Consider the following 65838-nt stretch of genomic DNA (forward strand, 5'->3'; position numbering starts at 1 on the left):
ACATACAGCAGGACTGATGCAACTGACTCTTTGCTGTGGACCATGTCATTACTGTACATGCACATCTCTGAGCCACTGAGGATCTGGCATTAGCACAAAATGCTGCAAGCTGCTTATCAAGTGATGGTAAACTGTGGCACAACACAGAAGCGGTGTAGCTGACTTTCAAGTAAAATGAACTTCCACGTACAATTTGAAACCCTGACTCCCCTTCAAACTCCATAAATAATTTGGAATTTGATTACACGAGAGACAGGCTCCCTACAGAACACTGCTATTAATGAAATCAGAAATATCAGAGCTGAGACTGTTTCAGAAACAATGTTGCACATAAGGCAGATTTTGGAACCTACATTTCTCCTTGGTCTGACAATCCATGAAACACGTCCTTTGTTAAGAGTTGTAAATTATCTTTGCCGTGCAATCTATCAGATATAAAGGTACCTTTCTTACTCCATTAGACAGCAGATAAATCAGTGCAGATGCACTAAGATGGATGACAGAGTTAGAGTGACAGGCTAAGAAAAAATCATTTCTTGAGTGCTTGGAATAGATGTGAACAAGACTACTTTTGTCAAGGATAGAGAAGAGAGTGTTGCAGTTTTGAAGATGAGAGCGAGCATACATGCTTCAGCTGCACAAAGTATTTTAGAGATTTTAATACAGAGACAATCTTCAAGATTTAGACAGTTTGAATAAAAGGATCTAGAAAGAGCTGAAATTACAGATCTAAGTGACAGGGAAGATGGAGTTCTTTTCCCCAGCAATCACTGAGAGAGGGGCTCAGGTGGGTGTGAATCATACAAAAAGATGGAACTATGGTAGAGACCGCAGACCAAGAGCTGGTTGTTTGAAGAGCTGGCAGTATTAAGAGCACCGAGAAGTTAACCTGCCAGAGGTGTACATGTAAGCAGGTGAGGTAGAAAGAAGGATACAGAAGCCCAAATACAGGATAAAAAGACACCTGTATTGCAGAGACGAGCTTCAATCAACTCTAGCACAGACAAATAAGTGGTCTTAATTGCCAGATTCCACAGAATCAAATCAATTTAGAATGGAAGGAACCTTTGGAGGTCACAGCTGGCCCCCAAACACACACCTCCCACCCCATGACACATGCACACTGAAAGCAGGGCCAACTTCAAAGACATTTCACATGTAAAACTAAGAAACAAGAGAAGAGTAATACTGGACACTATCCCCTGTAAGCTTGTTTGTAGAAAGAAGGAAGAAAGGGGAAAAAAAAAGAAGCTTAAAAAACACAAAGTCTGTGAAAAGACAGACCAAGTTACCAATGAATCAAAAGGCAAGCAAAGTCAAGAGACAGGGAAATTGTCTTGCTCAAGGGAAAGAAAGGGCTTTTTTTTTTAATTATTATTTCTTTAAAATGTTAATATGACTACAATTCTCAAGTTCTCTCCCTGAGATAGCAAGGGGAGTTATGAAAAGTAAGCCTCCAAAAATCATTAAGTTTGAAAGAGTCTTATTATCACGCCATGGTATTTACTCTTCAGGCGATGCATTTGAGATCCCAGCAAATGAGGCATAAACAAAGATCATGAACATGTTAAACAAAAAGCTGTACCAAAATTTTCCCTTCTACACTACTAATTGAAAACAGGTGCAGTCTTTATTATTCAATCCTGAAAAAGTCATAATGAGAAAAGAACACTCCTTGCATGCGCGGAACAGAAATCCTTTCATAATTACGTTCCATTCAGCAACCACTGACTTAGAAGACAAAAAAAAAGGAAAAGAACAATAGTGGGGTCTTTAAAAGGAGCAATTTTATATTAGAGCCATTGATTTCATCAAGATATCTATGATTATTACCACTCCTATCACTAAGCTGTTCAACCTAGCACAGTCTCATATTTAAGTTCAGCATCCCAACTTACAAAGAAAGGTGTAACAGAGAAACATATCTGACTCAATGCTTACAGCATCAAGGTAAAATGCCTTCAACAAGATACGGAAGAACCTTCTGGTAAGCCTGCATGAAGCACAAATTAGAAACCTCGGATTTTAAAGAAAAGGACAGATGGGAAGTGCTGAGAACAGATGTGAACCCAACTTCTCATGTGAAGGCTGGAAGTCAGAAAGGTGCAGTTACGAAGGTATGAGAGCCGGGATTCACGCTTCAGCTGCACAAAGTAGCTTAGAGATGCTAATGCAGAAACAATATTCAAGAATTACATGGTTTGAATAAAAGCATCTAGATAGAGCTTACATCCTTCAGGCCACCTTCTTCCTTCTATAAAAGGGCCTTCCCCTTTATATAAAAATCACGCAACTGCTATTGTACAGGTTTTCTACTAATCCACCAGGATTTTACGGTACGTTTCCGGAAAAAAGAAGCAAGCACGCTCAACTCTTGCACCACTACACAAGAAATTAACAACATCAGCTTATTCCTAGAGCACAGAGATTTTAAGATTGCCAATGGGTCACCAACATCAAGAAGCGCTAGTAGCTGCCTTTGTACCACCCCAGCGTTATGCTAGACCAAGAGACAACATTCTTTGCCCAATCAGAGTGCCCTGCACTGAAGACAAGGTGGCAGAGAAACAGATGAGGTTATTATACAAGTTACAGGACCTAGACAGAAATGGTATCCAGACATAACTTAGGCAAGTGTAAAAATCCCCGTTGCATAAAAAGAATCAGAATGGCAATTTCTGCCTTTAACTGAACGGTTACCTGGCTGACTGTACTGATCTTCATAAGCATCCAGCCAATAAAATCTCAAGACTTGATCATCGTTTTCCCCATTGACAAGTGGAAGGATACTGGGGTCCAGCTGAACGTCTGTCGCCACCAGATCAGCTTCATCCTCATCAACCTTGTCCCAACATGAAACATCTGGGAGAGAACAACTTCTGCAGAGGAAGAAACAAACAGGAAGTAAAACCGTGCCCTTGCTATAACCATCACTTTCTACTTTTTTTCAGCCCTGAATTCTCACACCTTTGGTCACTCATTCCACTACCAAGAAACATTCCAAGCAGTTGAGTTTCCTCAAATTTCTTCTGAAAATAAGGATGGAGCAACAAAGAGAGAAATCCACATAACAACTATGGTTCTCATTACACAACGCACAGGGTTCAGAAGTCATTTAGCTTCAATTTCAGCCTCAGTCATTCAAGCCTTTACATAACAAATAAATCCATCCATCTGTAAAAGCAGCTCCGTGGGAACAGCAGATTATTTCAACAAAACTACCTTTTGAGAGTCATTAGATGTTTAAGCCTTGACTATTTTATAATTTCAAATTATGGAAACGGAAGATTTTTTTTTCAAACAAAAAAAAGGAAGAAGAAAAAATCTTCTATTTCCAAAAACAGCTGATCACAAGGTTAAACTACTTTTAGCTACAATACTTTTAACTACAACTAATGTTATGCAATTCCTTCTGGGTTGCTTAGAATAAGCATCTTTAGGTATTCCTCATTTTTGCTCATTGGCATCAAAGTGAGTTCACATCCAAATTAAGTCACCTCAATATACTGAAATAAGCATTGTTGTTATGTGCTAAATCCCAGAAATATTAAGTGTTTTTCAATAAAGTAGCTATAACCATATTCAACATGACCATTTTTAAGTTCATGCCAAAAAAAAATCACATCAGATTGTCATCGTTCTATATCACAATTATACTACTGGCAAAGACAAATATGAATATTAATTTAAGACTTGTACATACTGAAAGGCTTCTTGCTAGAACGAAAAAAATTTAAAAAACAAAAAAGAGATCCTTACAAGGCAGATGTCCCTTTCTTCTCAGATTCCAGCTGCTCCGTCTCTTTCTTTTCAACTTCCTTGTCTCTTTTCAAGCTTTCAGCTGTCTCAGGTATAGTTCCCACATGCTCTGCTTCCATAGGTTCATCAAAGTCCTCATCATCAAAATCCACCATCCCCTGATCGTCATCTGGAAGTGTTGCACATAGAACTAGAGGCTTGAATCATTAAAATGACACACTGTATGCTACATCTGCGTGCACAGACTGCAAACCATACACATGAACATAACACACAATGTTAATATACAAAAAAAAGACTACGTTTAAACTAGCTAAACATGTAACTAGTGTAAACTAAGAAGTGTTTCAACACTAATATGCCATATTTAAACAATGTCCAGACCTGAGTTTTGATTTTTCAATACCTTCAATAGCTTTTTCTTCTATTGTCTCCACCACTCCATTTTCTGTAGTTTTTGGCACATACTTGGTATCTCCATTCTCTTCAGAGGCTATGACAGATTTTGCTGTGTAATTGGGATGTTTAGGATGAAATGAAGCTGGAGGAAGAGCTTCTTTTCTGACATGAGCGGGAGCTTTCTTTGATATAGGGGTGATTACCTGAAAAACATTTTAGACGTGAGTTTAAAATTTTTCTTTTAAGAGCACAAAAGGAAAAAAAAATCTAGTACTTGCTATTTGCAGAACTAGTAACCAGAGCTAGAGGGAAAGCTTCATGTATTCTGCAGCATGACAACTAAAACTCCTCAAAATGAGTTCCTTCTATAGTTCTAAAAAGCAGTTTACAACAGGCCGTGGTTGACATTTAATCAAGTTTATAATTATTTTCACTAGTTTCCTATGTAGTATGACCCCACTCCTAAATTAAAATCTGTGTCTGTGTCAGCTAAGTATGTGACAATATATGTCAAGCAGGGACAGAGCCTGGAACAACAGGGAAAGGCCAATATGGCCGCTTGAACTCATTACTGATAGGCACGGGTGTAAGCTGCCTGCAGGAGCGCATGGGACTGGAGAGCAGAGCGCTTCTCCACTGGCTATCTTCATCCTACAGACATGACAGGAAGAGCTAAGATGACAAATATACCACGTTTCAACGTGCTCCGCAAGCCTGAACTCCGAGATGGTACACAAAGAATTTGTGTTCCAGACAAGACACCACTATGGCAGCAGCCACAGAACCTCTTGTCATGGAAGATGTCTACGGAACGGTCTCCACCATGACCAACAACAGGTGTCTGCATCTACTGTCCTTTAACCTGCAGCAAGCCCCCAAACCTTAACTTCAGGCAAAGCTGTTATTTACAGAGGTAGAATTTAGAGTTGCACAAAATCATTTCTGGGATTTTAATCTCAGTTCAGCTACTTCTACTGCAGTCAACAAAATTCAGTCCATCCTTTACCTTAAACAGAAGCAAACATTATCTAATCTACCCTCAGTAAAGAAATTTTTGCTAGCTCAGCCAAATGAATTTATTCATAGTAATACTTCTGCTCTTGCCTTCTGTAGTTGCCATCATGTTCTTTCATGCCCATTTATTTTCTAAGGCTGTACTCTCCATCTGTTTCATTGTCTAAATGTCCAGACTCCTAGGACCACAGAAGCTATCACCAGAACTGCCTGCCTGGGAATTAACTTCTTTCTCGATATTTCCTATAAAAGTGACTTCTGTTTTGCACCATAAAGATACAGAACCTCTCTAACTCTGTCTCTCACTTTTTTAATTATTCCTCAGCTCCAACACAACTGTTGAAATAAGTGCCACTGGTGACTGTTTTCAGCTTAAGAGTTGATTTCAGTACCACAAAAGGTTTCGTTCTGGTATTTTAACGGTAAATCAGATTTATCTACTCCACTTGCTCTCTACAGACTCTTAGCAAGTATATCATTGTATCTCCAGCTATGAAGTCCTCCCCATTTACCAGGACTCTTATCAAAACAGTAGACTTCCACCCACAGCAAACGGTCACTCCTTTCACTCCCAATCTTCCACTAAAATCAACTTCTATCCACAGCTTCAGTTTTTCCTTTGCTTTCTAATTTTGCAGAAGAGAAGTCTCTTACCCTCTTCCACAACACAGATACGCTTTCTTCTGCGTATTTCATTTCCCATCATCTATTCTTTGCCACAACGTTCTTTTCTACTCTTAGGGAAAAGAGGAAAAAGCAGAAGCTCACCTTCATATGAGATACCTAACATTATATAAACAAAATCTGTCAAATGTAAAAGCTACATACTATTACTACACTAAAGATACATATTTATACTATATATATATATATATATATATATATATATAGTAATATTCTGTTTATGTTAACATGGATGGGGAGAAAGAAAAAAAAGCATGAAGTTACACTGTAACATTGCTAAGGAGAAAAGTTATTTCTAAATGCAGAAATAGAAGACAACAGTATTCAAACCAACCAAAACAGATTAATAGTTATCAATGAGAACTTGTAAAAAAAATTTTTTTTACTTCACCTTAGGAGTCTGGGACTGTACAGAGAAAGGATTCAGTGGCATTCCAGCAGATCTTTTTCTTTTCAGCATTATAATTGGTGGTGGACTTGGTTGAACAGTCTGAATAGTAAACAAAAAGAGACAGTGACACAATGGAGAAAGGTTGTTTAGTGTTTTCTTTTGCCTTGGTTGGTAACATTTTCCATCAAAGAGAAAGAAGTCCACCAATATTTCTCATTCACTAAACAAAGAAACCTCCAGATTCACAACTCAGCCACGTTGAAAGGAAAACTTATCTGAGCAATCAGCCCACCAGGAAAGACACTAGATTTTTTTGGAAAAGTTTGAGAGAAAAAACTGTCATCAGTGAGTGAAACAGTTTTCAAACTGTAGTCACTTCAGTACCTAATCATGCTTTTAATGCACAAGTATCAGAATAATTGGTGGGATGTTCTGCATGTCTGCTAAAATAGCAGTACTGAGCATACATGCCTTAAGAAAGGCAGAAGTGCTCTTTCAACATTGTCATACTAGAGGAAAAAACATTTCAACTTATTTAGATGTACAGATATTTTGCACTCATCCATATCAACACATAATAACGAAAGAAAGGTTAGGAAACAAACACCACCACCAAAAAACAATAGCTAGCTACTATTTAAATAGAAGCCATAGTGTAATTACTAGCATTATTTCCCCTGCTTAACACTCCACAAAATTTGACAGCATTAAAATACATTTGCTTATTGATTTGAGGGTTTTGATAGCCTAAACTATTATAATTCTCAATCAGATCTCTTAGGGAGGGGTAAAAATGTGAAAAAGACCAAAATACCAAGAGAATAACTTTACACTGGAATATTTACAACCATCTTATTGCTCTCTAAAATACATATTAAGCTTATTATGATAGAATGTATTTTAATTTACTATCTCCCTACAGCACTTTTACATGTGAGCAATCCTTTCTGAGAAATCCTGATAAGGGGCATTAACTCCTTGAAAACTCAGTGATGAGCAGGAATGGCCTATTTGAGACAGTCCAATCTGGGCTGCTGCAGCAGCTATCTGGCACTCCTAGCTCAGGGGAAGTATTCATCTGGTTCCCTGGAGCAAACCACGGAAAGCAGGAGGCAGGCAGAAGTTGAGACATCTGCTTGATCTTGTTATCTGCTTGACCTGTTCTCCCTCATGTCCTCTGGTGAACCCAAACATGCCAGACAGAAATACCCTACAGCACACTGGCTGGAGCATGGTGATGCGCACATACGGTACACGTCATCCAGATGCACCAAGTCCTGTTCCACTCAAGCTGACTGAAGCCTAGAAGGCTGCATTAGCACGGGCTCTGGGTCACATTATAAACTGTCTCTGAGCAGGAGGGACTAGTTTGGGCTTATCAAACCAGTACGGTCATGCAGCTTCTGTGCGGTGGAGACAACAGACAGGTAGACTGCGTACACACATGGAATACACCAAGCAGATGTGCTAGGGCAGAAGTCAACTTCAAATGATTTGATTTGAGGAAGAACTTTCTTCTTTTTACATGTTCCACAGCAAGAAAAATGAATGGATTAGACTGTCTCAAGCAGATTTATACACTTACTTCAGCATTTAGATCTTGAAGAATATCCCCTAGTAAATCATCCTTTGAGAGGTCCACAGTTTTCTGCAAGATAAGATAGCCAAACATCTTTCTTTAAGATCGCCAGACAGCTTTTAACTATATTTGCAAACCCAATCAGGACACTAGCAGCAAATTACTCAATTGTTTCTACAAAACACATGCATATTTTCAGGAATGCTCCATAAACAAGAGCTCCTGTCCGGAACTAGACAAAAGAACTGAAAGAAACCCTTGCTTTACTCCACCCCCACTAAAAGTAGGAACAGTTTAAAAAAAATCTTTAAAATTCAAAATGCAGTAACTTACATCTGTGTTTTTCTTCCCAGCACTGGCAATAAACATAGACTTAATTGTGTTTGGCTTTGACACCACAGACTTCTTCACATTCTTTTTATCAACTGCAGATGCTTTGCCACCTTTTCCTACAGAAAAAAAAAGATAAAACTTGTGACTTCATCAAAAAGTTAAATTTTTGAGGGTCCAGTTATTAACAGGAATAGACAGCTGAGGTAACCCACTTCTTCCACCTTTATGCTGCTGGCTGAAACAAAGCCTAATAATCTTTTGTTCGCTGCCAGGTTTCTAACAGATATCATGCACCAAAAAAAAATATATATATATATATATTCAAAGCCCTATCAACATCATATCTCGCCTAGTCGCCTCAGGGATGATCTTTGCATCCATACAAGTCCATACTCCAGAAAAAGGACTAAGATACATTTCACAGAAGCATCTGCAGAGAAGAAACAAGTGTCCAGGAGTTAAGCACTAGGCCTGGATTCTCAACAGCAGGCTCCACCAAGATGATAAAAGCTGGCAAAATAATTTGATCCCAGATCCATAAGAGCACGTAAGGATTTTAGTAGCAAGAGAGACCTTGCATCCTTTAGCCAATGGCTTTGGAAACTAAGAACTTTCCCCAGGTGCATTTGTTGTGGAAGTGAACATATACCCCCAGAAGACTGAGCAAAATTACCCTGGTAGCAGTAAAGTAGTTAGAGGTGACTTTACCTGACTTTGCGGACCACTACCCTCTGCATCACAAAGACTGAAAGAATCCAGTCACAGCCACTGAACTACACAGCTTCAACTAACATGCCATGTGGCCCTATTCACCACATACTGATGCCAAGAAGTTGCCCGTTTCAGGTACCTTTCAAAAGCAACCAGAAGATCATCTACAGCGGCTATGTTCAACCTACCTTTCTTACTGGAACCAAGAGCATCATCATCTAGATCTTCATCAAAGATTTCCCTTCCGTCTTCTAAGTAACCCACCCCATCTGTACAAAACCAAATTGGTATAAATTTACATTTCAAATTCTCTCTCATGATATTTCTAGATATCTGCATAATCCAACATTTCACATATTTAAATGCTTTTTTAACATAGAGCAAATGTTATAAATGCAAATGCTAAAATCTACAGCACTCTCAGCTGCACCTTCCATTAGACTAAATATAATAACACAAGTTTAATTAGAAATTCTCACTTAAAGCACTTCTTTTTAAAGTTACATCTCTGGTAACTGGAAATAAAATTTCAAAAACAGTTATTAATGGGAAAATACTTTCACTACCATCCTAATACACTACCATGAGAACAATGGAAGACTCATTTCCATATAAAAGCTCATCTTTTTTGTCTACTGAAACGACTCTAGGAACATACTGAAATATAACTTATGTCAACACATGAACATTATGAAACCCAGTTGAGTTATAATACTATAATCAAAATAACTCTAGTCTAAACGACTCTTAACTTACCATCATCAACAATCCAGTCATCATCCTGCCGTTCTCTGACCATCTTGGAGTATTCCTCCTCATCTACTTCATCGTAAACACCAGTGAACTCCTCAACCTTCAGTTAAAGTACACCGTTGATTAACAGCTCCCATTCCACCAATTATTCATATAGGTCATCAACAAGAACACAAAAGTTCCCAAGAACTGTACATCTTCCTAGACCATTATTCACAACTAGTAAGCACAGTTATTCACAGCTAGTAGGCACAGCTATTCATTTTTTTTTTTTGGCAGTGACAAAAGGTCAGTTTTTAATCTTTAAAATTATTACAGTATACTGAATCTACTGAAACACCAGCAGAGATTTCATTTGAACCTGGGATGCCTTATTGCTCATTTCACAGTACAAAAAAAAAAAAAAAGCCACCACAGTTCTGACCTCTTGCTCTACCCTTAAGCATCCAGACGAGCTCAACAAAAAGGTGATTTGATATGCTCAAGAATAATGCTGAAGATGCTCTTCTGTGCCAGACTGAATTTGCATCTTAAGGATGTAGGTATTTCAGGCTTCTTCAGACTTATGCATCTCAATGTGGAGATCTCTTCCTGCTGGCATTGCAATTAATTAGACAGTAACAATGTCATACTGCCAAATTTCAGTTATATCAGTGAAATACTTGACTATTGTTTTCTTGGTAGAAACATTTGTCAATATTAAGGCATTTCAGGATTTACAGCTTTGAAATTCATTTATAGCTTAAGATCATTTTAAGTTTGAAAGAAGCAAAAGTTACTCCTACCGTAACATTAACTAAAGCAATTAAATTTTAGAGGCTGGTCCTTCCCTGTGGGATAGTTCCCAAGCAAATACTGTATATGTTTGACCTGCAATTATTACAACTGTTTTAGTTTTGAAAACAGAAAGAAACAAGTAAGTGATGTCAGAACACGCCAAGACAACTACATTCTAAAATATGCACACCATTTAAAAAAAAAAAAGGAAAGCTGAGCTGAAAGGCAGTTTTTGCTTCTCATAATTTTTTGATATGTATCAAAAAATAGTAGTATGCATATGTATCAAAAAATAGTAGTTAAGCATCTCAGCTCACATACCCTTTTTATTAAGGAGAAAAGATAGGGAATGTTTACCTCATATTTTAATTTTTCACCAGCTTTGGCTTTTTTCAGACGTTCCAGTGCTTCTTGCTGGCCTCTCCTAGATTTCTTCTCACGTCTGGAACGTGATGCAGCAAAACTTCCAGAGTCAGCCATGGCTGAAATTGATCAAAAACACGGGAAATACGTTTAGCAACGAGCTGCTGTTACCCCTGGTGCTTAGAGCAGGGCGATGTGCTAGCGGCTGGCTGGAGCTCTGCTGGAAACCAAGGCGCCCGTAGCGTGGCGCACAGCTGGCCACGAGCACAAGGCCACCCGCGGGGCTGCTCTGGGGGCCACTCCCGGAGCCCCACCGAGGGCCCGGCCTTTCACGGGGGAAGCGACCAGTCCCAGGGCCGCCCCTCGCTCGGCGGGGACACCCGAAAAGCAGCCACCGGGCCCCCCAAGGCGGCTCCCAAACCCCGTCACCCCCCCAGCCCCCCCGTTCCCCAGGGGGTCCCAGCTCCCCTCACCCCGTCCCCACGGCGAACCGGCCGCAGGCAGCCCCGAGCGGCCCGCACCGCCGCGAGGCCGCCCCGCTCCCCGGGCCTCCCCTTGTCCACAGGGACGGCCCCACACGGCCCCGGGCTCCCCTCACGCCCCGGGGCCCCCCTCGCACGCCGCCGCCGCCGCCGCCCCCCCGCCTCACCGCCCGCTCGCCCCGCGCCGTTCTCGGCCATGGCGTCCGCGCGCGCACGGCCGGCGCCAACGGCTCCCGAAAGTGGCGCGAGCCACCCGCCCCGCGAGCCGCCGCCGGGCCGCCAGCCAATCAGCGGCCGCGGCCGCCCCGCTCCCTTCCTCTTCCCTCACCCCGCCCCCTCCTCTTTTTTTCTCTTTTATTTATTTATTTATTTATTTATTTTTTAACCTTTTGGGGTTTTTCACCCGCCCCAGGGCGCAGAGGGGGGGCAGGGCAGCAGGTGTCCTGCTCGCCTTATCGTACCGGGCCCCCTTCGCCCGCCTGTCTGAAGCCCGCGGGCAGCCTCCCACTGAGGGGCAAGGGCTGTGTGGGAAGGATGCGCCTCAGCTCCAAAAGCAGCTGGATTTAACTGGGGTATTAAACTGCTGAACTAAAAAGCTAATTAGATTCGCCTGTGTCCTTATAAAAAAAAATAAATAAAAACAGGGAAAACAGTGGGTTTTGTTCTGTCTTGCCACAGCTTTACCTTGATTTTTTGCAGTCATCAGTCAGCCGCTGCCCAGAGAAGTTTCCACCTTTGCCTGAACTTACCTGAGAAACTTACCTGAGGAGCATTTGCTGCTCCTGAAAACACATGGGCATTGACTCCAGAGAGATGATGCCTGGCTCCTTATGGAGCACTGAGCCGTCTGAAAGCAGATAGGACTCTCCACACAGCTGGAAGGCTGTTACCAGAGCCTTACCTAGTACTACTTGGCCTGAACATACCAACTACCTCATTTTCAAATATCTAGGGAACAGAATTTACATGGTTCTGAAACCAAACATTATTTTCCTTCTCCACAAGAACTCCTTTGCATTAGTAAGAGGAAAAAATTAACAAACCTACTAGACATTGACGTTTCTAACTTACTTACCCAGTTCTTGCTACAGCACTGTACACCTCACAGCTGCACCTTGTCTCAGATGCAATCAGAAAGCCCACCCTAGGCACACATAGCAGCTCGCTGGCACCACAAGGGAGAGCCCTGCTCCCCCAGCCAACCCAACAGGCAGCGCACCCATTGCCAGGCACGCAGAGGGAGAGAGGGAGAGACCACCCCTCTTGGCAATCAATAGCTAGCTGCAGGTCAGCCTAGCTGTAGCACACCCACGTCCTTGGAAGCACTGACAGCTGTAAGAAGAATGCCTGTCTGACCTACAGATGTCATTTCATTTGGTGCAGTGCATCCATGCCTTTTTTTTCCCCCTTTTTAGAAAATACTCACAAATAAGACCACATGACTGAGCATGAAGCGGAGTTCAAACTCAAGGTAGTCAATTTCTTAAGCTACAATAGACATTTGTAAAATAACAATGTCAGAAGATTGTTCGGTTTGAATAAAAATAAAGCGATATTGCATTTCACATATATCTATCTAGCTGATGATCTTTCCCTGACTTAGTGATGTTCAATTGACTGGATTTTAATACTTCTGATTAAAATAAAACAGTACCCTTTGTCAGCTGTCAAACACAGAGTGCAATGTTAGTCATTCAGGTGATGCTATGGTTTGAGCCAGTACACAGTGATACAGTTAATTGATCAAACTGGAGTTGTTGCCATAGCTCCATTGTGGGACAGCACAGATCACACAAAAGCCTTTTTCATGAATGCTAGTTCAATCCTGACATTCATCTCTGACCATAACAAGAAGGTATCTGTTTCCCAGAGCATAGCACAACAAGCATTTAAGTGATGCAGGGAAAGAGGAAAAAAAAAAAAGGGGGGGGGGGGGGAGGGGGGAACCGTGACAGTTTGTTTTGGAAAAGCAAAATAACCCAGCAACATTTGGGACTTCCTCTGCTAAACAGCTTTATCACAGATTACTCTGAGCTGGTCTTTAGCCTTCCTTGGGACACTCGTATAAGAGCAACTTGGCATGACTTTTTCTCAATTGTCTTTTAAGTAAAAGAAGTGGGAATTTCACTGTGCAGCTTCAAGCCACTCAAAGAAAGTGTGATAGCTACAGAAAAAAGCACGAGAGAAGCACAGTAACGAAGATGGTAGGCAGCCAAAAGCGCAGTGCAGAAGAGGAAGCTCAGGAAACCTGCACTTCCAGACTGCAACGAAAGGTGACAAAGATGTATTTTCCATGTTGTTTTCTTACAGCTATAATTTAAGTGTATAGATATAAGTTCTGAATCAAAAAATATTAGTTATGAATAGAAAATACTGTAAACTCACTGCAAGAGCTCCAAGTTAATATATACTGGTGTATATATTAACACATAAAAGTATAATTGGAGTATAGTATCAAACCTTTGTTAAAAGAACAAATTACTGTATTGAGGATTACTGCGTTCTCCCTTTTTATACATAGGGCATGCTTGATCTGTCTCAAAGACAGTAGGACAAAATGTTAAAATTCTCACATTCCAACATTATGCTTTAAGCTTATGCTTTGTAATTTTTTTGATGATGGAAAAAAAATCTGTTGATGTTACAAGGGGTTGTATAAAACACAGAATGCGAATAGACCTTGAATTATAGCAGAGATGGCAAATTCAACTTCACTAACTTAAAATGCCTGCTCATTATTACATCCCTGTTGAGGGCAGAGTATCTTTGTGAGTATCTTTGTGGAGAATCGTGTCCATATGTATGCTACTGCACAGGATATGGGTATGTATGTTTTATGTGTATGCTACCCACAAGCACCACGTATTTCATTCTCCTACTTATATTGGTCTGAATTATATTGGTCTCCTTCTATTGGTCTGAATTAATTCATGTTATCACTCATTAGGTGTAAATGAGTTAAGTTAAACATGATTCATTTCTTTGACTATATCATTTCAGCAGCTAGTTACTAAACTATGCTGTTCAAGTGACATGTTAACAACCCGTACTGGCTGCATAGGGTACTAAATTAATAAACGAGCACGGATAAAGTAAATTAAAAATCAAAAATCTGAAATTATTACTTACCAAGAGTTGCTCATTTTCAAAACTTTTCACGGGTATTTGACTGATAGAATATGAAGAAACATATGCTTCTCCATTTGTTTATTAATAAAGATGATAATGCAAACATATGTTTAGAGAGCAGGCTCCTTAACTACCAGGTCTGTAAGTGTCTTTTGTTTACTGCACATCTATTTTTAATTACCTACCACATTACCTGCTAACACCAGGATAAGGAGAATAAAGCTGCTATTATGATGCAAAGGTTCTGAAACGTAAACATGGAATAGAAACTAGAACAACAGCTTCCATTAATTTCTATTCTGACAGAAGAAAGTAGGTCTATGGAATGAACATCCAGAAATTATTAAAAAAAAAAAAAGTTAAGTTCTACTTGTGGTTAAATTACAACAATTTCTAACAATTCTACCTGAATCTGTGGAATTACACTAACAGTAACAGAGAGCAGAACTGAACCACCTGCTTGCCTCATACAATATTCCTATTCAAGCCTAGAATAAAAGTACAAAATATTATAACATAAATAGGGAAGACAAGTTAGAGCAAACTCACAGAGAAAGAGCCCTCACATAATTATAATGTCTAAGAATTAAGTCTGATACCAATGGTATTCAAAAGCATACAGTTATTGCCACAGCATGAAAGTCTCTGTTTTAACTACTTTCAGCACTCTCTCTTTACAATTTCACAAAAGTTAACAATTAATATGTAAGCAAAACGTTATTGCAGAGAGGCTATTACATTTCAAGATGTGGCTGAAGATCAAATACACATCCATTGGCAAATACTCTCAGTGTTCATTGTTTCAAGCCTCTTCAGCAGGAAAGAGGAAGCCATCACAATGCACTGTAAAATTTACAGTTTAGTTGTAGTCCCCAGAGGTCTCTTTCTGAGTTAGTACCAGTAGAGCCTGTGCTCACAGCACCAGGAAGCAGCAGGAGCCGGTTACTTCCCCAGCAGAGGGAAATTCAGTGCTGTGTCCCACAGACATGGATCAGGAGCAGATCCAGCAATAGTAGTCCAGGTCAGGCACAGCCTGCTGATCAACCAGGCATGCCCGTGGCGATGAGGCAGGTCCAAGGTCAAGCCTCAAAGTCAGCCCATGGGTGTGGATCAGGCCTGATGGTGGTATTCAGGGTCAGACACAACCCAGTGAGCACCAGACAAGTCCACAGCAATGAGTTAGGTCTGAGGTCAAACTAGGAAGTAACAACATGGCTGTGGCTGAGCTGGAGACCAGCACTCTTATAATGCAGCTCAGGCAAGGGATGGTGGTGCAGAGCCCCTGGGCTGAAGGTAGAGGCTGCAGGTGAGGCTGGTCAGGGCTACTGGGGTCCTCTGAGAGCTAGCAGCTGCCTCCCCTCTGAGCAGGGAGTGTCCTCACACCTCATGGAGACTGGGGCTCAGAAGGGATTTACCGTGGAGTGTGGGTCATCAATGGGCTACTTCATGGACACTGAGCCAGGGCAAAGACACAGCATGGGGAACCCTGGAGGCCAGGGTGGAGGATCTGCTCAAGAGCCAGGGCTGGGCAGGGACCATCGTGGTGGGCAGACCAAAGCCCAGGCAGGGTCAGGCTGATGACTCAGAGGAAATCACGTGGACAAGACCCCACACAGCCATAAGGCAGGCACCACTGTGCTCAGTTTAGGGGTTCAGAAGGCCTGAGCTTCCTGTCAGGGTGCAGAAAGGACACAAGGACAGGGATAACATGACACAGCTGGTGAGGGAGAGACCCTACCACCCTGGGCCCCATCCCACGTGGTAGTCAGGGTCAGCCAGGAGTCCAAATCATCAAACAAGATTATGGATTTGCCTCGCCACACAGACAAGCCAGAAATGCAAGTCAGAGTCAGGTCAGGGTCAGTGATGGTAACATGGGTCAGGCACAGGCCAGAGACCACCAGGCAAGTCCATGATGATGGGACAGGTCCCAGGCCAGGTCAGGAAGTCAGCCCATGGGTCAAGGTCTGCATCAGCTGGGTCCACTGCCAGGCTCAGCTGCAGCACAGCCGGAGCTGCACACACCTACAACGTACTGAAGGCCCGGGGCTGAACTGAAATATCGGGCTCTTTGGCCCCATATGCTGGCAGCAGATATGGGGACACCCCAGCTGCGACTGGTCAGGGCATTTAGGGTCAATTAATGCATTCAGGGCACCAACATGCAGATCCCATGTCAACCTTACCATATGTCCAGAGTCCATAACTCATCGTAACAAAATCTTGTATATTGAATAGTATAGATTAGTACAGTTGGAAGGGACCTTCAAAGACCATCTAGTCCGACTGTATCACTACTGAATTGCTAAAGTCCTACTGAATCACTTTCCATATTTATATTTGGCTTTTTGGTATCATTACTGTTTCACTCGGGTAGTAGAAATACAGAAGTTCAGCTGTTACTGAGGGTCACTTTAGTTCTCTCATTCTTGTATTTTTCAAAAATTCATGACCTGCTTAGAAATTATGTAATCCACAATAATACAGAACCTGGGAAAAGACTTTCCACTTTCCCTCTCATCTTTCAACAATAATAACTTCCCCAATTTTTTCTACCTTTGAGGCTCTTAAGCTGTCAGAATTCTTCCCCACAGCATAAATCATTTTGTCATCCTGCTCTATCTAGCCTCAGTGCGGGATCTTAGAATAATGCATGTGGGAAGGGGCCTCAGAGATCTCTAGTCCTTCCCCTGCTCAAAGCAGGACCAGGTTGCACAGGCTGCTCAGACTGTGTCCAGTCAAGGTTTGACTGTCTCAGGGGTGGAGACTCCACAAACTCCTGGAATACCCTGAGTTCTAAGGTACTTGCAAGCACCATCAAATCTAATTCCTAGCCCACACAGGACCACCCAAAAATCAGACCGTGTGTCTGAGAGCGTTGTCTAAACACTCCTTGAACTCCAGCAGGCTCAGTGCCATGACCACGTCCCTGGGGAGCCTGTCCCCGTGCCCGACCACCCTCTCGGTCAGACCCTTTCCCTAACCCCCAACCTGACCCTCCCCTGTCCCAGCTCCGTGCCATTCCCTAGGGTCCTGTGGCTGTCCCCAGAGAGCAGAGCTCAGCGCCTGCCCCTCCGCTCCCCTCGTGAGGGAGCTGCAGGCCACCATGAGGCCTCCTCTTGGCCTGCTCCGCTCTGGGCTGAACAAACCCAGGGACCTCAGCTGCTCCTCATATATCTTGCCTTCTAGACCCCCCACCATCTTTGCAGCCCTCCTTTGAACACTCTCTGATAGTTTTATGTCCTTTTTATATTGTGGTACCCCAAACTGCACACAGTATTTGAGGTGAGGCTGCACCAACACAGAGCAGAGCAGGACAATCCCGTCCCTCAACCAGCTAGCAGTGCTGTGGCTGATGCACCCCAGGCCCTCCTGGCTGCCAGGGCACACTGCTGGCTCATGTTCAACTTGCCGTCAACCAGAACCCCCAGATCCCTTTCTGCAGGGCTGCTCTCCAGCCTCTCGTCGCCCAGTCTGTGCACACAGCAAGGGTTGCCCCTTCCCAGGTGCAGAATCCAACACTCGCTCTTGTTGAGCTTCATGCAGTTGGTGATTGCCCAGATCCCTAATTTGTCAAGATCTCTCTGGAAGGCCTCTCTACCCCTGATGGCTTCAGCAGCTCCTCCCGATTTAGCGTCATTTGCAAACTTACCAAGAACAACTTCTAGTCCTACATCCAAGTCATTTATGAAAAATTTAAATAGAACTGCCCCTAAAATGGAGCCCTGGGGAACTCCCCTAGTGACTGGCCACCAGCCTGAGGCAACCTCATTTACTATAACCATTTGAGCTTGACCCATCAGCCAGTTGTTCCCCTATATTATATTTTTATTTAGCTATCCCCTGTTCCATCCATCAGGAAAACCTGTAGGGTGGGTTTAACTCCTACCTCTCCCCCATCTCCCTCTATGCTCCACAGGCTTTCTAGAAGGCCATTTCTGAAAGTGCTGGAGTCTCACTCCTCTGAGTTGTCCAAAGGTGAAGAGAACCTGCCTGACACACCAGCCCATACCATTCCCATTCAAACATGGCACAGATCCCACAAAAATGGATATGAAATTGAATGAGAACAAATGGCAGTAATCTAATTTCAGTATCAAATCTGATTAAAGCATGAAAAATTAGTCCTGGGACTTTCATGGTATGGTAAACATGCATAGGTATGGTTTGAGAATCAGTGAAAGAATTTACAAATTATTGACATACTTAAGGATAGGCAGGAAATCAGACAAGTCTGACGACTTGACGTTTGTGTTTAGCTTTGTAAATCCAGAAAGCATATGAAGTTTTTTCTCCTTTTCCCATAGTTGCTTCTTTGCAGTCTACATCTTATCTTCCCTCATCCCGGTTTTACAAAAGAGACTTTCTTTAAGGAAGTCTTTTTCTCTCCACACTTCTGCTATATCAGTCTATCAAAAAGTAGCAAATGTAGCCTTTGCTAAATTTTTGTTGTTGTTGTTTTCAAGATTTATTTTTTTTTAGCATGTTTTTGTGTCCTGTTTCCCAACACATTTTTCTAGCTTTCCTCTACAAAGCATGATCTAGGTTTTCACTGCATGTTATCCATGCTCCACTCTCCAAGCAGAACGATTAGCCTCTTTATGTCTTATTTCTTGGGAGGAGGTGGTGCTTCTTTATTAAAAACCTTCTCACCGTAGTATACAGAAGCCTTAACAACAATCTAACAGTTACCATCATAAGGGAGGGGCTGAGATCATCTTTTCTGAAGGGGAGACAACAGAAAGGATTTACAAATGATGGAGACCAAACTTGGGTTGTCTGTGTCTGATCTAAAGAGTAGTTCTCTGGTGCTTCTCAGGCGTCCTTTCTGTATGTGCCCATTCCACTAGTATCTGATCCCACCTTCCAATACTAACCAGACACGATTTTTTCCTTCAGGTCTGACTCACATGCTTTTTGATTCTCCCTTGTGGACACCAACAGGAAAGCAACTGTGAACCTAAAAGAGAGTCCTTCTGATCAGTTTTGGTGGCTTGATTTGCCTTATTTTATGAAATAAGCTGTTACAGGAAGAGGTCTTCAGAGTTTCCAAGTCCCAGGACTAAACAGAGGCAGTTGTTCTGTAGAAATAGACAAGGGTTGCTTATTTTCACCCATACTCAGTAAGGAATGGGGTTCCCAGATACTTTAATAGCTAAAAACAAGATTAGGCACACCAGTACCGTACGTATTGCTAGGGAGTAGCAGGAGGGGAGCTGCTCCTTAAGGAAAGACAAATCAAGAGCCTAGATGGATCACAAGACTGGCAGATCAGGAGCTTCAACAGTCAGGGCCCAGTCCCACCATACCCAAGCAAGGTGAACAGGACAGAACAGCAGATGGTGGCAAGGTCCAACCAAGAGTCCTGATTGTAAGGCCATATCATGGTGATGAGGCAGGTCAAGCCATTTAGTCAGCCAGCAGATATAGGTTAGGAACAGGTCCAGGGATCACGAGGCAGGTCTACAGAAATAAGGAAGGGTTGGGGTCAAGCCAGGAATTCAGCCTGCAGCTTCAGGTCCAGATCATACTGGTGGGTGGGCCAAGCATATGATGGAGATCAGTATTCCTCCAATATTGTTCAGACAAGGGCTGAAGCTTAAAAAGAGCCCCTGAGCCCACAGGCAGAGGGTGTGGGGTGGAGGCCCCAAATCAGGCTTGTCAGGGTCAAGAAGTTTGCTTAGTGCCCTCAGGACCCTGACACATATGAAGTGACTTACATCCTTACATCCAAGACTAAATTTGCCCAATTTTCATGAAAATAGAAAATGGCACACCACTGTCATGAGTGCCAAACCTCTAACAAAATATCAGATCTCTCCTCCCAGTCATGGGAAGCAGCTGTATCATGCTGGCAGAAGTTTTTCCACAACTGCTCAGTGGACAGAAGGTGCCCAGCTGGTAACATGTTAGATCAAAGGCTTCAAAGTTGGCAAAGCTATAAGCAATTCAAACAGGATATTAGGGTCAGACAATCTTAATTATTAATAAAAGCTAAACTAGCTAACAGATACTCATTTTACAGTGCATGGGTACATGTTATGCTTTAAATAAGGTGCGTATCTCTAGATTAGCAAAATCTACAGTTATTAAGTTGCTGGTATCCAAAATATTAAGCATTGATCCCCAACTTGCATGCCATCTAGAGTAAATTTTTTTGGTGTTTTACTTGGCAGGTTGGCATTTGAAATAGTACAGGAAAAGATCCTTGAAGGCATTAGCATGAAAATGTGACAAGTGGGCAGATAAAGGTTCACAAGAATAATAGAGAAAAAAAAGGTATTGGAAGCTTTTAATATTGAAAAAAGAGAGAGCGATGGAATACTGAAGATCAATCCAAGAAGTCTGAAATAGAGCCGGGGGAAAAGGAAGGCAGCAGATAGATTGAAGATGGTGTGATTTAGCCTTGTCAGGCAGCTAAGCACCACACAGCCACTCGTTCACTCTCCCCAGGTGGGATGGGGGACAAAATCGGAAAGGTAAAAATGTGAGAGCTCATGGAGTGAGACAGAGCCAGCTTAGTGGGTAAAGCAAAAGCCACGTGTGCAAGCAAAGCAAAACATGGAATTCATTTGCTACTTCCCATCATCAGGTAGGCGTTCGGGCACTTCCATGGCATCAGGGTTCATCACATGTAACAGTTTATTGGGAAGACAAATGCCACCACTCCGAACACCCCCGTCCCCCCTTCACCCAGCTATTATTGCTGAGCATGGTGCCATGTGGTATGGGATATCCCTTTGGTCATTGGGGCCAGCTGCCCTGGCTGTGTCTCCCCAGCTCCCGGTGTGCCCCCAGCTTCCTCGCTGGCAGGGCAGCATGAGGAGCTGAAAAGTCCTTGGCTCTGTGCAAGCGCTGCTCTGCAACAACTAAAACATCCATGTGTTATCAACACTGTTTTCATCAAAAATCCAAAACACAGCATTGTGTGAGCCTCTACAAGGAAAATTAACTCCGTCCTAGCCAAAACTATGACAGAAGGGTAGAAGAGAATGCAATAAAAATACGGGCAAGACAGTCTTAGCAAAGGCTTTTGTGTGGATTTGAGGGGGTTGGTGTGCATGTCTAGAAAGGCAGAAGAGGGGAAGGTGAAATTGTTCCGGGAAGAGAGAAAATAATGGCTTGCAGAGAAAAAGAGAAAGGAAGGATAACAACATACTTTAAATACAAATAGGAAAGAGATTTTTCTTAAATTATATTTATCTGTAATGAGTGAGTAAGAAGCAGGAGAGAGACAGCATGAATCATTTAGGCAAACTTTATACTGAGATAGAAAAAGCAGTGGGATCTGTAATATTTAGCAATATATTTCTCAGTACTGGTAAAGTAGCTGTAGTACCGTGCTTACACCACTCTGCAAGAATGTATAGATACCCAAAAAGCGACACAGAAGATAGTGAGGTGGCCTGTCAAATATGACGTATAAGAAAACTTTGGAACTGGGGCTGTTTAGTCTAGAAGAGGCATATGAGGTTTGTCAAAAATAGCAACCTGTCTGCTGAATGCCAGATCTCCACTCCAAATCCAGTAACTGTTGATTCAAAATCTTAACCATAAATAGTCAATGCCTACTAAAAGCAAAAGAGAATAAAACTGTTCTCTATGTCCAGTAGGAAAGCAAGACTGCGGCCACAAAAATTCAGGTTAGATGTTAAGAAAAAACTTTCTAACAAGAAAGTAAGAACAGTGATAAGAATGGATTGATTAAATTATTGCAGTCCTGGGGAGAGAATGATGAACAGAGACTAGCTAATTGAAATGCTTCACAACCTCTGTGCACCCAGCAGGAAAGTCCCACTGCTGGGAAGGCTGTCCTCCCATGACAGCACAATAATTAAAAGCTTGATTGTTAAAAATAGCAAGGACAACAAAACAATCTAATAATGGGAGAAACAGACCTAACATTTCCCACTCTAAGTGACTGTTCTACGACTGCAGAGAGATAAAATTAAGACACATATTTTCTTGGTCCAATACCAACCATAATTTCTTACTATTTTCTTCGAAAGTGCTTGTAAAAGCAGTTCATAAAAGAGTGAGAACACAAAGAACCTACCCCAAAGTTGATCGCCCCACTTATTCAAAATAGTGCTATAAGGCATGGATGAATGGCACTTTAGAAGCCCCTATTTTAGGTACTTACAGATTTCAGAAGATTTATCTATAAACTATATTGGAATTGACATGCCTTTTTAAAAAAAAGTCTTATTGTGGCCTACAGCTTCCTCACGAGGGGAGCGGAGGGGCAGGCGCTGAGCTCTGCTCTCTGGGGACAGCCACAGGACCCGAGGGAATGGCACGGAGCTGGGACAGGGGAGGGTCAGGCTGGGTGTTAGGGAAAGGTTCGGCACCCAGAGGGTGGTCGGGCACTGGGACAGGCTCCCCAGGGACGTGGTCATGGCACTGAGCCTGCTGGAGTTCAAGGAGTGTTTAGACAATGCCCTCAGACACACGGTCTGATTTTTGGGTGGTCCTGTGTGGAGCCAGGAGTTGGACTCGACAGTCCTTGTGGGTCCCTTTCTACTCAGAATATTCTGTGGTTCCATGATTCTGTGATTATTGAAAGACTGTCTAATTTGATTCCGTACAAGCATTTTGAGAATATAGTATTTACTAAAAATCACATCTCTGCTACAGGAATGTGGAAAGAGCCAGATTTTGTTATACCAAATCCTGTGTTTTTACCCTTAATAATTAAGGGTATATAATAAGGTAATAATTAAGGGCTGTCATTACATATATATAAAAAAAAACATGGATTTAATCCATATGCAATTCTGTAAGGCACTCTCATAAATCAGAAGTACTTTTAATTTACTTTAACAAAAAGGCGATAGTTTGTAAGCACTGTGCATTCCTCTGGAATGATGAACTACACCTTAAAAATGAGTTAAAGCTACCGTATCAGATAAAATTGCATGGAAGCAGCAAAGTGATGGTGTTGGAGGCAGTGAAAACCAGTAGGTGTATTTAAATTGATACCTTTCATTCTCTGCCCTTGCAGGTGGGGAAAAAAAAAATCCAGAATTGTGGGGTTTTAATCCCGGTCTAAAAATATGTGATTTAACTAATTGATCATCACAGCAATATGGTATCTTTTTCTTCTATTTTTTTTGACTACTAATTCTAGCAAGTCTCTCTATATAGACTTGCCTATATATCTTATGTATATATAGTCTATAAGTCTATATATAGAGAGACTTGCCTATACCTACATATATAGGTCTGTGTGTACATATATATATATATATACACACACAGAGAGAGATTGATAGATAGGTAGAAAGAAACATAGTATTTTAAGTATTCTGTTCCAGCCATAAGCCATTCCTCCATCTTACAAAATCTTGCAGCTGACAGCCATTAAAGCCTTCAGGATCCAAAAAACATATATTGAAGCACAACCCAGCTCATCTGTTAAATATTCAAGAATTTATTCTGTGATGTTTTCTGTAGATGCTTGTCTTTGAATTCAAACCCTATTTAACCATGCATCTCCCCAGTTTTCCATGGCTTCCTGCTGACTTTTGGACAGGAAACACTCGAGGGTCTATTTTTCTGTAGTATGACTCAGGTCTAAGTCAGAAGACTCTTGCAGCCTCTCTCATGGGCAGACCATTTTAAATACAGCTTCTGCTGTGGTATTTAGTGCTTGCTGTCTACTGAGGCACTTTAAACACTTGGTAATATTCTCTAGGGGCTGCAATACACTCCTGTCCCTGCTTTTACAAAGGACATCAGAAGCATGGAGTGTCCTGCTAATACAGCAGACCTTAGCCTGGAGACTGCTGGGTGTTTACAAGCTTCTCTGTAGCAGTAACAGATCTGGACCACTGAAGGCATCTGAGCCAAATTACTGTGTTAGCAAGGGGCTTAGAGGTAAGTCATTAAACTTTGCTGAAGATGGGGGTATATCTTTGCTTTAGCATTTAAAGAGCAGAAAGCATTCCTTGTTAACTAATTGTATAATGCACATCATTTCCCTTCTCAAGCAGCTTGAGGTCTTCAACAGGTTCATTCCCAGTTTCCACGTACAGGTTGCTCTTCTAGGCATTTTGCCTTAAGGCAAGGATGCCATTAGTATACACTAAGCAGCACAGCTACGACCATGACGTAGTAAGCTTGATGAACTAAGTTTCTCACTTATCTTAAGCCATCAGAGAAAGGGGAATAACCTCTCTGATGGAAGTGGACACATTAATTCAGATTTCAGCCATGTTGTCTGATCAGTGCTCGTCTGCTAGATTCAGTTTAATATGCATACTATGGTAAAAGCATGACAGAGATTTTATAGGTGATGGTGTCTATAAGGAATTGAAGTTTATTTAGTTGCATTTGTGTGCATTTCAATGACTAAACTGAAAAAAAGGCAAGGGGGTATTTAAAAATGACAGCCTGAAAATATAGAGGAGTCTGCACAGGAATACTTGTCTCCATGGTGTTCAGCTGCACAAGAAGTCCAGATGGAGATAATACTTTGTTTGAGAATGGAGGGGATTTAAATGTAACAGCTAAATATTTGATATATATATGTATATATCAAACTTGGAGAACGAATTGTTCCAGTTTGCAAAAAAGAAATTCCATACAAACAAAACAAAAACAAATACAAAACAAAAACAAACAAACAAACAAAAAAAAACCAACCAACCACTACGTCTCAGGGGGAACCTTCCTTCCAATTAAGAATTTTCCCTGTTTGCTGTCTACTCAGTTCAGATCTTGGAATTAGTGTTAAGGGGATTGGATCATGGTTTCCGGGCTCGTTTGCATATAAAATCAATTTAAGCACCATGGGACAGGATTTTTATGCATCAGATGTCTATTCAAGCCCAAGCAGTTGTTGCCAAGAGCTCCGTTGTTAAAGGCTGTGGCTATACGTCCCGTTTACTTCTGAAGAAATAGCAAGAGTATGCCCAAGAGACCATACTCAGCCTGATGCAAGATATTTGGTTACATAAAAGAAGTCAGATGCATGAACCATCCCACTCATCACTCTTTCTCCACTGGTCTTTTAAAAGTTGGCTTGCTAGTAAGGATTTCCGGAAGGCCATCCACTCAGCTTCTCCAGTCAAATCTAATTTTTATTTATTTATTTTAGAGGGTAAAGAACACATCTTCCAGCCTTTTGAAAGGCCGTTTTCCTCCACAGCAAGAAGAAGAGGCAGTTTAGGATGCCTTGTCCAAGAACCTAAAACCAGAACATTAACTAAGATCTTCAGAGCCAGGGTGGCCTGTGACAAAGTCAGTTTGGATGCACGTGACGGACCCCACAGTCTTCCCCTGCCTTCTCACCAGAGCCTTTGCCATTATTTCAACTCTCTCTATTAATGCGGTAGAAAACATTTTCTTGATCATGCTCTTCAAACAGAAGGCAAGAAAGCTTTAGTATAAAATATCTCCCAAAGTTGGAAAAGAAGTGAGCAACAACAAAGGTATTCCACTTCCACGTTGAAATTCTAGCACCACTTAGCTGATAACACCACTGTAAGAGAGATATTGTTCTTTAATGCTACATGTATATAGAAAAAGATCATCTCTATGAAAAAACATTATGAAATACTAATTGAAATGCAGCCAGGCTCAATAGCAAACTCCCAGCATGAAAGCAAAGATGGAGTTCACCTTTCTGCGTACAAAGCGAGGTGAAGGAATTTACATTTCCAATTTATTGGCAATCATCCGGCTGCATAGCATCTCTTCCCCTTCATCTCCCACGCTAGGTCAGGAAGGGCTGGGCACTGACCCCAGCCAGGCATCTACCTTGTCCCGCTCCTTCTGTGCCCTGGCACTGGTCTCCTGGGAGCTACCACACGCTGTTGGGTTTGTTGAAGGGCTACTTGTGAGGTCCCTCTGCTCATGTCCCGACACTGCTCTGCCCAAATGTCCTCCTAAAAGTGTAACACTCCTTGAAATATTTTTCCTGAGGAAATGAGCACTCACTTTGGGTCAGAGTACCCACTTTAGTTAGAGCACCCGCTTTGGGTCAGAGCACCTGCTTTGGGTCAGAGCACCCGCTTTTGGTCAGAGTACCAACTTTTGGCCAGTGCACCCCCTTTTGGGGCAGAGTACCCCTTCGGTCAGGGCACCCCTTTTGGGTCAGAGCACCCATTTTTGGGTCAGAGCACCCCGTTTTTGGTCAGGACATCCCTTTTTGGGGTGGAGCACCCCCTTTGGTCAGGGCACCCCGTCCTCAGAGCACCCATTTTGGGGTCAGAGCACGGCTGTGGGTCAGGGCACCCCCCCTTGGCCAGAGCACCCATTTTTGGGTCAGAGTCCCCGATTTTGGTCAGATCCCCCCCTTTCGGGGCGAAGCAGCAGGGGGCGGGCCGCGCGCGCAGCCGCTAACGGCCGGGAGCTGTCCGTTCAGCACCCGGGGCCGGGCGCCTCGCCCCCTGAGCAACGGCTCCTCCTAGCTCGCCTAGCCTTTATTTTTGGGGTCGTTCTGTCGGTTTTGGGTTCTTCATTTCTGTTTTTACTTCAACAAGCCGCGCCGCTCCCCCGCCCCGTCCCGGCCGCGCCCCGCCCCCGCTCCCCGCCTCGCAGGGCCCCTCCCCTCCGGCGCAGGCGTGGGCGGAGCCAGCGGGCGCCCGCCGTGGCGCCGCGGGGCGGTGGCGGCGGCAGCCAGCCAATCAGGAGGCCGCATGCAAATGAGCGCGGCGCGCCGCTAGGCCGGGCGGGGAAAGAGGGAGGGAGGGAGGAGGGGGAGACGCCCGGTTGCCATGGCGACGCGCGGGCGGCTCCCGGGGAGACCCCCCCCGGGGCGGGCACCCGCGTGACGGCCTGAGCGGGACCGGGCGGGGGGGAGAGGAGAGGAGAGGAGAGGGGCGGGGGGGGGCTGCCGCCGGCCATGCCAGTGCTCGCCGCCGGTGCTGAGTCAGAGCCGGGCCTCCCGAAATCCCCCGGTGATGAGCGGCGAGGAGGGGCCATGGAGGAGCTGGAGCACACCTGCCCCCAGCCGCGCCTGGTGAGTCCGGGGGCCGGGGGGGAACGGGAGAGGGACGGGGATGGGGATGGGGATGGGGAAGGGGTGGGGAAGGGAAGGGGAAGGGATAGTGATAGGGAGGGGAAGGGGAACGGGAAGAGGAAGGGAAGGGGAAGGGGAAGGGAAGGGAAGGGGAAGGGGAAGGGAAGGGGAAGGGGAAGGGAAGGGGAAGGGGAAGGGAAGGGAAGGGAAGGGAAGGTTAGTTCAGTCCAGTCCAGTCCAGTTCCCCTCTCTTATTTTAAGGCTGCCCTCGCTGTGCTGTAGCCCCGCTGGCAGAGGAGCCCGGTGAGGCCCCAGCCCCGCTGGCCCTGTGCTGGGACCCCAAGGGATTTTGACTCCCCAAGGGGTCAAAGCCTCCTACCTCCCGTGCGCTGACCCAACACAACCCGTGCGTTTTCTGTCTTTTCCCTGAAGCCTTGTGTCGTGCCCGTCGGGAGCAGTCGCTCCTTGCCCTGCCGTCGCCTGCCCCTTGGTAGAGGCGGCAGGAGCCATGCCTGCACGCAGCGCCCAGACCCGCAGGCGTACCGAGGTGTGGAGGTCTGCGACTGATGCAACAGTTTAGACACGGGGAATCAGCTCACCGAGCTCCCGGGTTCTGTCACGGTCCTAATTAACGCGTACTTAAAAACCAGACTTCAGTAATTAAGCTCAGCGCGGTAGTCGAGACATTTAATGTGACAAGGAATAGCAACGCTATTGGAGTTGACCTAAATTGACATTTTCTGCTTGCTAGTGGTATAATTAGAATGAACTTTAAAGAAAACTCTTTAATTTGTTCAAGGGATGCTTTTGGAGCTTTCTAGTGGGGAAGGTGAGCTCACGTGCCGTTCCTGCAGGGTGTTCGTACACACTAGGATTTCTCTGTCAAAAGCTCAGGTGTAACAACCCGTCTGAATACATTACTCCGTGTAGTCTGACGTTTTAAAAGATCTTAAAGAAAGAAGTGACAATATGATGCCAGTATTTACAGTGTCACCTATTCCATTATAATTTCTGTGGAAATTAAGGTGACAGCTAGAGTACGCGAGTAAAGCAGGGATTCATTACGGTGTTTTAGATCTTCACAGGTACCAGTAAATTAATAACAGGCAATGGAGACATTTATCTGAACAAAGATTCATGGAAAAAGTGTCCTTATGAAGTGGTATTTTGTCAGCCAGCAGATCTACATTGTCTTCAGCAAAAAAATGAAAAAAAAAAAAAAAGAAGTTTAATGGGATCTACCTCACTTGGTTAGGGTGTAAGGAATGTTACAGACAAGTACAGTCAAGTTCCCCTTAACAAAGCTGTGTCTCAAGTGGGAAGAATTCAGAGCTGGTGTCCAGAAAAGCTAATCACAACTCTGCAGATGTTGAGTAGTAGCGGGGGTTTTAAGCTCCTATCAGATGCTTTTAAATATTTTCAGTACATCTTCTGATCCCGCTCCTTTGAAGTCAGCATGCTCAGTGGTGGATCACTGGACAAGTCACATACTTCATCCGTACATCTAAAAGTGGTATATATCTTGGTTAACGTTTTAGTATCATCCTGTTCTGCTGGACCACAGGATGGTACCTCAGGACGATACCAGTGTGGCATTTACAGAGGACTTTTTGATGCTTCTCTTTGGTTATTATACGGCTCTAAAATGAATTATCTGGGCCTTAAAGTTCTTAGCGTATGTTTGTATTTAGGAAGCTCCTTGTGTTAAAAGAGGATATTAAACTTAAGAATGAGCCCAGATTTTAAAAGATGGAAAGGGGATTAGTTGTTTTCTGCAACAGTTGTTGTTGTCCTGTTCATTGAAAAATGAATTATTTATTTGAAGCCTTAAAACTCTGAATATTTTTAATGGATATCTGTCACTAGGTCCTCTGATTTTAGGCTATGGAGTCTGCTAGCTTGGCAGGAAGTGTCACAGTAGGACTAAGGAAAACCCCTGTATCCTTCAATGAGCAGGAAAACAGGGCACATTGAAGGCAAATCTCAGGTAAGTTTCAATGTGTATTGAAAGCTGATGTTTTCCGGTGTGTAGTACTGTTGTGATATAAATTGCCATTAATTTTTTCCCAAGACACTCTTTGGGTTTTCTTAACTGACTAGAGCATTAATGAGCATTCTTGCTTCAGTCAATTCCCGTGATCCACCTTTCACTTAGACTTTGCCTTCTTTATGCTCTCAACTTCCATGTATTCGGATGCCAGAAAAATCTCTCCTAGAGTGACCTATGTATCCTAGTCATAGTGCACCGCAGAGAAACAAATCAACTAGAGCCTCCAGCTTTGTCCCTTATGGTGATTTTAATAGATTTGTGGTCAAGAGAAAAAACAAATAGCATTTCACCAGTCCTGGTTTGTATAGTTCTGCACTTACCCATTTCTCATCTGGACCAAACTGTGGGTTAGTGGGTTAGGCCACTTTTCAATCTATCACTGTCCAATCACTTTCTTTTTTTTTTTTAAATGAGCATTGCTTCTCCTGCTTAGCCACTGGAATATCCATGGTTTGGTCGCAGGGGTCTTCATTGTTTTAAATGGATAAACATTGCTCCTGGTCGTATCGTGACATGCATTCAAGATATGGCAGTTGCCCCCACGTAACTTTAAGGGTTGCAGACCACTGGTGGGCTCCAGATCTCGGTGTGGGAATCCCCTTTAAGGTTTGCCTGTGTCTACCTATACCGAAAAGGCCCATAAGTGAGGCATGCCCTTAGTCTAAGTGGATGGCAGAGATACCAAAGGAGGAAATACAAGAGAGGAAGTATAAAGCCCTCTGAAAAGAAAAAGGCAAGTCCCTTGGGGTCAAGAGTTTGACTTCGGTCGCACAAGAAACTCCATGTGGGCAGCTCGCTGAAGGGTCAGTGTGCACCTTGAGAATTGCTAATCCTCAACCCGCAGTAAAGAAACAGACATTTCAACACCCCTCTTTGTTCAGCAAGACTATTCCAGATAGTGTCTTTCAGAAAAAGGAACAATGGCAATTTATAAGTACAGTGCTGCAAATAAAGCAAAAACGAATACACATCGAAACTTACCTGAAAACAAACCTCAAAACTACTGGTTGGCCTCATCCTTCCCTTCAACATATGGAGAGCTTCTTTTCCTCATATTTCATGTCTCTGTCATCCAACCTAGGCCCCAGTGAGAACGTCTGGAAAAGGACTGCTGGGACCTGAGTGCCAATGTAATATTTTCAAAATTGGCTGATGCCCTTAGGGTTAGGTCAGTTAAGGGAATGAAGTACACTGAAATGGATGTTTCCATGGCAGTACCTAGCTTGTTGTGCTTTGGTCTGATGTGAGATTACGCCCCAATGAGGAATAAAGGCCTTTCTGCAACATGCAGGGGAAGTTAGGCACAAAAAGCACCTGAATTAGCCAAGGGGAACTACAGGGGAGGAGAGGGCATAGGCAGGTGGGTGGCTGTGCCTACTGGGATGTTGGTGGGTACAGGGCCGGGAAGGAATTAAGCAGCTGAGAACAGTACTTTAGGGTCAGTCCGCCAGATGACTGAAAGAAGCTGGTGGGTGTTCCCTTGGCAGTGGGGTCCCAGGAGCACCAGGCTGTTCCCAAGGTCACGGCTACGTGACGTCCGTACTGCCGTAGCAAGCCTGTTGGCACCCGGCTCGAGCTGCAGCCGGGTCCTGTTTGCCTGTTTGCCCTGTGTGGAAGTACCGTGCTGGGTTTTTCTGCCTAACATCATCGTTGTGAAGGCAGAGGGACTAGCTGGAGACTTAGGAGCTATCCATATGGCAGATAAAACGTGTTCTGCCAAGGCACTGTAAGCATTGGGGCTATTTGAGGTTCACCCTGGCAATCCCAGCAACTGTTCCCGAGCCTGGGCTTACTTCTGCTGCCTTGTCTTGAGGTTCAGAGGCTACACGCTTTTATGATTCAATAGGACTTAGGCACCAGATGCCTTGGAGCCACTGTATCTGCAGTAATTTGGAGAATGAGACTCAGGAACACTTGAAGATCACAGCTTTCATGTCATTTTAGGTATCAGCTGCTTTACCTATTTCTTTATCATTTTTAGAAGAAATGACAGTGAAATGAAGGTGACATTAGACTCCTCTAGACAGTTTTCTTATTGCTGCTGTTAAGCAATGAAATGTTAAGCACAGCATTTGAAATAATCGCAAGTAAAACCTGCGTGCCTTGGCTTTTTATATTTTCATCCCTGGATGCCTCACCTCGTTCTTATTTGCAAACAGTGTTTTGAGAGGGTCTGATGCATCCTTTAGAATTATTTCAGATATTGTACTTCCATGAGCCATATATCTTCATATTTATTTTTCATGTATGACTAACAGATATATGCAATTTTAACCAGAGGAGCTAATGCCAAATTTAGGGGCTTTTATTGTGGTTACAAAAGTGTCCATGTGTCTGTTCTCTCTCATCTGATGTTAATTCTTAGGGGGTCTGCCATCTGTTCACTTCAAATTGGAACTAAGCATAAATATATAAGTAAAAAGCCTGACATTTGAGGAACCCAGAATGACTTTATTTGCCCAAATATCTTTTAGTTCCTTTACAAGTTTGGTTTCTGCTCTGGAAAATTTAACTTTTCGTAAATGTTGGCTATTACACAAAAGCACAAACTCTTAAAAATGTCCAATATGGTTTGCACTTGGGAACACGTAGCAATCTTTGCCACGCTTAAAAAATAACTTAAAAAATAGCCTGTAGGCACCAGAAATCTGCTGCGATTTGCCTTTGCTGCATCAAAGAACATGTCATCAGTATACACTCCAAAATGCCATAGTCTCTGCGAAAACACATTGCGATCTGTATTGGTCAGATCACAAACTTACAGATACACTTTTCTGCAGGATTCACAGATGACCTGTAAACGCAGGGAGCAAACGTTACACTCTGTGCACTGTATTCCTTGCTTGCAAATACATCGCTGATGCTATTTTAGAAGCAGCTTTACTAGGAGAATGTTACCAAGTTCTTAAACTGTGCTGTTGTCGCTACTATGAAGGTTTGTATCATACCTTTAAAAATAAGTAGAAAACCAATGTGAATAGTTTCTCTCTGTTCTCTCCCCCAGGGTGTATTCAAAATTATAACATAACATATATAAGAAATGTAAGAAGAAAGCCAATGCTGCAGATACAAGAATTACGTGTAGTGTATAATCACACATTTGTAGTCCTGTACTCAGTGCAACTGGAACTGTGCACTTACACATTTGTTCCCAGGTAATCTGCCTTCCTTCCCTATACACACACAGACAGAAGGCTTACAGTGAAAAAGCTCTCGTGAAAGGCACGGGATAAATCAGAGATCTGTTACAGAAGTGCACTGCACTTCCTGCAGGAAAATAGCTCATCCCAGGATGCTTTTGTGTTCCAGCTGGGGAACTGCAGAGAATACTTGCCTCATGTGCTGGGGGAAAAGTCTTTTAGTCTTTTTTTTTTTTTTTTTTTTCCCAACATAGCTCTATTTTGAGTAATGATTTATATAAAAAAGCTACCCTACATCTGACTTGAAATAATTGATAGACGTTAAGTATCTTTATGTAGAAGTGCAAGCAGAGATTGAAATTGGGCCAAGTTCTCCCAATATCTCAACTATAGCTTGAGTGATTTCAGGAGATTAAGCCTTGCCTGTATTAAACCTGAAGTTTTATGTGTGCCTTCTAGGCATATATCAGGTATATACACTAATGTAGGAGCAAAAAGAAACAGACATTAGAAATAAAAACAAAATACCAGCTGACATTATCTCCATTTTCTGGATCGGTCAATAAAACACAGAGTGGCATCGGAGCAGTGCTTACACACTTTGGGTCTGTTGTCCACTGCCAACTCTCAGTGTTAATCATGGGCCATCAAGCACCTGCCATTCAGCTTTTAAGTGCAAATCCACTGAGTTTGGTTCTGCAGCCCAGTTGCAGCGTCCTCATTTTGCGATGGCCTCTGCAGACTGCAGCGAGGTAAGCAGCGCCCTGCTGAAGGAGCCGCATGCGTCCGTGGGCTGCAATACTGCACGTCCCTCCTCAGGGCTGGGGCAGCTGGCAGCCTGGATGGGTGTCCTGCAAGCAGGGCAGTAGGGTGTGGGCTCACAGACTGCTTGCTGCTGTAACTTCAGCTCTTTTGGTGGGTCGTGCCCAGGTCCCTTGTGTGCAGTGCTCTGTCCAGTCGTGCCAGGGCAGTGAGGCCGGGTTTGCGAATTGCAGAGGTTGGTGGAGGTGCTTCATTCATGTGAGCTGTGCTTGACTTGGGACCCATCCTACCTCTGTGAGGGATTTTGTTTTCTAAAAAGCATGCTCCAATTCAGTCAGAAGTTGCAGCTGTCATGCAGGAATCTTGTCTTGAAACTCTCTGGCCTTTTGCAAAGATTAGACTGGATTATATAGTAGTTGTTCTAGTTTTATAATCTATGAAACGTATTTACATCAGTGTGCTTCTTGAGAAGGCAGTGGAAGCTTTTTTCCTGCTATTGTACCTTAAATTTGTAATTGCATCTTGCATTTAATCATTACCGACTTAATACTAATGACGAGCAAAGTATATTTGATTGAAGATAAAGCCCAGAAAAAGCTACTGGGAATAAGGCAATTTGGAATGCATGCAAACAGATTTATATTTTTTTTAAGTTATTATTCTTGTTAGGTTAGTTTGCTCTATTTTTTGTTACATCCACCTCTCTGAGTCAGCAGAAGCGTTGGAGAACAAGATAGGTTTTCTTCTGTTTCATGCGTTCATACTGGAACTGTTCATTTGTGAAAAGTTTACCTCGAGGGACCCACTGATAACATTCAATTACAACTTCCTTGCTCATAAATTTACCTGTTTGGGCCAAAGTTACTGAAGGTCACAAATCCAACAGACAACGGGATTTTCATTTCTCATACTGTTCACTCCCTGAACCTCTAAGAGAAGACCTGGGTAGTCCTTCAGATAGTGTTTCCACTTGCAAAGGGTGTTCATGCTTCAGAAACTCAGCAGGCATTTTTAGTTCCTTTTAAAGAGTTTCAGTAGCATTTTGCTCTTAAGAAATGTTCCTTAAAACTGATGTCAGCGTTTCCTGCTCTGTAATTACTGTTTGCCAACATCAGGAGCAGGTTCCAAAATAATCTTTCCTCATATGAGTAGATCTTCCCCACGTGATTTGTTCCAGTGAAATCAGTTATCTGTTTTAAATACTGCCTCTGAGATGAAAGGAGATTACAGCATCATACCTCCCACAGCATTTGCCTGCCAGTTTAATTTTTTTATAAGCACAGGCCCTACAAAGCCCAGCTCTACAAAGTTTCACCTGGATAGTTGTATTGGTTCAACGTCTGAAGTGTTACTGGCAAAATCTTTGACGTATAGCTGTTCTCTCCATCAAGAGAACGACGTTTTTGCCTGTTTATGTTATGTGGTGAACAAGGTAGTGTAGCTGTCTTAAATAAATAAAAAAGTAGCTCCTTCTATTAGCACGTCGCATGCAATTACTCTGCAGGCAGAATTATAAAGGCAGACGCAATATTGTGTAGATGGGTCTATGTTTGCCCCTTTTCAAAAATATTTCTGTCTTCCTTGTTGCTGTGTAAAAAGAAGAAAAAAAAAGAAATACAGAAAACAAGCTAACACAACTAGTTATTCCTATTACAGACTGCAAACTAAAGAAGGTGTGAAGGTGTTCATGCTTTTTAGATGTCATTTCAGTGGTTTGACTTCTGTTCATCTACAAAACACCTACCACTTTCTTTTAAATCCTTTAGGAACATAAGCTTTTAATATTTATATTGCTGAATTGCAGCTAAGTTAAATGGTTACAGTAGCCTGAGAGGCTGTGAGGAGGGATAATAAAAAGGCAGCATCAAGATACACCTGAAAATGAGCTACTTCCATCCGTCATATAGGATTTCTTCGTAAAGTGTCCTGGCCACAGAACCAGCTCAGCTGGGGAGTGCTGCCTACCACGCTGCACTCTGCTCTTACTGTCTCATGTATTGAGGAATGCAAAGACATTACTGTGTGCAGATGAAGCTCCGAGGCGTTCTTCAGCCTGGAAAAAAAGTGACCAAGGGGAGAAAAGAGAAAGGACTGTGAAATCGTGAGAGACGGGGAATAGGTGACTGTGGAAGAATTTACTGAAGCTTCCAGTGTAAGAATATCAAATAATACAAGCGAGAGGCAGGTGCTGAGCAAACAAAATGAGATAATTCATCACTGAAGTCACACTGAAGCTGTAGAACACCCTGCATCACAGAATCGCGCTACAGGATGATGCAGATCTCAGAAGCCTACTTTGGTCCAAAATGCAAGGGTGATTCGGCTTGCTTGGCTAATCACAAAATGTAAGTGCCCAGAAAATAATAAAGGCACAGATGAAGGGAAAAGTCTGTCAGATGAAGACAGAAGTACATTTGCACAAAGTCTTTGTCTAACCATCTGATTATTGGCAGAACTATAGCAAACTTCTAAAGGTACTTTAATGGATTAACCAAAATGAAAAGGCTGTTACATGGATTACTTGCTCTCTTCACCCAATTCCAGTTATTACAAGAAACTGGAAAGAATATGAGTAATTATATCAAAACAGAAAGACATTTGATAAATTATTTCTGGGTTTTGAACATTTCTTGAAATATTTTGTCTTATGCTCTGGTAGACAAACCAAATGGTCTTGTAATATTTTACTCATCAGACATTTTTGTTAAGCTCTGCGGCATCTTTTCTGGGCCAGAGAAAATGAAATAGTATTGGATGTACCAGTTGGGAACTATTGCTGTATTTCACTTGATCTGTCAGCACAACATATTTATGTATTTCTCTGTCTACGTATTCTCTCTTTGATGGAACTTGGCTGATTTTAATTTACTGTGTTTAATGCGTTTTAATATCCAATGACTGAGAGGTCAGAGAGTAATGGAAATATTGACAAGTCTGGTTCTAAGACCTTGGCTGTAAAGTGAGCGTTAATGATGAGTGTTTACAAAAACTGGATTGAAGGGAAGCTAATAGTGGTTGTTCTCCATTTAGTGGGGACCACAAGAAAAATCTTGGTGTTGCACGGCCTTTTACATGGACAAAAAGCACTACAGTGTTTGCCTAGAAAAAAAAAAATCTTGCTGCAAACCAGGCCTATTTTCTTCAAGTAATCTCCAAGGCAACGGCCTCTACCAAGCTAGGATCTGATTACCAGTTGCAGGCCTCAGACCATAGCCATTATTGTTTTAACGTTTCTGCCTTCCTCTTTATCCCAGCGTGAACCAGGCTGTACGGGCTGTTGTGTAACTTGACCTTGCTTGGAGATGATAAGACAGGTTAGCACTCAGGGATCACAAAGACAGAAGCAAAAAGACAGTATTTAGAAAATAAAGAAAGGAGCTCACACTGCATGATTATGTGTAATGCTCTACGCTGTGCTACGTGGGTGGCCAGCCGAACAGTTCCCTTCCGTGAAGCCCAAGCAGAAATGTGGAGTTTGCCATAGAGTCTCAATTTTAGCCTTGTCTGTGTGGAGAAGCTGTGATTTTCAGCACTAATGTATTAAAGTTACCTTGGACGATTTCCTGTAGCACTTGAGCTTGCAAAAAAAGGAAAGAAAAATGGAAGAAAAAAAAGAAATATATATAAAGGTTGAGTGCTTTTGGGAAACAAATTGAATAGGAAATTCCAAAGCAGAAAGAGCTGAAAGTGAATCTTAGAGCTCACTTTTTGGTGTTGTTTTAATACTGTTCTCTGAGCTTTACATGCAACAAGTCAGTGAACCCAGAGGTCAACAGCAATTAGGCAATACATGTCTTTGGGTTAAAGTGTCTCAGCGATGCTAAGGAAAATAAATGCTCAGTGATCAAGTGTTCAGTGTCTAAAAGCTGAAGAAGTGTAAAGACAAGGGAAGAGATTCTGTTACTATCAACCATGGGTGCACAAACTGATAATGATAAATGTGTATTGTATAAATGGTGACTGTCAAAACCAAGCCAAACCACTGGTGCAAGGTCATGAGGTCCCAGCTGTATCATGGTGGAGGCAAAGTAAGTTAAATATTTCCCTTGGTTTGTCTTAACCACTGACTCATTTCACAAAAACAAAACAACCCAAGTCTCAGCTAATGATATCTTGCTGTTTCTATGATTCCATAAAGATTTCAAGCCTAGAGCAGGAGAAACATTTTTTTCATATCAGACCATATGGCAGATAATAAATATCTGAGATTCTTATTGCTGATAACTTCCTACAGAGGTATGGGCAGAATAAGTAATGTCTGTAGTCATGTTTCCTGACAGATAATACCACATCATTCTTCACACGTCCTCATTCTCTCTGTAATATCTTTAGGTTATAAGTTCTTCAGAGCAAGGACCCTCGTGGTGCTCTGATCGCAGAGCATTTTAGTACTGTTACAGTACACGTCAGAGTAGAGAAGGGAATTGCAGCTCAGTTTGCTTTAGCTAGGTGGGACTTCTGGTTGCGGTCTTGGCTTTATTTTGAACGGCTCCTCAAAATTGTCTAAGGTTCTGATTAAAAACACATTAAAACAGCTTGTGGTCCCAGTCATCTGTACTGATGTTTTGTCCATGGAAGGAACTGGTGCTTGTGAGGGATGGCCCATTTGTAGCATTCTAAATCCCAATTAGTATTTCCAGCTATGATTTCCACATAGGAGGATACATCTTGCATCTTGGGCCTTTGAACTTGTTGAGACCAAAGCAAGGGTTAAGCTGCTCTGACCAAAAAAAAAAAAAATCAGACCTGACTTTGTCCTGCAAACAGAGAAATTATGTACCTGCACTCACTTCACAATGTTTGAGCTTCTCAACACAGGCAATGAATTAGGTTGTATTTAGAAAGCCTTATTTTCCTCATCTTTTCACATTGTGTGAATTGTATATGCTGAAGGGTGACCAAAAAGCAAAAGTCTCCAGGGAACAAACCAGCATTAAGCCTGGTTAGAGCACGGTTAAATGGTGCTTTTTTAACTACTCGGTGGAAAAACAAATTGACTTTGTGTTTTTCCCCCCTTCCAGACTCTGACGGCACCTGCCCCATTTGCGGATGAAACAAGCTGTCAGTGCCGAGCACCCCACGAGAAGCTAACCATTGCACAAGCCCGCCTGGGAACACCAGGTATGTGTAGAGAGCTACATCAGCAGGACCATGGGCACTCCCAAAGCACAGGCTCTCCCTTACAGCTGTGTATCAATACTCACTTTTGCCTTCCATTTGGAAGCAGAAAGGCCAGCCTGGTATCTGGTGCTATTAGCTAATGGGGAAGGAACAAGTAACTAGAGGACCATTGTCTTCCGCTGGAGAAACAACAAGGGAAAATGTTTCAAGTTAGAGTTTGATGTTTTCATGGATGTCTGCATGTTGGTCAAAAGGAAGGCTTGCCAGCCCACTCCAGACAGCCTGAAAATTGTGTTGATTAGTGGCTACTTTTGGGATTCTTCACATGCTGCCTATGTATGCCGGAACATGTCTTCTTTCACTGATGTTCTTGTTGACCACATCAGACCTTAAGTGGCCTTAAAGGCCATTTGCCCTTTGCAAAGAAACCATGTCCAATTTCTGAACTCTGTCTGGACATTTTTGCCAGACTTATCTCTGTGATCGGGCTTGGGGAACAGAATGATTTCACAGAAAGTCCCAAATACATAAAGTACAGTCCATGAATATTGGATCTTTGTTGTTATCATCTCTGCTGTCCTTTTGCTTGGAGGTGGCTATTCTGTGGCACTGTGTGGTGGTTTTACTCAGGTGAGCAGCCGAGCTCCACCATGACTGCTGTCTCACTCCCGCTCCTCAAAGGAAAAGGGGGAGAAAATATGATGAAGAAGGCTCAAGGGCTGAGATAAGGACAGGGAGAGCACTCACCATTTATCGTAACGGGCAAAACAGTCTCAGCATAAGGAGATCAGTAAAATTTATTAACTATTACTCACAAGCTAGAGCAGTAGGAAACTAAAAGCAAATTTAAAACACCTTCCATCTATCCACCCTGTTCTACATCATCTCCCTGAGCAATGTAGGGGAACGGGGAATGGGGGCTGCGGTCAGTCCCTAACACTTTGTCTCCGTCGCTCCCTCATGGTCACTCTCTGCCCCTGCTCCACGTGGGGCCCTCCCACGGGACGCCGTCCTTCCTGAACTGAGCCTGGGGGGCTGCCCACAGGCAGCAGCTCTTCAAGAGCTGCTCCCACACGGCTCCGTAACACGGGGTCCATCCCCCAGGAGCAAACTGCTCCAGCAGTGGTTCCCCACGGGCGGCAGCTCCCCCCAGACCCCCTGCTCCTGCGTGGGCTCCTCTCCACGGGCTGCAGCTCCGGCCCGGGGCCTGCTCCTGCAGGGGCTCTCCATGGGCCGCAGCCTCCTCCAGGCCACATCCACCTGCTCCACCGGGGGCTCCTCCACGGGCTGCAGCGTGGAGATCTGCTCCGTGTGGGACCCATGGGCTGCAGGGGGACAGCCTGCTCCACCAGGGGCCTCTCCACAGGCCGCAGGGGAACTGCTGCTGCCTGCCTGGAGCGCCTCCTGCCCTTCTGCTGCACTGCCCTGGGGGGCTGCGGGGCTGTTCCTCATTTTTCTCTCTCCCAGCTGATGTTGCACAGCAGTTTTTTTCCCTTTTCTTAAATCTACTCTCTCAGAGGTGCAAACAACATCGCAACATCGCTTATTGGCTCTGCTCTGGCCAGCAGTGGATCCTTTTGGAGCTGGCTGAAACTGGCCCTTATCTGACATGGAGCAGTTTTTGGTTTCTTCTCACAGAGGCCACCCCTGCAACCTCCACTATGAAAACCTTGCCATGTAAACCTACCACACCATTGTCAGGTCTGTCATTTGGTAAAGCAAGTTTTACCTTTTCTGTCTGAAGACTGTTGCTGAAAATTTCATACAGAAAGAAGGAGTTACAAGGGTGACAGCAGGTGGATGGTAAAAAAAAAAGATAGACTCATTGATGAGAAAAAAAGATCTTGGGGGAAGTATTAAAAAAGGGTAATGAAGTATTTATGTGGAAGCTGTGGAAAAAAGAAAGACAGACCAGAGTGGAGAAAAAGTGAGGTGATAGGAAAAAAAAAATAAGGAAAATTTTCAAAACATCCAGAAGGCAGAACTAACTAGAAAATCAGAGGGAAAAGAACAAGACATATGGTGGAACTCTGAATGAGACAGGAAGATGACATTTTCTCTAAATTAAAATACAGGGATGATCGATGATAATAAATAGGCTAAGTCTGAGAGAAAACAGCAGAGAGTACAGAGAAGGAGAAGTTATAAGCAGTATAAAACACTGCAAGTTCACCCACGGTGTAGTTTGAATATCAGAACGGGGGTAAATCTCCACAATGATCTTATCTGGGAACAAAAACCTGTCCAGTAGAATTAAGTGCAACTTGTTTTGGGTCTGGAAAATCACTGTTGTGTTTCTTTCTTCACAGTTGACAGACCTGTCAGAGTGTATGCAGATGGGATATTTGACCTCTTCCACTCTGGCCATGCTAGAGCTCTTATGCAAGCCAAAACTCTATTCCCAAATAGCTACTTATTAGTAGGAGGTAAGATCAGAGTTATTTCTTGTGCTGGAGTTTTGCTTCTGTGCTTCAGCATAAGCATTATTGCTGTGCTCTCACCCCCAGCTGTTTATACACTATGACTTTGAATGCTACTTTCACTCTGGGGGCTTTCTATAGGTGATTTGCCTTGACTTATGTCTTATAATTGAATCAATTAAAGTAAAAGTCAAATTCTGCCCTCAGCAGCACAGGCACAATTCCCATTCTAGTTAAAGCAGGTGCCTGCATGACTCTGAGCTTAGAATAGCTCCATATGAATAATTTACCTTTTTCAGTTATTCACTCAAAATTGTTCAAAGATGGAGATGAGTGAATGAGATCAACCACTCATTTATTTCTGGCTCTTCAGTCCTTCTGCCAGTCAGACACAGCCCACGTCCCCTGGCTGCTGGGTCCGTACTGTGTCTGCAGGCCCAACCTTCAACATCAGCAGAGAAGCTAAATTCAGACCATTATGTTTGGAGACCGAAATGTAGGTTATGATTTGAACATATTTTTCAGCTCACAAGTGTCCCCAGGCAGGTTACTTTCTTTTCATACTTTTTTTTCCACAACTATCCTCTTTTTTGCTGTGCGGCTTGCTAACAGATGCTCAGCAGTTGGTATATGCCAGAGAAGTCACCGCAGGGAGAGTGACTGTTTCCTGCTTAGCTGGCTGTGCACACGCTGCTCTCGTGAGGCCTCATGAACATGCATTTCAGTTGCAATTTCCCTGCCCCTTTGGGTTTGAGATATGTCTCTCATAAACATTGCACAGCAACGGTCAGCTGCTGCTCAAATGCTTACAGAAATGATGATAAAGAGAATGTGAATGCAACCTTCGGACACTTGATAAATAAATGATTTTGTATCTTTGTCCCAAATCAGTTAAAAGGAGGGCAAAAAAGACGTAACACAGAAGAAAGGCAAAATCTCTATATATACACAATCTTACATTTTACTGTTAAGTTTACAAATGGTGGCAATTCAAATGGAGCTTCCTGGAAGGGAAACAATATTCCCTTTGTTATGAAGGAAAAATTTAGGACTCGTGTTTCTCTCCGGAGCCAGGTATCTTGCAGAAGCAGCATGTAGAGGTGCAAAAGAATGAGGCTTAAAAAATGATAATTATGTAGATTTTGTTCTTGTTTTTTAAAGGGAGAGGAGTGGAGTCATGGTGTCATGGATCTGGGAAGGAGCTTTGGGGCAAAAGTCTAGCTCCTTTGAATTTTGTGGCATAGCTCCACTTTGCCCTTTATTTTTGGAGTGAAGGACAAAGCAGCCAGCACTCATCAATACCTTTTCCCAGCAATGCACTGTATCTTAGCATGTTTATAAAACGGGCACTTTTCCACACCCACATACAATTTGTGCTGCAAAAGCACTGGTCTCATATGTGTTGGCACCACAACCAATCCCCTTTATTTCTTATTGTGAAAATAATTATTTGGAGCTAAGTTTGTTTTTTTTTTTTAAAGATATTTATAGCTTCTCAAATCAGTTATTAGAGCAGGATGACAGAATCAAAAGGAAATACAGACATATTGTGTCTGCACTGTACAGGAATAAATAGTAATCAAAAATTGAAATCAAACCTTTCTACAGATTACAAGCTAAAATTACTATTTTCCAATAATTTTAGTAGACCCTTTCTTCTAGAGGAGGGTAGCTTTAAGATGATATAAAGTCTGTAAAGAAATATAAATACAGTCTCAGAAGGGAAGTTTCTACTGCAAATGCTTTGATCTCCATTAAATTTCTTGTCAGCAGGCATCAAAAATGACATAATAGGATAGAGTAGCATTTAGCTAGCTGAAATACATATATATTATTACCTGACTTTGAATTTTGCACAAGCTCCAGGGCTATCTAAACCCTCCTACATTTTTCCTACTTTAAAGGCCCTTCATTACCATCACAGCAAGAACATCCATTTTAGATCTCAAAAAAGGCTGTGTCTTTGTCAGAGCCTTGTCCGATAGGCTGATATTTTCAAATTAGAAAGAAGCAGCAGCTACAGGGCTGCTATCACACTTTCCTGCAGCACTAATAATGTTGCATTTATCATTTGTCAAGTACATTTACTGTTTGTCCAGGTGTCGCAGAAAAGCGAGACCCAAAGGCATGGGTTTGACCTGTGGTGATGGTATCAAACTATTCCACGTGGTGCATCAAATGGTTATTGTAGCTGTAGTGCCAGACAGAGTTACAGCTACAGGGACAGGCCACTGCCTCTCCTGCAACATTATGTGTGTAGAAGGATAATAGCCAGCTTTTATAGTCCCCCAGTAACACGGACATTGCCTCCCCCTCAATTTAAAAGCAACATGTGATATGGTATTGGTACATCCAGAGTTAAAGATGCAGGATTCCTGGGCTTTTAACTCTGTTCTTTTCACTAGAGCACATAGCTTCTTCCAGTCCTTTCCACGAGGTTTCCTTCTGCAGTTTCCCATTTGATCATGGCACAAGCCTTACTTCTCTTTCTATGAAATCTGCTGAACTCAAAGCTAAATTCAGAGACAGATTCCTGTAAAAACTGACATGGCTTATTTTCTATCAGTGTTTATTTAGTGAGAAACTTTTCTGCTATGATTTAGAGCTGTGTTGGCAAATTAATCATTTAGAACTTTGCTTATGTAAGAACGAACATTTGTACTGTGAAGGTGGTTGAACACTGGAACAGGACACCCAGAAATGCTGTGGGGTCTCCATCTCTGGGACGTAGCCCTGAGAAACCTGTTGTAGTTGACCCAGCTCTGAGGAGGGGGTTGGATTATGTGATGTCCTGGTACCTTCCTGCCTCAACCATTTTGTGATACTTGAGGTTTGTCAGCACTGTGTGGTTGCTGACACTGCACTTTCTGTCAATTTTTAAAACATTGTCCATTACCCCCAAAATCCTCCCTTGTAGTGGGATTCACTTGCCTCAACGTGCATGTACAGTACCACTTGAGATGTCCTACAGTATGTCACTCAGGCTCTGACTGCAGTTCTAGAAGGGAAGGATCTCTCATAAATATATGGTTGTACCTGCCAACTCTGAGCAGAACTCTTAGATGCCCTGGAGCTCACTAAAATTGTAATAACCAAGTGCTTAATGGAATTATCAGGAAATAATAAATGGCTGGTCAAGCAATTTCTACTGTGGGTGGAGCCATTTTGTTGATACTTCCGTATTTTAGTTTGCAGTGATGATTTAACTCATAAGTTCAAAGGCTTCACTGTGATGAACGAAACTGAGAGATACGAAGCCCTCAGGCACTGTCGCTATGTGGATGAGGTCATCAGAGATGCACCCTGGACGCTGACACCGGAGTTTCTTGAAAAACATAAGGTACGTTCCTCCCCTTATCCCTCCCTCCCCTTTATAGACGGACAGTTGAAGATAACAGCAAGCCTGTGAACATGTATCAGCTGAAGTAAATTATTTAATTCAGTTAACTCCAGTCACAGAAATTAGGTATGCTGCATTGCTTGCCTTAGCCTTTGTCAGAAAAAGCTGTATTTCTCTTGCCGTTTTTTTCTCAGTGTGCTGGGGTGATTTCTCGGAATGCTGGGATCGTTTCTGAATGGCAAATAGCACTGAAGAGTCATCCATAAATTGACATTCAGGAAAGGAGATCATGAGGAGATCAGTAAAGTTATCATGTCATGACTGAAGCCCTATTAAAGTCCTGAATTAAAGGCACATTTCCAATTAATGTCAACAGGTGCAATAATTGGCCAGTAATACATAAAAATACAGTGTGTCCTCTAAAAGGCAGAATATGATTTCGTACATGCTATTGACTGTCTTGCAGTACATGTCTTAACAAAAGCATAATTAACTAGAATTAGTGTCCACATCACTGGGTGATGAATGGACAGCATGACAGCTGTTGGTGGGCTGGTATATACGCACAGCCCTAAGGAGACAGAATCAATAATCCTGCCTCCATGGTTTTGCAAGTAAAGGCTTTGCCACTTGACTTAGCTCTTCCAGTAACAATAAAAGCAGATACAGCTCTCTTAGGTTTTCTACAGAATATCACACAGAAAAAGCCAGAGCAGTGTGTTAATGACAATGCTTCTGGAGACAAGCTTTCTGTACTTTCCTAACTGATCACAGAATATAGTAGTTTTAGGCCTAAATCTAGTGCAATATTCTAGGTGATGGCTTTAGGATGAGAATGTCAAAAGCAAGTCAGCTGAAGTCAAGAAAAGAGTTGGTCCTCCACAACGACCCCTCATTGAACCAAGATTCAGTGATGGTGGCATGTGATTCTTCTTCTGTTCACTGGCAGATTGACTTTGTAGCCCACGATGACATCCCGTACTCCTCCGCTGGCTCGGATGATGTATACAAGCACATAAAGGAGGCAGGTAAGGGCAACTTCACACTTCTAGCACCTTTCTTTTCAGCCTTGGCTCAAATTCTTTTACTGCCTTTTGACCACAACTGCTGAGAAAGAAGCAGCAGAGATAATACTGCATTCTCGTACACCCTCACAGTAGGTATTGCTGACATCAGCAGAAAGATTCAGTTTGCAAATCACAATGTCCTTGCCTGAATTCTTGCCGTAACCCCCAGGAAACCATTCAAATCTATCAAAAAGGGGCCCCATCTTTTTTTTCTTTTTTTATTTAAATGATTTTAGGTTGCTCAACTAAGATCTCTGAACTAATAAAAATGAGTTCAGTTCCCACAACAGCCCAGCCAATTGCAGCGACTTGTTGGTAACCACGAAATGATGACTCCTTGACACGGAACAGTCTTTAATGTGGGAAGGCACACTGTCAGCATTCAGGAGTCATTAGGATCCACTTGTGATTTGCACCGAGGGTTCTTTTCACTACACTGGCAGATGGTTTAAATGAGTGCCGGAGTAATTAATTGGCATGACCACTTAGCTATTTGGTTGACCACAGTATTACATTGAATGTGAACATGCTGAAGTCATCAGGAGTTTGTGTCTCTTTGGTTCATGGAAGCTGAATTAAATCTGAGGAGACCATGTTTAGCCACATTTGCAGGCAGCAGCTATCCCAGCACAATAACTAGTGCAGGAGTAGGAACTGGTCATTCCTTTCTCCCACTGCTCCCTGGAGGTGCTGCTTTGAATACTGGGGAATCCATCCTCTTCCAGGTCTACAAAAACATGTTTTGGGCTCTTAAAAGAATTCCAGAGCAAATCTGCCTGCTGATAATTTGGAGTGCAAAGTGACATTCTCAAGCTATACAATGACAGCAGTAGGCTCAGTAGACCTGAGCTAAAAGAATAAGCTTTTTATAGCATCAGTTCTTCATCGTTTTCCAAACGCAAACATCACTGTGGTGTCAGACTCACAACCCTCCTCTGGGAACTGCTTTTTCTACAGCTTCAGAGCCAGCACCAGCTTCCTTTACTAGGCAATGGGACAAACATCCCTCTGGTAAGGACAGGTCACTGTGGGACACACGGAATGCATGCTGGCTGGGAAGCTATTTTGACTTAGACCTATAAGGTGCCGAGTTAACAGTACAACAGAACAGGCGCCCTTGGTGTCACTTTGTCATTATCAAACTGAGCTGGAGAGTGCCCAAACCTGGCACATCTTCCTCTGCTGTTGTTAGGAATGGGTGTAATGTGCATGCATCCTTATGAGGAACTCAAACTTTGCACAACAGAATATGAACTTATAGCTTCAGAGATGTGTTCTGTCCTGCGCCCGTCACTGCAGGATGGTGGAGAAGTGACTTCAACCTTGTATGACTGAAATTTGTTAGACGTAAGATGGGAATAATGTTACTTGTGGAGGGTTTTGAGTTCTAGTGACAGTAGTCCTGACACTCCAGAACACCGTTATGATGGTAATGAATTTCTTGTAGGGTATTTTGTTTTAAATAGACCAATGCTGTGGATGCATTTGTGCTTTTTCCTTAGTTCCATTACTCTCATTTTCCCACACTGAGTAGTTAGCGAGCAGAAAAGCAAATGGGAAGTGTGGAGCTCTTTGTGTAGATTCCCATGGACTACTATTTCCCCACTCTAGTCAATGGGTGGGAGAGTATATGGACAACTGGGAGCTGTGCAATGGTGTGCTGACTAAACCTCTGTACATTTGTAAACAATTAGGTTTGAAAACATCAATCAGTGTAACACATGGAGCCAATGAAAGCAAAATCAGTGACTAAAGGTGATGTTCCTGCATGTGGCTTTGTCCACTTACTGGAAAACAATTCAGCACTTGGCTTAGCAAGGGTAGGGTTTGGGTTTCCTTAATGAATTCTTGTAGCTCCTATCGATAAAGGTTTTTGGCTTAAAGTGGGTTCCAAAAATAGTTTCCTGAGTGACTACTGCATGCCTGAAAAGCGTGATCAGGGAACCCTAGCTGGTCACGATTAAAACAATCTATTTTTGAGCAGAATAGTAGTTAGAGATCATAAAGAGAAGGTATCACTTATCATTTAGTCACAGGAGGCTGCTAAGCTTCTTGATTCCTTCACCAGTTCTTTTTCTAACCCTGTGAAATTGGCTACCAATGCTGCCTACTTCAAGTGAATGTGTGAAGACTAATTTGTCAATAGCTATAGCGTCCTTTTAAGACAAGGCACTTTTTTTTTTCCAAAACCATTTCCAGTCTTAACTTATCTCTCTCTCATCAGCAGTTTAATTTTGCAATTACATGTAAGTGATAGAAGTAATTTTGGTAGCCCTAAATAACTACTAAAACAAGGTGAGCTAGTATTCTGCTATTATTGCCTTTGTGACTTGCTTTAACATGTTAAATGAGCCTGTCTTGATGAGGAGCAATATGTTCCTCATCTATGCTGAGGAAAATCAAGCAGTATTAATAAATTGCCAGTTTTATTAGTTGGAGAAGGGAGAGTGATTATCCAACCCCTTAACATGGCCAGACGTACATGAAATGGGCTGTAGAGACTGATGGCCTGTCCCCACAGTGTATATATCCACGTTTGTTCACACCACCATTACTTGCCATCTTCCTGTTACAAGCTACCAGCACTTCCTGGGTGTTTCCGTTTCCATACTGTAATGCAGAGTGCACATCTCCTACCTGGAGGTGCTCCGTGGCTTTGGCCAGTGGTTTGTTTTACCGCTTTGCTTTACTCAGCAGAACAAAGACTGTCAGATGGTGCAACATAGAAATGGAGGGGAGAGTGGAAATATGTTGGAGAGCCCAAACAGCCTTTCAGTAGCGTGAGTGGGGGCCAACTGCTCCCCCCCAGCCTTTTATATAACGTTAAATAAGGGCTGGCTCAGGAGCCAGTCTGGCTTCCTGCATCGCAACTGACACCGTGCAGCAGGCAAGTTTTAGCCTTTCTGCAGGCTGAGGGAAAATGAACCATGTAGCGATCTAGTGCCTTCTCTAAGCTCACACGTGAGGGAGATAAAATAAACTAGGAATAAGATGGCCAGAATTGGAAATGTCTTGACTATGGTTAGGCGTTTTTGTATCCATTCTCAGCTACCTGCCACAGTGCCCGGTCCTGCCGTGCTTTCCCAGCTGGCTTTCTTTTCCCACTTTGCTCAGGGATGTTCGTACCAACGCAGAGAACTGAGGGCATCTCAACGTCAGATATCATCACAAGGATCGTCCGGGACTATGACGTGTATGCCCGACGCAACCTCCAACGGGGATACACCGCCAAAGAGCTGAATGTTAGTTTTATAAACGTAAGTACACTCATCCAGTCGCTTCTGAAACAGCTGCTGGTAGGACCCCAAACGTAGCATAGAAGCTAAGAAAGTGTTTTAAAAATAGAAGGCAGAGCTGTGAAGAACTTAACTTAAAAGGAATTGGTAAGCTGAGGATAGTTTTAATTACTCCTATTAATTAATTAGCAGCTTCATTTCCATCTTACACTTTCATATTGGTAAGAAAGCTGCTGCTCCCTCTTCTCCTTGAGCTGTAACTGACTTAATAACATACTAGGAAGAAAATCAACCCCCCAGGTGCAGTCTTCTCAAACACAGACCCAAGAGATGATCTGTTTCTCTATTCCCATTGTGAGAAGGCGGCACAGAAAGCAAAGATTTTGATATCCAAACTTTCTCGACAGAGAGACAAGATAAAAACAAAAACAGCCAAGACATGAGATAACTAGAGGAAGCTAAAATGGATTTTAAAACACAAGGAAGTATGTCAGCAAGTTAATGCTTAAATGATGGTGAAGAGACAATATGTAGCACAATAGGTAAGGCAAGAGTGCTCTTTGAAAGGATTTCTCAGAAAAATTTAGCAGCTCAAGTTATGCAGCTTCCACATACAGAACTGCACCTTGCCCTCTCATAAAGTAGCAGAAATGAAAGTTTACTTCCCTCCATTTTCTGTTCCAAGTCCCAATTTCAAGTCCCTGCATTACTGAGATCTTCACTGTGATTGGGCTAGATCATAGGAGGCATTCCCCTCTTCTCTGGAGCTGGGAAATCCCCTTGTGAAGGACTGAATTGTGTCATGTCATTCGGATTTTATTTACTCGTTTCTTATTTTGAAGTCTGGCAGATAAATGACAGTACACAGGGCATAAATATTTATTTCACTGCCCTTCTTTTCGGTCTTCTACACCTCTAAACAATTCTACTCCAAGTATTCCACCCATAAGGTTCACCATTGCAAATATCCCTTAAATTAGGGCATGCTGGATGCCTTGGTGGTTCTTAAAGTTACTCTTTAACTATTGTGAGGTTAAGATACTGTTACGTATCTTAGGCTTCCCCCACTCACAAACACTGATCACAGAATTGCAGAATCACCTAGGTTGGAAGAGACCTCCAAGATCACCGAGTCCAACATCTGACCTAACACTAACCAGTCCTCCACTAAACCGTATCAGTTTTCTGAAGTCCCTCCTGACATTTGGTTATTTAGCTTATAGTAATTCAAGTGCAAAAATACTACTTTTCACCAGAGGCATTTTGTGTTTCAAAATAAAAAATGAGATTTCACCAAGACAGAAAAGTGTTGTTTTCCTAGATAAAGGAAGGCTTGGTTACTTACTAGGTGCAAAGTGAGTTAGGTTTCTTTGGACTTCATTGATTTTGTTTGGCTTTGTGGCCTGCAAAGATGTTTTTTCTTGTGACTCTTGAGCTAGAATATCCACCTCCCATCCACATCCCCCCAGCAATAAACAGTATATATTTTGAAAGTAAAGGGTCAATTAAATGAAGTTTGCAGGAAATTAAAAGCTGATAGTGAGTCGTGCTGCTATGAAGATGATACTGTTTTCAGGGGCACAGCTTTAGGTAGTTTTGTGTACTGTACTTCTGTGGAGCACAGAAGCATTTCAGAACAAAAAACCTTTAACCATTGAACTGTTTTAGAAGCTTGGCCGGGTGAGAGTGTCCCAACATTATCTTTTCTTTTCCTCTCTTTGGGCTACTAAGCAATTAGGAGTTCGTTCTCTTTTCTACTAAGTTTCCTAGCCACAAGCCACTGGCCTATGCCCATTTTTCTGTTGTAGTCAGAAGCTCCTGTATTTGCCAGGCTCTGAGGTGAATAGAGTTTTCCTTCTGCTCTGCAGAAATCTGGCCAAAGAGGCATTTGGGACCAAGTCAACATCCAGGCTGGCAAGTCAGCAGTGGGATGCATTGCTAGGAAGCAGAGGTTTTGCTTGCTACGAAGTTAGAGCTGTTAATTTCTCACTTGTATCCTTCACAAGATTCACAAAATTTTCAAATTTTCAACTTTTCATTCAGTTTGCAAATAAAGTAAAGAGTCACGTAGTGGAATAAAGATAGTAATCATGTAAAACATTATTTTCGATATATACTTCCTGCACTTCATTACACATACATTAAATTTGTATATATAAATACAATGTGAGAACAGTTAACCAAGGCCATATGCATTACGATACGTTAATGAGATGTTTTTTTCTTCTTCTCTACTTTCAGTGCCTAATTATTCCCAAATCCTTATATATTAATCTGTGTCCACACTTTTAAAACAGGAAAAGAAATACCGCTTTCAAAACCAAGTGGACAAAATGAAAGAAAAAGTAAAGAATGTGGAAGAAAAATCAAAAGAATTTGTTAACAAGGTGGAAGAGAAGAGCCATGACCTCATTCAGAAATGGGAAGAAAAGTCCAGGGAATTTATCGGCAACTTTTTAGAGCTGTTTGGACCTGATGGAGCTTTGGTAGGTGTTCTGCCATCCCAGGAAGTCTGAGTGTTGTTTTTATTATTATTATTTTTTATCCCCTATAACACAGATCAAGAGCAAATTCTTTTGCTGTAGTCTTTATTTTGAAAGCCAGCACAGCAGACTAGTGCCAGACCTGCTTGTTGGATCCAATAATGCATGCCAATACTGCAGCAGGAGGATTTGCCATGTCTGTTGCTTCTTCGGGACAACTTCTATCTTTAATGTTTATAGAATTTTTTTTACCAGGGTGATGCCTTGCTGTGAAATAAGTTGCAATGCTGGGTGTGATGCTGCATTCAGTAGTGCTGCCTAACAGCCACGTACCAGCAAACAGGCTAATACTGTCTTTTTTCCCCGTTAGCACTAAATGGGACCACACAGACATCAGAGAGAAATTACACACTGAAGTTGGTGAGGGAAACAGCAGCATTGAAAAGTTGAGTTGTTCCGTTCATTCTCTGCATTCAACAATAGAAGATGACAATTTTCTAGCTTTAAAAACTACCGATTTAATGTTCTGAGAAATGATTTTACATGTCTAGTGGCCAGGGTCATCTAACTGACTACAGAGAAGTTTCAGGTAAAACTGAAGCACTTTTGAAGGAGTCCATGGTAAGTGCTAGTGCCCCGCTGCCCATTTACCAAAGATTTGCAGTGCTTTGGGAGGGCAGCTGAGAGGCTGTAACAGTATCGTTCTAAGGAGAAACCCGAAGGGCTTACCTGCTCAAACTAAAATCAGGCAATGAGTGGTGAGTTGGTGACAATCCAGAGCCCCAGAAGAGTCCTGGTCCCCTCTTTTCATTTCTGATAGCCTGTCAGACATTCAGCAGCTTTGTTTGCTTGTAACACTTCCCATTGCTAGCTTGAAGCCAGCAGCAAAGCTTAATTTGAATGCAAAGGTTGCCATTTGTTTGTACGGAACTTCTCAGCCCTTCTTGCTGGGTGTTGGTCCTTTTCCAACAAGCGCTCTGCGCAGGTGTTCTCTGGTGAAAGCCCAGGCCCCAGCCAAACCCCTCAATACAGGCACGATCTCAGATGTGTTGTTTTAGTTGGAAGCTCCTAGCGAGGCTTTAGCTCAGTCTCAGGAAATGTGTGGGAGCGGGAAGGAGAGCAGCAAGTGATGCAGAATAAACTGAGGGGAGAAGAATAAGAACCAGACAAACACTGAGCAGAACAGCAGGATGCTTCAGAGCTACTTTTTCACACCGTGGTGTGCAGACTGGCAGCTCCCTCCTCACTTGAAAGCAAACCCTTTGCAAGAGAATTGTGCGCAGCTTTAACTGCTTATGGATTACAGTTTGAGACAAAATGTCAATAGCGGCAGCAAGCCAGAAAAAAAACAGTTTAGGACTAGCGTGAACCAGATACTATTGGAGTAGTTTTAAAAAGCCAACACACACAAAATGTTCTCTCACCTTACTTTTATCAGTCCATACTCAAACAATACAGTATCATAAATAGCACGCTATGTTGGAAGGATCTCAGCAGAGCTTCTGCTTATAAACAAACCCTTGTCCTTTTAGCAAATTGTTCACTAGTGGTATCATTTTCCTTTGGAAAGTGAAAACTGTAAACTCTTTTGATGACTAGCCCAGGTTTACCTGCATTGACCACATCCAGGTGAAGAGTATGTTGATAGCAAGTCAGCATTCCCAATGCGGAGACGGTCCTATGGCCGTAGGTGCTGAACAAACAGAATGCTAATAGGTCCTGTGAAGTCCACAGGAGGTGAGATGAGTTTGGTTGTGCAGAGAGAAGAGAAGAATTTCAAAGCCTTTGTCCTATTACCTTGCTCTACCCACTCAAAAACACACACTGAGGACATTTTAAAACCCTTTAGTGATAAATATTTTATGGAATTCAATTTATTAGAGAAAAGCTGCTCTGTGAAGGTCTTCTGAGGGGATGTTGGGGTGTTTACTGAGTTAGTGTCCGGACCACAAAGTAGGAAATCTGATGCAATCAGAGACCTTTGCTAAGAAAGAGCCTGGAAGCGTCGAGAGGAGTGAAATCTTGTACTCTTGCAGGAAAAGCATCAGTGACAGTGAGCTGAAAGGTGTTGTGGCTTTTTTAAATCAGTTTGAGCCTTGCAGCAGGAAAGACTTTTAAAATAATGATAACTTGCTATTAGTGTCAAAACTGTTATTAACATTAATTTGCCGTATCACAGTTAGTTAGATGTTGCTTTTAATGTTGACATTAAAAATACAGGAATCGTTATGGGCATGCTAGCTTCCTAGTTCAGCAATTTGCATTCCATTAATATGCTATTATTATTTCACAAATAGTCATTAAAATGTGCTTTATGCTGGCATCAATTTTCTAAAAGTGAGGGCCACGTAACCCACAAAAATGCAGCAGCTTCTGGAAAAGGTCAGAATGTCAGTTTCCGAACAGCAAAGATGTATGCAATTCGTTTGTAATTTAGCCCACCTGTACAAGTCTCTGTATGTGTTTTTCTGGGAGAGTCACAGAGGTGTCAGAAACAACAGCAATTATCGTGGCATGAAACTTCTGTTCTGGCTTGAGAGCAGCACAGCACAGCCTGGTCCCTCATGGTCGACACGGAGCTCCGTGGAAGCAGAAACCAGTGGGACTAATTTCACCCCATTTCAGACATTTACGAGCAGACAGCTGCGTTTCAGATTAGTGGAGAGAAAGCAAAGCTTACAGGACAGGATTTCTGCACCAGTCTTCCCCTCAGAGCGCGATGAATCAGCCCTTCAAGGGCTGGCTTCCCTCTGTTAAGTGCACAGAGGGAGTCGGGCACTGCCATGTCAGGACATGGCTACCCATGGTGAATCTCATGGGTTGCAGCTGGAACCCAGGGCTGGTCTTCAGACCATGCCACGTGCACATGGCCTGGACCTTCAAAGCCTGCAGAAGAATCAGCGTCTCGAAAGCAGCAGTCCTTCATAGTGCCCCCTTGGTGCCTGTTTGGTGAAGCAGAGGAGCGTCAATGTGTAGGCAATATAATTTCCTTTGCCCAGCCTCATGTAGGACGTAGGTGTCAGCACAGATCCCACACTAAGCAGCATGAATGCTACAACAAGCCACAAAATTCGGTAGTGGGAAAAATATATTTGTCCAGCAATAGTTTGCCAAAAGCAAAGTATTATCTAAACTGGCTGTATCTGAACTTGCTTGAACCAAGGCTTTGAAATGCTTGTGTGGTGTCTTGGAAAGGTCCAGAGCCCCAGCCCTGTCTAACCCTCCGGTATGTATGGTGGGTCCCTAACTGGGTATATTTATTCAGCACCAATGCCCAGAGCACCCCCGCACTAGGAGCGCTTGGCTTGTGAAGACCTAGAGGTGTGAGTTACCCTGCTGGGGGTGAGGAGGGTCAGTCTGGAGCCAAACGAACGATGCTACCGCCACCTCTGGCAGCTGCCAGTGGTTTAGCCAGCAATGCTGGTGCCTCAGGCACTGATGGGCAGGCTGGGCACTCGCCCAGCCGAAGGTGTGAGCGCATCGGTCTGTTCAGGCACCGAACTGCGGGGAGGAAAGGACCACGGAGGAGGCGTCCTGTGGCTCGGTTGAGGGAGTTAGCAGGAAGGTGGGGTTCTCCCTTACAGCCCAGGGCACAGCCAAGCGCCTGCTGCCGAGCGGGCTAGGCAGAGCAGAGACAGGAGCAGCGACCGGTCAGGCTGGGCTGCTCCCATCTCCAACACAGGTACCCCAATACCAGGAATCATCGCAATGTTACTGAGCTTTCTGAAATGGCTGGGAGGTGTCAGGGGCAGGAGGGAGACAAAACGTTTTGCTTGGCCAGGATAAAAAAATATTTCATGTCAAAGACCATGCTTTTGGTGAGGGTTATTTTCAGGGAGAGGATGAAACTGACTGAATCAAGCCAACACAGCGGGCGAACACGTGGCTGATGGGTTGGGCTCAAAGCTTATAGCAAAGGAGGGTACAGCAGGCTGGCAGAAATCAAATGATTCTATGAACAGAAATTCAACTTCTTTGACTTAAATTCAACTTCTTTGACTTAAACAGAAATTTTGCACTCCCACCACTCAGTTTCAGCAGGCTGGAGGGCTCTGCCAGCACTGATGACATCCTCACAGCTTTCAGCAGCACCAACCTTCCCCCCTCTAAATGCCTCCCTTCCGTGGCAGGCTGACGGCATGTGTCAGGAGCAGCAGCCACCTGCTAGCTGTGGAGGTCTGAGGAAGTATTGCCTAGTCTGGACCTAGGGGAGGCGCAGGGGGAGGTTATATCCCAGGGGTCTTCATGCATGAGAGCTTTGCTGAGCTTGCCTGAAGGCAGGAGCTGTTCTGTCACCTGCACTACAGTGAAATCCAGGCTCTATAACAGAGCTAAAGGCCCACAGGGTAAGAACATAAACTGGGTGAGGGAGCTCACAGAGGAACACTCAGGTTTGTTATTTGTGCTTGATCTTTAATGCCCTGGATCAGCCCAGAGCAGAAACCTGATGGAAAAACCTCACATTTGCTGCTCCTCTGGCAGGAAATACTGAGTGGCAAAGGGGTGGGTAGGAAGAGTGAGAGAGCCCTGTGCTCCCTGGCTGGAGGAAGGACAGCACAGGGCACAACCGCTGCAGGCGTGGAAGGGGAGGAGGAACAAAACATAAATGCAAGCTGAGAAAGCCTGGGGACCTCGGCTGCCCAAGCAGCATGCCCAGCACACGTTCTGTGGAAGCGTTTTGCTCTCAGGTAACTTAACTTTGCTGGGGATGGCTCTTCCATTCCAGCTGAGCATCACCTACGAGCCGACTTCCAGTGCTCCAGGCGAGGCTGAGAGTTCTTGCTCCCCCTTTCCAAGAGCAGCAGCAAGTCACTCGGATTTTGCATCTTCAACATGAAGCCTGCAGCAGCCGTGCAGCACGAGCCAGACCTCCTGCAACCCGCCCCTGGAGCCTGACTGCAAGGCCACGCCGGCGCTAACAAGCAGCAGCATTTGCCTTACTGCAGCCTCTCACCTGACTGAAAAGTGGGGCTGCTGCACCCCGCCAGCTCCAGCAGGTCCCCACTTGGCTTTACAGAGCAGACGACAATAAAGCCCAAAGCAGAACATACGGCCTGCACGCATTTCTCTTTTTAATAGTGTCTGAATTCTGGCCTTCCCTCCCTTGCCCTCTACCTGAAGGGTTTGGTGATGCATGCTCCAGGTACCTGGGGAAGCGGCTGCCAGTATTTGGCGGGCACGGGGCTGCCTCCATGGGGAAGGGGAAGAGGAGGAGAGGTCTCTGCTGGCCAGGAAGCTCAGCAGGAGACAGGTGCCCTGTCCCAGCACACCAGGAGGAAGAGGTCCTGGGAACGAGGGGCACCTGGAGCTCAGGCAGAGAACCGGCTGTTTGAGACAGAGTCACCAACACTTCTAAAGTCAGCCAGAGGGAGGTCCCCGTGGTTGGCTCAGGACAACACCTGGAGTTTTCTCATACTAGGGGTGTCCTCACTAGGACAAAAAACCTCGTCAAGTAAAAACAACTTAGTACGAGCATGGTGTAAGAGGCAAAGCACATCTGGGATGGGCTGGCTGTGCTTTGGAGCAGAAGCCGGTTTCTCTGCCCTCCTCAGGCAAGAGGAGCCAAGCGGAGCAGCCCCTGCTTGCCCAGACACCTTCCCCTCTTTGTGCCTTACTCACGGAGCACCTCTCCCCTTTGTTTTCGCAGAAGCAGATGTTCCAGGAGCGAAGCGGCCGAATGCTCCAGGCTTTCTCTCCGAGGCAGAGCCCAACCAGCAGCCCTACGCGAGGCCGCTCTCCGTCCCGTTCACCGTCCCCACCCTGGGTCTTCAATAAAGCCTCCCCTCCCTCTTCTCCAAAAGCTGCCTCCGCCTCCCTCAGCAGCATGAGCGAGGGAGACGAGGACGAGAAGTAAAATAAAGATATATTTTTTTTAACCATGAGACAGAAGAACAAGCTATGAACTCAACCACTGGATGGGGAGAAGCGCGAGGACCATCTGGGGTCCCTCTGACAGCAGGGAACGTGCCCTGGGAGATGTCGAAAACAGACTGGAGCACAGCAAGGGAGATCTCAGGAAGAGCTGATCCCACCCCCGCTCCCTCGCGGTGCCTGGAGGCCCCACCAGCAGCGCTTGCCCGACGCCGTACCAGGGACTGGCAGCAAAGCACCTGCCTCCGTGCACGTCCTGTCCTCCCCAGCGCTGCCGCTTTCTGCCCCGCGGGCTGGCCGGGCCGGCGGGACCTGCACCGAGCCCATAGGCAGCACAGGCAAAGCCACGGCCGCTGCGTTAGACCCTGCTAACCCTGAGCTCTTCCAGCACGGGAAGGAAGGGCGTTGCTGCAGCAAACGTGTTCCGAAAGGGGGAAGGAAATTTCACACCTCTTTCTGTTTGAAGGAAGTCTGCCCAGAGCCCAAACCGTGCCAGCAAAGCGGAGAGCTGCCCGGTTGGGTTTACGGAAGGTCGTTCGATGCATTCAGGCTGCGCAATGTTGCTTGTTGACCAAGCCTCTGTCCAGGGCATACATAGAGATTCAGGCTGTACCGACCCCCTTTGCTTTCTCAGAGCGTTCCCCATGTTCCTAGTGCCTGAACAGCTGCCTGACAACTTCTGTTCTGCTCCCCGTTTTTGCACTTCGGAGACAAGTAAGTAAATGAAGACTGTCCTAACTGGAATGTTTTGCTGTGGGAAATAGCTGGTTTGAAGGCCGTGATGGTTTTCACTGGTGAATTCCAGAAATGCACGTGGGATCCCACAGCCTAAGAACAAACCTCTCTCCCAGGAACCCTGCTGCTCCCAGACAGGCATTGCCAAGCGACGAGCCCAGCAGTGCTACTGTCCTCACATGCTACTAATCCAATTAGATTTAAATTTCTCGTAAAACCCTGAACAAGATGTGTTCATAGACACGCTGCCCCTCCACGGGGTCCCGAGGCCATTCCTCTATCCCAACCCGGAGAAGAGGCTGGAAAACACAATGGAAACCCTTTAAACGGGATTAGGCATGGGGATTTTTTCCCTCCTGCTGTGACACCCGTCTGTCCCCAGGCAGAACCGCAGCAATAGTAGCACTGATGCAGCTTTCCCCTGCCCCTGATGCTCCAGCTGATCTCCTTCCAGCTCGGCAGTGAGAAGCCTGCCAGCCTGGCTCCACTCAGTCCCTCAGCCGGCACCGGTGAGGGGGCTGCAGGCCCGCGGGGTTTCTGAGCATGGAGGCGGCCCCATCCCTGAGGCAGCCCCATCCCTGAGGAAGCTGCAGGAAGCGCCCAGCCCGCGGTGCTCGGGTCGAGCTGAGAAGCAGCAATGGGATTCTGCGCCAGGGCAAAGCCTTGCCCGTATGGAGCCCTGAAGGAAGAGCCCGAGCGCGCCCTGCAGCAGCCCTCCTTCCCGAGGGACATGCCGGGTAACTGCTTTCCCTCCCTCCCAAACTCTCCAGACAGAAATCGCAGCCCCTTGCATCAAGCACCGAATTAGCCCCGTGTTTAGTTCCCTCCCCACAGCTTTCACCTACGGGATAAGGGATAAAGGGGTAACCGATTTGCCTTTGGGAACACTTTGCCAGACACAGCTCTGACTACCGCAAGACCAACCAGTATCTCACGGCACTCTTTGTCTTCTGGAGCCCAGCGGGGTCCTTCGCAGAGCCGCGCAGAGGCCATCAGGGAACAGGGTGACTGCTGCTTCCACGGGGCAGTGCAAGGAGAGCCGCGGCTCGTCCAGCTGCTGCCAGCTGTGCGCCTGATGGGGCGATGCAATTAAGACCTTCCTCAGCCTTAGGCAACCTGTTACTGTAATTTCGCACCTGGGATGCACTCGTCGGTCTCTCTGATCCTTTGCAAGTCTAAGTCTTCCCATCGCAACCCGCTCCTCCACCATGGAACCGTCTGCTCTCTACTGGTGCTGTTTACACAACGAGCCATGTCCAAGTGCAATGGAGGGGGGCAGTTTTTTCTTGTTCTCCAGTTCCACTGTTTGTCTGAATTCCATAACGCTTTCTGTCCAGCAGCCCCTGTTCAGCAGTTTGAGCGGAAGACAGCATCCGTGACTTGTAAATAGGACCTGGAGAAAAACTCAGCGGCGTGACCTCTTTGTAGCGGGAGCTCTTTCTCAGTCACAGGTGGCTACCCCGTGACAAAGCCATATACTGTACCAGGCGTCCTCCTCACATTTAGGACATCAAAGCTGAAGCCTTTCCCCCGCTGGTACAGGCACCGATATCCACACGCTTTCTCCAGCGAACCAGAACCTCATTGGCTTTGGACACGTGGAGGGCAATTTTGCACTTCTGAGTCATGGTTGGGTTTTATTTTTCATGAGTGTTGCTTTAATTCAGTCCTATTTATCAGCCAAGCTCCACATGAAAAATAAACAGCGTACAACAGATACACGCCGCCTCTCACCTTCATTTCACAGCACGTTCAGACGCGCAGACAGCCCCCGGCCTGACCCACCGACGGCACAGTTACCTCTCGTTACCTCCGTCCTCGCAGCCCAGGGCTTCACGCCCTCGCCAGTGCCACCCGAGCAGCCTCTCACACCGCTCCCTGCGCCGAGGGGATCCCCGCTGCCCCCCTGCCCCAGCGCAGAGGAATCAGGGCCTCGCTGTGTGAATTTCTGCTCCCAAATGGTAGGAGGCAGCGGCAGGGCTTCCGCAACCTTCCTGCTTCTGTGCCCCTGCTGTGGTGCTCCGTGCGCGCCAGGTCTACGCAGAAGTGCGAGAGCAAACAGCAGCCCCAGGGCAGCTCCTGGGACTCGACTCCAGCTGAGTCAGCCTGATGGCTGAATGCTCCTGCTTCTTTCCTTCCCTTTTGTCCTTCCTGTAGGAAATAAGTTCTTGCTGCAGCAGCTGCAGAAAAGTCATTTGGTTGTTTTCTGTTCGGTTGGTTTGCAGTTTTGTGCGCATTTTTTTCCCTTTTGTTGTTTTGTTTTAGACAGTCCTGCCTCAGGCAGGGAGAAGCTCAACCAGCAGATGAGGTTTCAGCATTTCCCAGCTGAGCCATTTTTAAATACGGAATAAGAAAAGTCAAAGTTGGTCAGCAGAGCGGAAAGGATTTTCTGCAGTGCAAGCCAAAGAGCTCTTGTGTAACACCTGAGTATTTGCTTAGTTCTATACCCTGACATCATCTAGGTATGAAATAAAATATTGTGTAAGCTCACTGACACAGATGATTTAACTCACAATGCTCAAGCAAGATAAATCAAGCATTTAAAAAAACATTACAATGTGTGTGTACATGAAAAATTATTTCCAAATACTGCAGGGACTGAGTTCTCCAAAAGAAGACAATATTTAGAATAGCACAAAACAGTACCGACAGGTGGAAGTTAGACAAACTAACAAAACACAGGCATTTCAAATAAAGCTACAAGCAAACCAGATGATTTTTCACAGTGTAATCCTGTCTTCCTAAGGAGGTGGCTTGGAGCGAGGGCAGCCATCCACTTCCCGTGGCTGGGCCTGCAACATTCCCAGCATCGCCCGCCGTGAGCTCTCCTCGCCCGCTTCGCTCCCCGTGGAACTGGTGCTGCCCTGACGGGAGGAGTCCCATCGACCTAGCGGGACCCCGGTACGCTGCAGTCGCGCCTGGTGCAGCCGGCCTCTGACCTCCTCTCAAAGAGAGCTCCTCTGGGGCCCCCAGCACAAGGAGGACACAGAAGTATTAGAACGAGTCCAGGGGAGGGCCATGAGGATGCTCAGAGGCATTATGGCCTTTTCAGCACATTCTGGAGCTTTTAAGTCTATCCTATCGTTCTCTAACCCTTCCCTATCATTCTCCAGCCACGTTTCCCTACAAACAAACCCTGATTTTCAGTATAATAAAGTAACTGAGCTGCAAAGCCATCATCCACTTCAGAAAAGTAGATTAATTATAACCTACTCTTTACAGCTGAGAAGTGACTAGCTTTCAAAGCCAACAGGTACTTCATTATATGCCATCCGAGCCTCTAGATTTTTCACTTAAAAATAATGCATAAAACCAGTAGGAGCCCAGTTACTCAGTTACTTCACTTTTTGTCCAAACAGAACATTTGGTATCATCAGTTTAAAAGCTAAAGTTTCACTTTTAACAGTGCCGTAAGTTGTACCGCTGTAATACATGATTAAGAGCCAAATGCCAAAATTAAATATGGAACTATCCCTTACAGACAAATTTGTCCCTCTCCTGCTTTGGTTATCTAAAAGGTCCCTCCTGAACGTGTGCACTATTTCAGAAAAGAACAAGGACATTTTAAATATTCATGATTTCACATGCAAGTAGAAAGCTTCGATACATACAGTATAAGAATTAATAAGATTTCCTCTCTAAATTTGCTAGCTCCAAGTGAAGCATTAAGCCAAGCAGCACAGCAAAAATTTTTTTTTTTGGTGGTGTTTTGTGTTTTTTTTTTTTTTTCCCAAGAGTACCTTTTCTTCAATGAATTCCCCAGCACACAGGTGTATCAAACACACTGAGAACACAGAGAACCACCACAAAAGATCAGCGAGCTCATGTTCTGTATCTTTTAAAGAGATATGAGAAAAAACAATGGTATCAGGTCAAACAGCTCTATTCTAACACTTTTTGCCTTCCTGTTTCTGGGAATTCAAGTTAATTCATCATTAGTTACAGACAGAAACTAAACAGAGGAGCACAAGGCAAGTCAGAAGTTCAATAAAATGCAGTTAGCCATTATGCAAAGGGTGGTAGCACTGCCATGTCAAAGCTGACTTCGCACACCAACTGAATGAAATCAGATCTTTCACGTCATTAAAAACCCAGAAACTTCAGTTCTCTTCCAGTAAAACCCAACGTTTAGCAAGTTGGTATTCCTCACCATAAAGTGTACAGAGTAACGCAAAAGACAAAAGTTTTGAAATATTTCAAAACAAACCACAACTCCAACTTCTTCATGCTTCATAAATGGCTGGTAATATATTTGTGAAAAAATTGTGAAATTGGTAAGTTTTATAATGCACAGCACCTGGCTACTGTACTTAGCACATAACACTGCAGGCAGTTTTCAAGCATTACTGCATCATACTGACAATGAACCAGCTTGCTTTTCTAAAAATAAAGAAGAAAAGACACCATTGTTTCCTTGCTGGTAAAGCTTAAACTTTAGTTCACCAGCATCTAGAAACAGAGACCACCACACAGCCATGACCGACCACCTCACACCCACACACAAAAATCCAGGTTCCTTTAATGGAATGCAAAGTAACCATGCCGTAAGCGCTGGTCCTCCACAGCCCCAAGTACTATATCACGTATTCTTACGCCAATTAAGATATTTATTATCGAAAGGATAAAGAGCAAAGAAAAACGGGTAAGGAAGCTGCTTACAGGAAGCACAGCAAGAGAGACGCACACACCAGATGACAACCTCAGGTATGCTAGGCTGGCTCCTACATTTCAATGATTTACATTCCGCAATGCAATCTGGCATCGATTTTGATAACCACAAGAAAAATTTAATGAAGTTTTTCTTTGAAATAATACCAGAACACAGACCATTGCGTGACCTTGAAAACTGGCAGAACAGAAACTTCTGATTTTTTTTTTTTATATATTTACATGCATCTTTGTATTAATTTCAAAAAAAAAAATCAAGTGATAGATTAAGAAGGACACTCATTACAACCTTCAAATCAAGTCTCCTATAGCTGCATGCATGGTGACTTGCCTTTTGCTTTTGGACAGAGAAGCAAATCAACCACTTAGCTCCTGTGAATGTCCTATTATGTCAAATGGTAAGCAGTGAGGAAGTACAACACATTTCTTCTAAAGTTTCAAAATTTTCTTTCAGATGAACTTATCTCAGATATAGCAAAATTATTACTAACTTGAGCTTCATTACTTAAGGAAAAAGTTAGTGAGTTAAGAAATATGGGTCTCCGGGTATTTCCCTGCCCTGGAATTGCTTGGTTAGTTACAAAAAAGTTACAAGCACTTATAAAAATTTTATGGAAAGCTGAAGAAGTTTCCAGGTAGAAGCCTGGAGGTATTATTTCGTAACATATTTCAAATATCAAGAATCATCCAATAAATTTTAGTTTTAGGGAGATTTATACAGCAGGGGAAAAAAAAGTGCTCATATGCTTCAAAGAAAATGAGTGGTGACAAACTGCTGCTGTACACAGAGCAATCAGATACTAGAGTTTAGGAAACCCACAACAACTCACTTTTTGTTCTAAACTTCTACAGAAGCTTCTATTGCCTAAATGTCAGGAAACCAAAAACCTCAAGCAGCAAGGATGAGTTAAAGAGGCAATCCATAATAATCGTTAAAGGAAATGTGATACTCCACGGAAATACAATGGCTAAAACAGCAGGCTTCAAATCTCTTCACTTCAGAGAAAGCATCAGCACTGCCAAAACAGGTAGCTCAATCACTGCCTTCAGCATCATGCAGGATTTAGTGCCACTAAATCCCAGACTTGTGCAAAGCGGCCACCTGAAGTGCTGAGAGGTCGTGCTGCTAAGACAGTAACGACAACCACTCAAGGGTACAAGTACTCCCTTCTCTTACTGTCATTGACACATTAAACATATAAATTACCGAATTATTAAACAATCAAGTCTTGATCAACAGTAAGGGCTATAAATCCAAAGGAAAAAAAAATTCCCACGCCCTTATATAACAACACAGTTAACAAAGCCACAACAGTCTAGCTGAATTTTTAGTGAAGTTCAAAAGTTACTTGATGTGCAGATGGTACCAAACTCCTTAAGTCAGCTCCTACGCTTTAGCAGTGCTAACAACTTTTCTAACAACTTTTCTGCTTATTAACCTGTGCTCCCCCAAAATAAAAGTGGAGAACATGAATTAAACTAATTTTTTTAAACATTTCATGTTTTCAAATGGTCATATTCTCAGTCACCAAGTAAGTTCAATTTATAAATGACTGCAATTTCATATTCTTGAACTACAACCACTTTTGGATTCCTTCATGACAGTGAGAAAAGGAGAATCTGGGGTTCGTGCTACAGTCCTTCTACTTTAGGCAGTTATTAAAACAGCAGTTTCTCAAAAAGAAGCCTGAACTTTTCTTACCTCGTTGTTCTGAGAAAGGAGCAATGGATTCTAGCTAAGGAGGGAGAGTAAAAACAGGAGAGTCACTTGGTTAACTCAATTTTCTGAGCTCAGATTACAAAACAAGAGAAAATATGATTTTATGTTTCATCCCAAGATACTTTAGGGTACATATCCCCACCCACACCCCATCGCCTTCTCCCCACCCCATGTCCCCCAGGCTGCTAAGCTGTAGAAGCCAGGACACCTGCCTACACGGAAAAAGAAGTAAAACAACAGTTTGCAAAAATGATGGAAGCAGAGTAATTTCTGCAGGGACCAGTTTTTCAAAAACAAGGTCTCCCGTATGTGCTTTTGCATTTCCATTACTCCATAGAAAGATACGGCTTCAGATTTACAATCAATAAAGAGAAAATTCTTACATTACAAATTTCTACTCAAAGTGTAGTCCCATTTTGTTGACTACAGAACTGCCGTCTTCGTAAGTACTTTGGTGTCGTGTTCTTAGCACAACACCAAAAACAAGAATAGTGATGTCCAGCTACATTAGCACGTGATTTTATCTTTCTAAAAACAAAGTTTTATGCCACAGAAATCATTGAAAGTTCACTGAAATGGCAAAGCTTTAGAAAGAAGATAAGAGTTTCCTGTGAAAATGTGTTCATAAAGTCCAGACTCGTACTTGATAGGAATAAAACTCAGAAGACAAAGTTTCAGATTTCCAGGTAGTTTAAGATACTGATACGAAAGAAATCAAATTAAATACACCAGAAAATTCAGAGTAATACAATACAGAAACAATTGCATTTATATATAATTCTAGAACCAACTAAACCAAAAATGAATCATGCTTGAGATCACAAATTTGGATGAAAGGGGGTAGAGATGAACTTGGAAACATTCGAATCATGTTTCTGTAAGACCTACAAAAATTTCAAACTGCTTTGTGACAAAACAGACAAGAAAGATACTTTTACCTAAAATCACTCTGAGCCCCAAACTGAACATCCACCTGAAGGCATGTCTGAGGTTTCCCCGAGCTGCCAAATCACAGGCTAAGCTCCATATAGCGTGTGCGAAACTGAATCAGTCCCTTCAAAGTGTCATCGTGTAGTTTTTTTGCATACTTTTATTTGTCAGCAATGACAAGAAAAAAAGGGAAATAAGAGTATACACAAGTTATATACATGGGCATCAGGCTAGAAACAATTCCAACACAAAGTACAGAAGACTCAAAGTTGAACTTAAAACACCACCAGGTAACCTCATGGAAATACGGCTTCCCGCTCCTCCGTTACAGGCTGGGTTGGTTCCAAGGATGCCACGACAGAAGAAAGCAACGCGACGCCTCTTGGACAGGACAGCACGGGCCAGCCCACCAGCGACCTGAGCTGGCACCACAATAACTCTGTCCCACAACCAACGCTGGGAACAAATCCACTCCATTCCCACCTTCAGAAGCTTGCATCGTAAACCCCAGTACAAGTGGCACAAGTTTCAGCACGCTGTTAACAGCTCGGCAGAGAAGGCAAGCATGAAACTGCCAGCAGGTCTCCCAGGTAAGGGCAGGTCTTGCTGAAGAGCCGAGAGTACTGGCAGCACCACTGGGACACTTGCCCTGCCACTGCCTGTTGTCTAGTGTGGTCCATAGACACAGGTACGAATTTCAAAGGACTGTCCATCTGGCACCTCTCAGCAGCATTCAGTTCAAAGGAAGAATTTCGATAATGAATTTAACAATAGCTTGACGACATCAGAAGTGCCACAGACATACCAATCCTACAAAAACCCCTCTGAATTTCAGAAAAAAGTTCCCTATGCCAACTTCTGAGATCTTTTAAGGCAACTTAATACGGCATTTAAAGTATATGAACTTTAAACTTTCTTATTAGTTCTTAATTAGAAAGAAACTTCAGTTACAAA

At 43.7% G+C, this 65838-nt stretch overlaps 2 protein-coding genes across 5 annotated transcripts in view; one reads left to right on the forward strand and one right to left on the reverse strand.

Moving 5' to 3' along the window:
• POLA1 (DNA polymerase alpha 1, catalytic subunit) overlaps window positions 1-11528 on the reverse strand; it is a 203213-nt gene extending 191685 nt beyond the window's left edge. Inside the window, exons 1-10 of the mRNA XM_035542243.2 lie at window positions 11413-11528; window positions 10758-10882; window positions 9627-9723; window positions 9059-9139; window positions 8160-8275; window positions 7833-7895; window positions 6248-6346; window positions 4166-4361; window positions 3760-3928; window positions 2701-2879 (exon numbers count right to left, since the gene is read on the reverse strand). Of these exons, the coding sequence (XP_035398136.1) occupies window positions 2701-2879; window positions 3760-3928; window positions 4166-4361; window positions 6248-6346; window positions 7833-7895; window positions 8160-8275; window positions 9059-9139; window positions 9627-9723; window positions 10758-10882; window positions 11413-11443 (1156 nt within the window). The 5' untranslated portion in view covers window positions 11444-11528. The remainder of the gene's footprint in view (window positions 1-2700; window positions 2880-3759; window positions 3929-4165; window positions 4362-6247; window positions 6347-7832; window positions 7896-8159; window positions 8276-9058; window positions 9140-9626; window positions 9724-10757; window positions 10883-11412) is intronic.
• Window positions 11529-27165: 15637 nt separating this feature from the next.
• Window positions 27166-59946, forward strand: PCYT1B (phosphate cytidylyltransferase 1B, choline). Of its 4 annotated transcripts, none has more exons than XM_035542340.2 (9): window positions 27208-27341; window positions 29223-29328; window positions 38315-38414; window positions 40724-40840; window positions 44023-44174; window positions 45124-45202; window positions 48290-48498; window positions 50775-50963; window positions 56608-59946. In XM_035542340.2, the coding sequence occupies exons 2-9, from the start codon at window positions 29290-29292 to the stop codon at window positions 56812-56814; spliced, it is 1092 nt and encodes a 363-aa protein (XP_035398233.1). In that variant the 5' UTR covers window positions 27208-27341; window positions 29223-29289; the 3' UTR covers window positions 56815-59946. The 4 variants fall into 4 exon arrangements, with proteins under 4 accessions (XP_035398232.1, XP_035398231.1, XP_035398233.1 ...); XM_050714235.1 differs by having other exon boundaries at window positions 27271-27341; window positions 29208-29328; XM_035542339.2 differs by lacking the exon at window positions 29223-29328 and having other exon boundaries at window positions 27166-27341; window positions 48356-48498; window positions 56608-59945.
• Window positions 59947-65838: the final 5892 nt, after the last annotated feature.

This window comes from Cygnus atratus, chromosome 1 (assembly GCF_013377495.2).
Source record: "Cygnus atratus isolate AKBS03 ecotype Queensland, Australia chromosome 1, CAtr_DNAZoo_HiC_assembly, whole genome shotgun sequence".
NCBI classification, from domain to species: domain Eukaryota; kingdom Metazoa; phylum Chordata; class Aves; order Anseriformes; family Anatidae; genus Cygnus; species Cygnus atratus.

Bases quoted from the DNA above. Each gene is read 5' to 3' on its own strand.
- PCYT1B (XM_035542338.2), top strand. From the start codon at position 27,225: ATGCCAGTGCTCGCCGCCGGTGCTGAGTCAGAGCCGGGCCTCCCGAAA. The intron at 45,203-48,289 runs GTAAGGGCAACT...ATCCATTCTCAG, and splicing joins CAAGCACATAAAGGAGGCAG to CTACCTGCCACAGTGCCCGG. The intron at 50,964-56,607 runs GTAGGTGTTCTG...TTGTTTTCGCAG, and splicing joins TTGGACCTGATGGAGCTTTG to AAGCAGATGTTCCAGGAGCG.